The sequence below is a fragment of the Rhamphochromis longiceps genome, linkage group LG8 (genome assembly GCF_057381845.1).
Source record: "Rhamphochromis longiceps isolate RC_006_pf linkage group LG8, R_longiceps_female_GT1.1, whole genome shotgun sequence".
Taxonomy (NCBI): domain Eukaryota; kingdom Metazoa; phylum Chordata; class Actinopteri; order Cichliformes; family Cichlidae; genus Rhamphochromis; species Rhamphochromis longiceps.
In genome coordinates, this window is record NC_140564.1 from 35,534,717 (window position 1) to 35,597,216 (window position 62,500).

A 62,500-nucleotide genomic window follows, 5' to 3' on the forward strand; every position below is an offset into this window, starting at 1 on the left:
AGGTCATTTCAACGAGATTAACCTGAAAGCACTAGTGGGAACACAACGAATATGACTGCACATTTACGCCGACATCATCCTAGTGCAAAGACAAAAACAACAAGCATGCTACTAACTTTAGCCGAGTCATTTAGACAGCTGTTAGCACATGATTCTCCTTATGCTGCTGAGAATATAGCCCAGAAGAAGCGGATAGTATAGCTTTTATTTTGGAAAGAGCCATTTCTCTGTAATAAACTCTCTTTTCCAAAGATGAGTGATTCCTCAATCAGATACAGGGCTTGCAATATCGCTAGCCCGACGTCCCGGAGCTAGCGATTTTTTCAGTCGGGCTACCAAAATCTATCTCTTCCCTGCCCGTCGGGCTATTGTAGGAAAAATATATGTCAATGCTTTTGCATTCTTTCAGAAATGTAGCTGGGTAATTATGTCATTGGCATCGGTGAGCCACTGTCAATATGTGACATATTGAAGTCGCGTTTGAATTTGCGCTTGTTTTTTTGCTTTCACTTTGCAATCGTGCGAACTGTGTATAGAGAGCGACAGTACTGATTGGTGAGTGATGATAATTTGTGCACCAATTCCTCTGACATCGTCTTATTAATTGTTAGCTTACTATGCAAACATGACAAGTGAAATCTCCTGCAGCAAGCTTAAACATATGAGAGGTTGATCGCGCAGAGAATCGCTGAGCTTATGTGAGTGCGTGTGTAAAAGCAGCAGGAGAAGTTATGACAAATCAGACTATAAGGCAAAAAGAAAGTGCAGCTTTATGGTTTCATGGACAAAATAATTTCTGTGGCTGCAATATGACGAGCTAAATAACCAGGGCTGCACATAAGTGGTGCGCATTCGCTGTCAAAATAAAAAACACGCACAAGGGTTAGGGTTAAATTTAAAAACTGTACTTTTGAGTTAAAATATATATTTATAATTTTAATAAATGACAAATTAAAAAGGCATGAACATTTTTTTTGTATCGAAAAAATATCGAACCGTGACACCAAAGTATCGAACCGAACCGTGAATTTTGTGTATCGTTGCACCCCTAATATATATATATATATATTAGGGGTGCAACGATACTCGTATCGATATTGAACCGTTCGATACAGTGCTTTCGGTTCGGTACGCATATGTATCGAACAATACAACATTTGGAATTTATTTTATCAACTTTCCTTCTGACGATGCTGTCTGTGTTGAGCGCTCAGTGAATCTGTGTTCGACTACTCCGCCTAGGCTGCACTGTCGAGCGCAGATCCACTGAGCGCTCAACACAGACAGCATAGTCAGAAGGAAGACCGCAGGGCAAGCTAGCGAGACAGAAGTTAAGCTCTCCTTGCAACATGGACCTCCCCCATCCTCATTCAGGTCTGGCGTTTGGAATTATTTTGGTTTTCATGTGACGTATGACCCTGAAGGTAAGCGAGTCATGGACTAAAGTAAAACAGTATGTTGGATGTGCCATGCAATGCTCAATTACATGGGTGGGAACTAGCGTGTTAGCGCAGTTAGCTTGTTAACGTGTTGGCCGTCCAGCCCCATGCACGGGGCGATCGGCGGTAGCTCGTTAACGGAGATTTGCCGTGTTGTGGCGTTAAGGACGCCCTGGACTGTAACTCTGTCGAAGCATGCCACCCTCTTCCCAGGAGGAACGGCAACATACCGGCTATTATATTAAGGTTTGTAAATCGAAAGCACAAGATTACGCTGCTGAAACAAGGAAGAAAATTAAAAGGATCTAATGTCTTTATCAATGAACATCTAACCAAACACAACGCTGAAATAGCCAAAAAAGCGCGACACCTTAAGAAGCTGGGAAAAATCCAAAGCACTTGGACGACGAACTGCAAAATATTCATTAAACTAAACGGATCACCAGAGGAAGCCAAAGTTCTGACCATTAAAAATATGGCGGATCTCGAAAAATATCAGTGAGCAACACGATCTGGACGGCAAACAAGGTAACAGACAACCACACACTCACTTATGACACACACTGGAAGGAAGAACTCAGATACATCTGGAAGAATCAGCTGCATCAGTCAGACAGTTGCAGAATATGATCAATTGGAACTGAAAACATTTAACTATATGGATCACAATACACATGACTTGGAATATGAAAGATGGCGCCGGTGAGGTCGGCTGCCGTCACAACTGCTCCGACCACTTTTTCTTTGTCTTTGTTTTTTAAGTTAGTTTTCAGCGTTTCTAAATCGGCAAAATCATCACCATTGGGTACATAATTCCCTCCCCCACATTGGACAATCGGACCATCTCTCCCTGTTCCTCACACCACGGTATTCACCACTCATCCAACGTGTGAAACCTGCTGTGAGGACAATTAAAGTGTGGCCAGAGGGGACAGACGCAGTGCTCCAGGACAGATTTAAAAACACAGACTGGAATATGTTCACCCACACAGACCTGGACCAGTACGCCTCATCTGTACTGGATTACATCTCCAAAACCACAGACAGTGTCACCACCCAGAAACGGATCACCATGTACCCCAACCAGAAGCCTTGGATGAACCGGGATGTTCGTCTCCTCCTGAAGGCCCGCAACACTGCCTTTAGGTCAGGAGATGCACACGCCTACAGTACAGCCAGGGCTAATCTAAAGAAGGGCATCAAAAAAGCCAAACACCATTACAAAAAGAAGGTAGAAGAACACTTCTCCAACTCCAACCCCCGACGCATGTGGCAAGGACTCCAGACCATCACAGACTACAGGACCACCAAACCCTCCCCCGCATCCTCTGATGTCTCCTTCCTCAACGAGCTCAACAACTTTTATGCTCGTTTTGAGCGAGGGAACCCCACAACCACAACCAAAGCAGACATGACGCCAGACCACCAACCTATGACTCTCTCCCCCACCGATGTAGGAGCGGTGCTGAGCAGGATCAATGTCCACAAGGCTGCAGGCTCTGATGGCATCCCCGGGCGTGTTCTCAGAGCGTGTTCTGGGGAGCTTGCAGGAGTGCTCACAGACATATTCAATCTGTCCTTGGCCCACGCTGTGGTACCGGCCTGCTTCAAATCCACCTCCATCGTCCCGATACCCAAAAACTCCAACCCATCTTGCCTCAATGATTACCGCCCAGTAGCACTCACCCCCATCATCACTAAGTGCTTAGAGCAGCTGGTCCTAGCACACTTCAAATCCTGTCTCCCCCCCACCCTGGACCCCCACCAATTCGCATACCGCCGGAACAGGAGCACAGAGGATGCAGTCTCCATCGCAATGCACTCTGTCCTCTCACACCTGGACAACAACAACACCTACGCCAGAATGCTGTTTATAGACTTCAGTTCAGCATTCAATACAATCCACCCCTCACAACTCATCAGGAAACTGACAGACCTGGGTATCAGTTCCCTCATCTGCAAATGGTTACTGGACTTCCTGACCAACCGCCCCCAACATGTCCGGCTGGATAACCGCTGCTCATCTACCATCACAATGAACACCGGTGTACCACAAGGCTGTGTGATGAGCCCTTTCCTCTACTCCCTCTTCACCCACGACTGCAGACCTGCTGATGGTTCCAACACCATCATTAAGTTTGCAGATGACACCACGGTGATTGGCCTCATCAGTGACAACGATGAGGCCGCCTACAGGGAGGAGGTGGATCGTCTGGCTGAGTGGTGCGACAGAAACAACCTGCTGCTTAACACCGAGAAGACCAAGGAGCTCATCGTGGACTACAGGAGGAATGCTGACCCACATCCACCCATCCACATTAAGGGGACGGCTGTGGAGCGTGTGAGCAGCTTCAAGTTCCTGGGAGTCCACATCTCCGAGGATCTCACCTGGACGACCAACTGCTCCAAGCTGGTCAAGAAGGCTCACCAGCGCCTCTTCTTCTTGAGGACTCTGAGGAAGAACCACCTGTCCTCAGACATCCTGGTGAACTTCTATCGCTGCACCATCGAGAGCATCCTGACCAACTGTATAACAGTCTGGTACGGGAACTGCTCTGCCTCGGACCGGAAGGCGTTGCAGAGGGTCGTGAAAACTGCCCAGCGCATCGCCGGAGCACCACTTCCTGCCATAAAAGACATCTACAGGAAGCGGTGTCTGAAAAGGGCTGGGAAAATCATCAAAGACCCCAGTCACCCATCACATGGACTCTTCACCCTCCTGCCCTCTGGGAGGCGCCACAGGAGCCTCCGGACTAAGACCACCAGGTACCGGAACAGCTTCTTCCCCACAGCTGTCAGACTCCTGAACTCTGCCTCCTGACATCTGACCCACGTTAAACTCATGGACTGAACATACACACACCCACAATGGACAACTGTACCCTCAAACACAATAATAACATGGACTGAACCACCACTCACAACCACTAGCACTTTATATAGCCTCTGTAGAAACTATCTACACCCTCACTTATCTTAACTGCACTACTGTATAGCTCTGTGTAAATAATCATTCTGTACATTCGATAATTTTTAATCCTACAACTGTTTACAACTTGCATAGTTCCCATTTCTGTATAGCTGTATATCCCAGATTCTGTAAAGTTATTTATTTCATATTCTGTATAGTTTTTCATATTTATATCCTGTTCATATCCTGTACATAGCTTGTACTCACTACAGCCTGTACATACTTATAGTTATAGAATATTCACAACATACTTCATACCGTGTACATTATAACATACCATAATAGACCCATTTCTGTAATATACTCACATATCTATATTATTGCTAATATATATTGTAATATATCTATATCACTAAAGCACTTCTGGATGGATGCAAACTGCATTTCGTTGCCCTGTACCTGTGCATGTGCAATGACAATAAAGTTCAATTCTATTCTATTCTATTCTACATTAGGTATGACAGTGACACTCTTGTTTCTATTGGTATACAATGTACTCACAATTCGAAGTTTTTAACTCCGGATCCGAGCTGGCCGAGTGAAATCTCGAGGGAGAACAAAGGGAAGCGGCGGCGGCCTAGAGGGAAGCGAGCCGGCGTCAGGAACAGGCTGAGAGCTCGTGCACACCGCACACCTCTGCCTAGCATCCTGCTCGCCAACGTCCAGTCACTGGAGAACAAGCTTGACGACCTCAGGGCCAGGATAAAGTTCCAGAGAGACATTCGGGACTGCAATCTCCTCTGCTTCACCGAGACATGGCTGAACCCAGCGGTGCCGGACCACGCCATCCAGCCGGCCGAGTTCTTCTCGGTTCACCGCATGGACAGGACACGGGACTCGGGGAAGTCAAGGGGAGGCGGCGTGTGTTTAATGGTGAACAACAACTGGTGCAACAGTGCGAACGTTGTTCCTCTCACACGCTCCTGCACACCAAATCTGGAACTACTGTCCATCATGTGTCGTCCTTTTTATCTACCTCGGGAATTTACATCGGTCATTGTAAGTGCCGTTTATATTCCACCACAAGCGGACACGGTCACCGCCTTATGCGAGCTGCATGAGGCACTCACACAGCACCAGACACAACACCGGGACGCTGCGCTTATTGTGACGGGGGACTTTAATAGCGCCAACCTCAAATGCGCAGCGCTGAACTTTTATCAACACATCACCTGCCCCACCAGGGGTGAAAGGACACTGGACCACTGCTACACTACGGTCAAGGACGGCTACAAGGCACAATCCCGCCCCCCCGTTTGGCAAATCTGATCACGCCGCCATCTTCCTCATGCCAAAATACAAACAAAGGCTGAAACAGGAAGTTCCGGTTCAGAGGAAGGTCGCGCGCTGGACGGATCAATCGGTGGCCGCGTTACAGGACGCACTCGATGACGCAGACTGGGGCATGTTCAGAAACAGCTCCGACGATGACGTCAACGTGTTTACGGAAGCGGTTGTGGGATTCATCGGGAAACTAGCGGATGATACCGTGGAGACAAAGACTATCACAACGTTTCCCAACCAGAAGCCGTGGGTGGATAAAACCATCCGCGACGCTCTGAGATCCCGCACCGCTGCCTACAACACGGGACTCATAACGGGGGACATGGACCCGTACAAAGCCGCGTCATATAACGTGCGGAGGGCGGTGAAAGAGGCGAAGCAGCGCTACGGGAGGAAACTAGAGTCACAACTCCAACAGAGTGACTCTAGGAGCCTGTGGCGGGGACTAAGGACAATAACGGACTATAAAGCACCAACAACCGGTATGACGAACGCGGCCGTGACTCTGGCAGACGAGCTGAACACTTTCTATGCTCGCTTCGAGGCTGCAGCTAAGGTCTCCAACAATGCTAGTGTTAGCGGCGCTAACGGCTGCAGACAGGAAGATACTGCCAGCACCGGAAACGTGCTCGTCATCTCCGAGCATGAAGTAAGGAGAGCCTTCAAGAGAGTGAACACCAGGAAAGCAGCAGGACCAGACGGCATCCCAGGTCGTATCCTAAGAGACTGCGCATACCAGCTAGCTCCTGTGTTCACTGAGATATTCAACATCTCTTTATCTCAGTCGGTGATCCCCACATGCTTCAAAGAGTCCATCATTGTTCCTGTCCCGAAGAAACCCCACCCTGCTTCTCTCAATGACTATCGCCCTGTAGCCCTCACCTCAGTAGTGATGAAGTGCTTTGAACGCCTGGTCAGAGACTTCATCATTTCTTCACTACCAGACACACTGGACCCACTACAGTTCGCTTACCGTCCAAATCGTTCCACAGACGATGCAATCTCTCACCTCCTCCACACATCACTCACTCACTTGGACACTAGAAGGGGGAATTATGTTAAAATGCTCTTCATAGACTACAGCTCTGCATTTAACACCATAATTCCCTCCACACTCACCACCAAGCTGGAGCATCTGGGACTCAGCTCATCTATGTGTCAGTGGATCTCCAACTTCCTAACTGGCAGACCACAGGCAGTAAGGATGGGCGGACATGTCTCAGCCTCCACCACTCTCAGCACTGGAGCCCCCCAGGGGTGTGTTCTGAGCCCCCTGCTGTACTCTTTGTACACATATGACTGTGTGGCCACTACCAGCTCCACCACCATCATCAAGTTTGCTGACGACACCGTCGTGGTGGGCCTGATCTCTGATAACAACGAGACGGCCTACCTGAAGGAGATTAGGAATCTGGAGAACTGGTGCCAGAGGAACAACCTCCTTCTAAACGTCAGTAAGACAAAGGAGCTGATAGTGGACTTCAGCACTAAGCAGGAGAGGAACTACCAGACCCCCGTCATCAACGAGTGCCCAGTGGAGAGAGTGGACAGCTTCAAATACCTCGGAGTTCACATCACGCAGGACCTGTCATGGTCCTGTCACATCAACACCGTGGTGAAAAAGGCCCGACAGCGTCTCTACCACCTCAGACGCTTGAGAGACTTCCAACTGCCCTCCAAGGTGCTCAGGAACTTTTACTCCTGCACCATAGAGAGCATCCTGGCGGGAAACATCTTAACCTGGTTCGGGAACAGCACCATGCAGGACAGACGAGCTCTACAGAGGGTTGTGCGGTCAGCTGAGCGCACCATCCGCTCCGAGCTCCCTGACCTGCACTCAATCTACAGCAGGCGGTGCTGGACCAAGGCCAGGAAGATGGTGAAGGACCTCAGCCATCCCAACAACAGACTGTTCTCTCTGTTGAGGTCAGGAAAGCGATTCCGCTCCCTGAAGACCAACACAGAGAGACTGAGGAGGAGCTTCTTCCCGCAGGCGATACGGTCTCTCAATCACACCACCACACAGTACTGACCCACACATATGGTTCTTACACACACACTGGACTTTCTGGACTTTGGTTTTGCACAACACTGGTCACTATATTCTTCATTTCCGGTTAATACTTGTACAGCTGGTGTTATTGTGTATATATTTATTTATATTTAGATTTCTTCATACATTCTTATATAGTTCTATATTGTGTATTGTGTATTTTGTTGTACAGTTATTTTATTTTCAACTTTAATTTATATATTTATCTTTATCTTATTCTTCCCAGTTAAATTTACCCTTCATTCTAATTTGTGTTGTACATTTATTTCATTTTTAACCTTAATTTATATTTTATTCCTTCCTAGTTAAATTTACCCTTTTTAATTTTTCATATTTATTTCCTATCTTATTCATAGCCTTTTCCTTTTTTGTTTTCTTTAGGTCACGAGCAGTTGTCCAAGCATTTCACTACATATCGTACTGTGTATGACTGTGTACGTCACAAATAAAATTTGAATTTGAATTTGAAATAGATCCAGACAACAACTTTTTCTCATCTAACAATAACAATTGCTGCTACTATACAAATAAAGACTACAATCAGAGGATTAAAACTGAGAATAAATTATCAATTATCCACTTTAACTGTAGAAGTCTCTATGCTAATTTTAGTCATATCAAAGAATATCTTAACCAGTTTTCACATCCATTTAGTGTCATTGCCTTATCAGAAACTTGGATCAATATGGAAAAAGGAACAGACTTTGAACTGGAGGGTTATGAATTCACATTTATAACTAGGCGAAACAAAGGAGGAGGAGGAGTGGCCTTGAATGTGGACAAATCCTTGAAATTTAATGTGGTGGAAAAGATGACGATGGTGATTGATAATGTACTAGAATGTATTACAGTTGAAATTTGTAAAGAAAAAAGTAAAAATGTAATCATTAGCTGTATATACAGAGCTCCAGGTAGTAGTATTGAGACATTTAAAGACTGGATAGAAGAAACATTTATTGAAATGGCTCGCAAAAAAGTTTTCATTTGTGGAGACTTCAATATTGATTTGCCAAACCCAAATAAACATAAAACCACTGAGGAATTTATAAACACAATGCACTGTATGAACCTATTCCCTAAAATTACTAGACCTACCAGGATTACATCACATTGTGCAACTCTCATAGACAACATTTTTACAAATGACATTGAAAATAAGACTGTAAGTGGACTCCTGATTAACGACATAAGTGACCATCTGCCAATTTTTACAATCTATGATAGGAATTACAAGATCAATAAAATGGACAGTAAAAAAGAGTACAGACGAGTAAGAACAGAAGAAAGAATGAATGCATTTAAAAAAGATTTATTGAAGGAAAACTGGGGTGAAGTATATCAGGAACAGGACGTTAATAGTGCTTATAATAAATTCCTTAGAATATTTACATTACTGTACAATACCAACTGTCCAATAAAGCAATATAGTAGGAAACAGAAATATATGGACTGTCCATGGATAACAAAAGGTCTGCAAAATGCATGTATAAAGAAAAATGCTCTATACAGAGAGTTCTTAAGAACGAGAACTAAAGATGCTGAAATCAGATACAAAAGATATAAAAATAGGTTAACTAATATACTTAGATTTAGTAAAATGGAATACTATAAGAAGCAATTAGATATAAATAGAAATAATAATAAAAGATTATGGGAAATCCTGAACATTGTTATAAAATGTGGGACTGGACAAAAGAACTATCCCAAGTATTTCATTGTAATGACCATGAAGAATACAATATGGATGTTGTGGCAAATAGTCTCAATGAATTCTTTGTAACTGCTGGACCAAATTTAGCAAGAACAATCACTCATCCTGGGAAAGCACAGGAAAAACCCGATACACTGATTGACAGAAATCCATATTCTATGTTTCTCACAGCCGTTGATGAAAATGAAGTTCTTGAAATTGTCAAAAAATGTAAAAATCACAAATCTTTGGATTGTAATGATATTGATATAATAGTGGTTAAAAGAGTCATTGAGGCTGTTATAAAACCATTTACATACATCTGTAATTCATCATTTCAAACTGGTCGATTTCCAGACAGAATGAAAATAGCAAAAGTTATACCTCTATACAAATCTGGAAACAAACACCATTTCACAAACTACAGGCCTGTCTCTTTACTACCTCAATTCTCAAAAGTTCTTGAAAAACTGTTTAAAAACAGACTGGAAAAATTTATAGATAAACATAAACTACTCACTGAGAGTCAGTACGGATTCAGATCAAGCAGATCAACATCATCTGCACTATTAGATTCAATAGAATACATCACAAATTCCATAGACAAAAAGCAATATGTGGCTGGGTTATTCATAGACTTGACAAAGGCATTTGACACCATAGATCATGATATATTAATAAGAAAACTGGAACGTTATGGTGTCAGAGGGGTCGCTTTAGATTGGGTCCGGAGTTATTTAAGTGACAGAAAGCAGTTTGTGAAAATAAATGGTGGTTGCTCCTTATGTATGGACATTGCTTGTGGTGTACCCCAAGGGTCAGTTTTGGGTCCAAAATTCTTCAACTTGTACATTAACGACATCTGTAAAGTGTCCAAAGTATTAAAAATGGTTCTCTTTGCTGACGATACAAACATTTTTTGCTCTGGTGATGATCTGCAGAATTTATTGGAGGATATGACTAATGAAATAAGTAAAGTGAAGTTCTGGCTTGATAAAAACAAATTATCATTAAATTTGAATAAATCTAAACTGATGTTATTTGGAAATAGTAGTTTAAATACAAATGCAAAGATTCAAATAAATGGTGTTGATATTGAAAGAGTCAGTGAAAATATATTTCTGGGGGTAATAATAGATGAAAAACTTAACTGGAGAGCTCACGTAAGATATATTCATTCCAAAGTATCACGAAGCATTGCAGTACTAAACAAGGCAAAACAGGTATTCGACAGAACATCACTTCATATTCTCTACTGTTCACTGGTTTCACCATACTTAAGCTATTGTGCAGAGGTCTGGGGCAATAACTATAAAACCACATTACATTCACTTTTTACTCTTCAAAAGAAAGCAATTCGAATCATCCACAATGCAGGTTATAGGGAACATACAAACTCACTATTTTTGCAGTCTGAAATATTGAAAATTGACAATATAGTGAAATTCCAAACAGCACAAATTCTATTCAAAGCAAAAAATAAAGAACTGCCAGGTAATATTCAGAGTATGTTTTTTTTTGAAAGAAGGAAGTTATAATTTAAGGGGTTTTTGTAACTTCAAAACAATGAAGGTACGTACTACAAGAAAAGGCTTTTGTGTTTCTGTGCATGGAGTGAAACTATGGAACAAACTGAATATGGAATTAAAGCAATGTCCAAACATAAAACTGTTCAAAAAGAGTTATAAAAATATGATCTTCTCGATCTATAAAGAAAAGGAAAATATTTAAATTAAGTGAATGTCTCTATTTAAAAACAAACAAACAAACAAAAAATTCATGATGTGATATTATAGTATATAGTATATCAGAAATCTGTTCACTATTTTTATTACAAATTATATCAGTAAGGAAGCTGACTAAATATTCACTGATAATTTATGGGACAGGGGTGGGATTAAATAAGTGTATACTTCTTCCCACTCCCTTTCAACATGTAAATTAATCAGAATGGTTTTTTGTATGTAATTTGTATAGTATTTTTTCTCTCTCTTATTTCTTTTCTAAATGTACTTGTATATTGTTCACATGTTGAAATAAAATTACCAATCAAAAAATTACCAATCAAGGTCATTTCAACGAGATCAACCTGAAAGCACTAGTGGGAACACAACGAACATGACTGCACATTTACGCCGACATCATCCTAGTGCAAAGACAAAAACAACAAGCATGCTACTAACTTTAGCCGAGTCATTTAGACAGCTGTTAGCACATGATTCTCCTTATGCTGCTGAGAATATAGCCCAGAAGAAGCGGATAGTATAGCTTTTATTTTGGAAAGAGACATTTCTCTGTAATAAACTCTCTTTTCCAAAGATGAGTGATTCCTCAATCAGATACAGGGCTCGCAATATCGCTAGCCCGACGTCCTGGAGCTAGCGATTTTTTTCAGTCGGGCTACCAAAATCTATCTCTTCCCTGCCCGTTGGGCTATTGTAGGAAAAATATATGTCAATGCTTTTGCATTCTTTCAGAAATGTAGCTGGGTAATTATGTCATTGGCATCGGTGAGCCACTGTCAATATGTGACATATTGAAGTCGCGTTTGAATTTGCGCTTGTTTTTTTGCTTTCACTTTGCAATCGTGCGAACTGTGTATAGAGAGCGACAGTACTGATCTGTGAGTGATGATAATTTGTGCACCAATTCCTCTGACATCGTCTTATTAATCGTTAGCTTACTATGCAAACATGACAAGTGAAATCTCCCGCAGCAAGCTTAAACATGTGAGAGGTTGATCGCGCAGAGAATCGCTGAGCTTATGTGAGTCCGTGTGTAAAAGCAGCAGGATATATATTTTAGTTCTGCTGAGCCAAATAAGACAGGTCAGGGTGAAGAAGTGACAGCCAAAGAAAAGCTTACCACAAAACTGAGAAGTTATGACAAATCAGACTATAAGGCAAAAAGAAAGTGCAGCTTTATGGTTTCATGGACAAAAGAATTTCTGTGGCTGCAATATGACGAGCTAAATAACCAGGGCTGCACATAAGTGGTCCGCAGGTGCGCATTCGCTGTCAAAATAAAAAACACGCACAAGGGTTAGGGTTAAATTTAAAAACTGTACCTTTGAGTTAAAATATATATTTATAATTTTAATAAATAACAAATTAAAAAGGCATGAACATTTTTTTGTATCGAAAAAATATCGAACCGTGACACCAAAGTATCGAACCGAACTGAACCGTGAATTTTGTGTATCGTTGCACCCCTAATATATATGTATATATATATATATATATATATATATATATATATATATATATATATATATATGTATCTCTCTATCTATATATATATATATATATATATATATATATATATATCCATACATATTTTTATATATATGTATATATATATAAAAAAAACACCCAGCACGCCCCTGTGGGCGGTTTATCCTTCAAGCTCGGGTCCTCTACCAGAGGCCTGGGAGCTTGAGGGTCCTGCGCAGTATCTTAGCTGTTCCCAGGACTGCGCTCTTCTGGACAGAGATCTCCGATGTTGTTCCCGGGATCTGCTGGAGCCACTCGCCTAGCTTGGGAGTCACCGCACCTAGTGCTCCGATTACCACGGGGACCACCGTTACCTTCACCCTCCACATCCTCTCGAGCTCTTCTCTGAGCCCTTGGTATTTCTCCAGCTTCTCGTGTTCCTTCTTCCTGATATTGCTGTCATTCGGAACCGCTACATCGATCAGTACGGCCGTCTTCTTCTGTTTGTCTACCACCACTATGTCCGGTTGGTTAGCCACCACCATTTTGTCCGTCTGTATCTGGAAGTCCCACAGGATCTTAGCTCGGTCATTCTCCACCACCCTTGGGGGCATCTCCCATTTTGACCTCGGGACTTCCAGGTTATACTCGGCACAGATGTTCCTGTACACTATGCCGGCCACTTGGTTATGGCGTTCCATGTATGCCTTGCCTGCTAGCATCTTGCACCCTGCTGTTATGTGCTGGATTGTCTCTGGGGCATCTTTACACAGCCTGCACCTGGGGTCTTGCCTGGTGTGATAGACCCCAGCCTCTATGGATCTTGTGCTCAGAGCTTGTTCTTGTGCTGCCATGATTAGTGCCTCTGTGCTGTCTTTCAGTCCAGCTTTGTCCAGCCACTGGTAGGATTTCTGGATATCAGCCACCTCCTCTATCTGCCGGTGGTACATACCGTGCAGGGGCCTGTCCTTCCATGATGGTTCCTCGTCTCCCTCCTCTTTCTTGGGTTTCTGCTGCCTGAGGTATTCACTGAGCACTCGGTCAGTTGGGGCCATCTTCCCAATGTATTCTTGGATGTTTGTTGTCTCATCCTGGACTGTGGTGCTGACACTCACCAGTCCCCGGCCCCCTTCCTTCCGCTTAGCGTACAGCCTCAGGGTGCTGGACTTGGGGTGAAACCCTCCATGCATGGTAAGGAGCTTTCTTGTCTTTATGTCAGTGGCTTCTATCTCCTCCTTTGGCCAGCCTATTACCCCAGTAGGGTACCTGATCACGGGCAGGGCGTACGTGTTGATGGCCCGGATCTTGTTCTTACCATTCAGCTGACTCCTCAGGACTTGCCTGACCCTCTGCAGGTACTTGGTGGTTGCAGCCTTTCTAGCGGCCTCTTCATGGTTCCCATTCGCCTGTGGGATCCCCAAGTACTTGTAACTGTCCTCTATGTCTGCAATGTTGCCTTCTGGTAGTTCAATCCCCTCAGTTCTGACTACCTTCCCTCTCTTTGTTACCATCCGACTACACTTCTCCAGTCCGAACGACATTCCAATGTCATTGCTGTATAGCCTGGTAGTGTGGATCAGTGAATCGATGTCTCGTTCACTCTTGGCATACAGCTTGATGTCATCCATGTACAGGAGGTGGCTGACAACTGCTCCGTTCCGTAGTCGGTATCCGTAGCCAGTCTTGTTAATGATCTCACTGAGGGGGTTCAGGCCTATGCAGAACAGCAGTGGGGACAGAGCATCTCCTTGGTAGATCCCGCACTTGATGGTGACTTGTGCTATGGGCTTGGAGTTGGCCTCTAGTGTTGTACGCCACATCCCCATTGAGTTCCTGATGAAGGCTCTTAGGGTCCCATTGATCTTGTACAATTCTAGGCATTCCAGTATCCAGCTGTGGGGCATTGAGTCATAGGCCTATATATATATAGGCCTATGACTATATATATATATGTTCAGGAGTCTGGGAGACGCCTGAAGGAGCTCATAGAGGAGATCGAAGACCAACAGGAAGAAACAGGCTGAAGGTCTCATCAGAGATCTGGAACAGGTCGCTTCATTCTTCTAACATCTGTGCTGGGCGGAGTTTAAATCCTGAGGCTGAGCAGCGTTTGTACAAACACACACATGTTAGCAGCAAAGCTATGAACACAAACAGGCAACCAGCCCGTGTCTGTCCAACCAATCAGAGAGCTCCTTACATCACAGAGACTAAAATTCAATTCAAATTTCAGTTTTTCTCCTTTTGACACATTTTTCTTGTAAATGAAAAGTTTGTTCTTCTCATGAATTTATAAAGTTAATCTTCAAAAGCATTTCTGTGAGTTTCACCCTCCTCACCCACACTGTTTGAAATTCTTTGTCCTTTTTTACTTTCAGTGTCTCTAACACATCCATGCAGAGACGGCAAAACAACGTCAACATGAGGAACATTCCCAGGAGAACTGGAACGCCCACGTTGGCCTGACACAGAGGGCAAAGTGGAAGAGCGACACAGATTACAAAATAAAACAGGAAATGAGAGAAAATAACAACAGATCTCAGACATGATGACTGGGAGGCTGTAGATGTGGCTCACTTTACTAACTGTTCATGCTGTTTTATCCGTGGACGTTTGAATCATGGGTCTCCCGGCTGTCCAATGACAGCAAAGCCTGGACTGTACGCAGGGACGTTACGCAGCCTAAAGGTCCAAACAGACAAAGTAAGAACAGATTTCTACGAGGAAGAAAAGACATGCTCGTGCTTGTTTGTCTTTTGTGTATTTAGGAGCAGTTATTTGGTCTGTACGTGGTGGTGAACAGCCACACAGCCTGGCAGCACTGCACTGCCTTTGTGGGTTTTGTAGTTTAGTAGGTCAGGCTGACGTCTACCATCAGCAGCTGTTTGGGTGCCCCTCTCTCAGGTCTAATATCCGCTTTGCTATATTTTTCCGACTCTGTTGTTATTCCCCGCCTCTTGCCCCTCGCGGCGCTCACCATCTGCTGTTGAGGACAGTAGTTTAGGTGTGCCTGGTTTGAAAGGTATTTCCTGATTCTGTTGTTTTACCACATTTTATGAAGCAACTGGATATCCTCTGCTCATGTTGGTGTTTTATTTACAGGGTCCACACACAGCGAGCTCATTCACTGCTCTCTGAAACATGAGCTCCAGTTCTTACTGTGGACTTGTTGAACTCACATAAAAACCTGGAGTCAGTCTGAGCGCTGTGGCTTCATGTGAGTCATGCTGATGCTGGGACCTCTGTGGGAGCTGCGACAGTGAGGAGTGGACAACAGATGGAGTTGTGTCCTGCTCGGACGTGGACTCACATCATTAAATACTCGTCTGTGTACATTCAGTGCTGTGGTCTCAGTGGCAATCAGCAGAAAGAGCGCGAGGAAAAAAGCACTATAAGCAGTAACACTGAGTTAGTACCATACATGAACTCTGTGTACATCATCTGTGCTTCACCTTTGATCTTTGGTCTACTTCCTGTTTTATCAGGAAGTTTTAGCTTCACTGACTGACTTCTGTCTAATGGATTTGTAGTTGTGTTCTTGTCATCAATCAACTAGTGGAGTGACTCAAAATGCTCTGTGTGTCCTTTTGAAGACAGGCGGTGACACATACAGTAACCACGTACACGTAACATACATGTTCATTACTACACGTACACAATTGGTAAAGATTTGATTAAAATGACTGGTAACAGCCACACAGATGTTGATGGTGGGCAGGTTACACAGTGGGCTTCATCCACACTGATCACTGGGTCTATGAGGGGTTTTATATGCAAAACAACACCTAATTCTTATCATTATGATCTACTGTCATTCTTGTGTTGAAATGTTGTGGAATACGTAACAGTTAATATATTTTAATCAGGAAACAGGCTCTCATTGGTTTGCAGGCACCAAATGAGATGTGGGCGAGCCAAATGAGATGTGGGCGGAGCCATTCTTCAAAGGATTGGCAGGAGTAAGTGGGGATGTTGAGCGCTTGTAAGCTTGTGTGTGGGAAACATTAGAGCCCCATGAATATCTTATAGAAGTGACAGTGTCATCGTTTAGTTATTCACCTGCGTGTTTTTATTTATTTGTCTTTGACGTGAGGTGACCGTGCGTTTGCCTTGGCTGCACCAGATTTGTGGAATAACCTTCCTATTGCTGTCTGTGCGTCTGATTCTATCCAATCATTTAAATCACAGTTACAAACCTATTTATTTAACCTCGCCTCTCCTGCTCGTTCATGCCTGTATCTGATTCTTAGACTTACTCTATTTTACCTTTTATACATATCTGTTATGGCTTTGTGCTTTTAACATGTTTTACTTGATATGCATTTTATGTTATTCCTGTGTATTAGTGACACTGACCTGTTAGCACACTTGGTACTTTGTTATGGTCCTATAATATTTATAATATTTATGTTTTATTTTCTGTCTTTTATGTGAAGCACTTTGGTATACCGTTGGTTTTTATAAATAAATTTGTATTGTATTGACTTTGTTAGCTTGTTAATGAGAAAAACAAGAAGTCTCTGTGTGTGTGTGTGTGTGTGTGTGAACAGCTTTTAAACGAACCTCCATAATGTCTGCCTCAGTGCTGGTTGGAAAAATTAATGCAAATAACAGTAACAATGAGTCTTCATCATGAGACTGTGTGATTTCCTGTGTCCTTGGCTGCCTATGTGTCCATTTGATCATGAATAAATCTGAAAGGTCAGGACGCGTGTCTTTTGAGTTGTGCACCAAGCCTGGCTCGGGTGCATAAAAGGATTTTTTTGGCTTTCTTAAATGTGTATTTTTGACATGCGTTGAACGTCTCTTCTACTAAAGATCCCAGAGTCGCTTTTTTTCTGTACTTTTAGGGGGATAATAAGTAGAAGTCTAATATTGCTTTTGTTTGCATGAGAACAACATTTATCCTGTACAACTCACGGACTACTCCATTTTACAGCTTTTCTGATTTTATTTTCTCCTCTTTAGATATTCAGTCAGCAGATGAACAATCTCCACCACAAACTACTCTTGTAATTAATATTATGCAGTATTTTTTTTTTTTTTACAATTTTTATAGGCAAACGTCTTGCATTTTGCTGTAAATATAAAATAATTACAAAATATTTTATTATATTTTTGCACTGAAAACAAATGCAAGCAAGTTGATATATGAGTTTATTGTATATAGAAATGCTGAGTAGCTACGGCATCGGGCCGGTCAAGCCAGCCAGTTTGAGCTTTGACATCATCAAGTACGGTGGTGGTCCAATTGTAAAATGACCACTCTACATCCTCCTGTCCTCCAATCTGGCTAATTTTAGCCAGCGTTAGCTTTTTTGTTTACTAGCGTTAGCTAACATGCTGACAGGACATTAAGTAAATTTGCTAAAAAGCCCCCCAAAATCAAATAAAACATAAAAGTCCTGTTGGCTTTGACCAGTTTTCCTCAAATTCCTATTTGATCAGACTTCACTCAATAAAACTGTCTTTCTTCTGACTAATGTTAGCTAATCTTAGCTAATGTTAGCTAATGTTAGCTAGCCCGCCAACATGGACATGTTAGTTGATACCCATCAGAGCAGCTAGCTGGCTAATCTTAGCTTATTGTTATACAAAAATGACATCTGAAGCCAACATTATGTATTTTTCTCCTTGTGTGAGTTAAAGCTGTGACTCTGAGGGTTCAAGGATAAAGTTTTCTTATAAAAGAGCAGCTTAGGGCACAGAGGAGCTTTATCAGGATCTACTAACAGCAGTACTCTCAAAATTGCATGTTTAGAGCAGCCTGCTGTGGGCCCTTATTTCCTTTTAATATAATTGAATTTCAAATGTAAAAATAATCTCTGAGTGACATAATAAACAGTTGTTTTAATACATATTACATGACTCCTAAATCCCCAAAGCAGCGCTTATGGCAGGCTGACAGGTGTGTGCTGCAGCCGGCCTCCATTTTGAGAGTATGGTTTTTGCCACGGCGCTGGACGTGTAGCTGGCAAAATCAAAATGGTGGCTTAAGTTATTAAAACTGAGCAGCTTTCGTCATTGGCTGCTGAACGTCAAGGTTGGAGGAGCAGCGAGGATTAATGTCCTTTAAAGCACAAAGCCTGCTGTCACTGCCCGCTCTCTCTCTCTCTCAGCTGATCCCGTCATCTCATCATCCCACGCCGTCCTCTGCTCTCTTTTGCTCTTTCTCTCTTTCCGGCCAGCTGTCCAGCCGACGTCCATCACTGCGGGATTTTTTTCTGCTTCTCTCTCTCATTTCCCCAGATTTCCCTTTCTTTCTTTTCCCACCATCTCTTCCTCCTCTGGATCCGGGCCGAGATATGAAGCGGCACCATGGGTTTTATGGAATTCTACCTGGAGATTGACCCCGTCACCCTGAACCTCATCATCCTGGTCGCCAGCTATGTTATCCTGCTGCTCGTCTTCCTCATCTCCTGCATCTTGTACGACTGCCGTGGCAAAGACCCCACCAAGGAGTACGCCCCTGACAACACGCCAGCGCCACCCAGCCAGTCGCCCATACGCCTGGTGGTCATGCAGAACTCGCCCACCACCACCCGGTACGAGCCCAACAACAAAGCGGGCCACGCCGAGCTGCCGACGCCAGACCTGAGCCGGGATAGAGGAGAGCGGGAGCGGGAGAAGAGGAGTACTCTGGTCTGAGAGGAAGAGGAAAGTTCAGACGGATAATCATGAAGTGCTGCTGTTTCATTCTCAGACTCTTGTTTTTTAAATTGAACATCCCGGATGGCGCCGAGGAGTCAGCAGGAGGTAAGGCGTCCCGAGGAGGCCACTCAGCAGGCCTTTGGTGGGTTTGATGGAGGTACTGGTCCATGTTTGATGGAGGTACTGGTCCATGTGTGATGGAGGTACTGGTCCATGTTTGACGAAGGTACTGGTCCATGTTTGATGGAGGTACTGGTCCATGTTTGATGGAGGTACTGGTCCATGTATGGTGAAAGCAAAGAGAATCATTGTGCTGCTGTGTTTCTTTGGAAGACCAAACCTTGTTTTAATCCCTGTTGAAGACAAACACTCTGGATCCTTTGTTGATTCTCATTCATGTCCAAGTCTCTATGATGGATTTGTGGCCCGATGTTCTGAGATAATAAATATATAGTTTAACTATAAAAAAAAAAGAATCGATAAAGCTTTTTCTTCTTCTCTGACTTTACGGGGACCCCGCCAACCACCTGACCTACATCATGGGGACTCCTACATTCTGAGGACCTTTGTGAAGCTTGTTTATTGGTTCATTTTGGGGTTAAGTCACAGTTTACAAGTAAAGGGTGAAACGTGTGTGTGACCGTGTGTGTGACTGTGTGTGTGACTGTGTGAATGTGTGTGACTGTGTGTGACCGTGTGTGTGACTGTGTGTGTAACTGTGTGTGTGACTGTGTGAATGTGTGTGACTGTGTGTGACCGTGTGTGTGACTGTGTGTGTAACTGTGTGTGTGTAACTGTGTGTGTGACCGTGTGTGACCGTGTGTGTGACTGTGTGAATGTGTGTGACTGTGTGTGACCGTGTGTGTGTGACTGTGTGTGACCGTGTGTGTGACTGTGTGTGTAACTGTGTGTGTAACTGTGTGTGTGTAACTGTGTGTGTAACTGTGTGTGTGACCGTGTGTGTGACTGTGTGTGACCGTGTGTGTGACCGTGTGTGTGACTGTGTGTGTGTAACTGTGTGTGTAACTGTGTGTGTGACCGTGTGTGTGACTGTGTGTGACTGTGTGTGTGACCGTGTGTGTGACTGTTACCTGTGCTAACACTGACACAGTAAAGTCTTGGTGCCACCTGCCAGGCCATCAGTTCTTCTTTGACTGTGAGGTCCGATGACGGCTCTTTATCATCTGGACCTTCTCGTCCTCACATTTGCACCACTAACACATAAGTGTCCCAGTTACTCAGCCCCACAAACAGATCCTGGGCTCTGCGCTCTTCAACAAGAGTGCAGTTTTAATTCTAGGTGACTCTTAAACTGCTTGGTGCTATGTCAGCATTAACCAGCTTCTCCTGAATAAAGCTGCACTCACATACAGAGCAGCAGCAGACTGCGTCCTCCACCCCCAACCTAAGGTCCCAGAGGACTCGGACTCTTAAGCTTTGGTCCTGACGCTTCAAACCAGCCTGTTAATCCCCCGCCTCTCCCCGCCCACCATCACACAGATCAAATAAGCTGACAACATAAACCCTCACTGGACAGGAAAATAATCAATGGAAAGACTTTGGGGTCAACGTCACTCATCCTTTTGACGTATGCTGGACAGCAGGGATAACTGTTTGGATGCTCGATTGTATGGGTTAATGTTCACAGCTGTGCAGCAGATGTTGGTGTTATTGCAGATTTACTGGGTGGTGTTAAAAGAATCTGATGGAGGAACTCTGATGATGTTTGTTTGGAGGGAAATCCTGTATTTGATTCATCTGTATCTGAGAGAACATCCTGTGTTTATGTTGTACTGAAGGAGACACCAACATCAGTGATGGAGACCATTTGTGCACTAACACAGCTGGAGCAGAGTATGGGTGGTAACATCAGATCATGTTCTTTGGTACTTCATGTGTCAGCAGAACATTTAGCATCCTTTTAACAAAAAGCTCCTCCTACATTAGCTCTGAGGTGCTTTCCATCTCCAAGCTCAAGAACAAACTCAGCGTGGAGCTGTTCTTCACTGATGGTCTGCAACAAGTGGAACCACCAAGTCACGGCCATCGGTTTGTTAGAGCAGCGCCAACATACTGAGCACGTCGTTAACGACACGCTTCAAAGGTTCAAACAAATCGGATGAGTTGGAATTTAAAGAAAAACTTAAAAATGCTTCAATTTGTGCCTGAAATGACTGAAAAGCTGTTAAGAACAGAGAATAGTAGAGATCAGAGTATTCACTGTGGTTTTTTCCTGTTCTTTTCCAGGGTTTTGGCCTCACCTGCAAATCGCAGAATTCCCTCCAGTTCCCACCACTGACCTCCGCTCACCTACGGCGCCATCAGCTCACCGTGGATCTGTGGGATTCTGGAGATTTGGCCTCACGGAGAGCTGCAGAAACTTCAGACCTCACAGTGTGTGAACTTGAAGTCATCAGCAGCAGATTCTCCATCTCACCTCAGTGCTGATGTGACCCCAACCCGCCAGACTGACAAAGACTGTGAGGGTGGTGTCAGCACCTTCCCTGAAACCACAGAGTGTGGTATCACTGGAAAACTGAAGATAGCAGTGATGGAGCAGGGCGCTGGCTGCGGTTCTTCAATGGATGCCATCTTATCCAGGAGGAACGCTCCTCGCTACCCTGCAGGAGTCTCACTGTTGAGTCTGACGACTGAACGTTTAAGGAAAAAAACTACAGTGCACTGTATTCAATCCTTAAATGCACACGTTAATGATCTAAGTATGCTTCTTCATTTTGAGTAAATCAGAGCTTCAGAAGAGCCAATCAGCTTGGTGTTCATGACGACGTCCAGTTACGATGACCCTGTTAGCGTTTCCCACGCCACTAACGAGAAATCCAAACGTGTTTTTAAAAGCTGAGGCTGACACCCCTATGTCCTACAGAGGTAACTAAGGTTACAGACAGCATGTTTTCAAACCCCACCCCCTCCTTCCCTTTGCCTCGCTGTGGCAGGCAGCGTGTCCGTGGACAGGAATCGCCAGGGGCTGAATCTTATACACCTGCCACACATCGGGGCCATAATTGGGACAGGAGCCACTTTGATTTATTTCTTGTGCTTTGAGTCTGTGATACTGATGTGGATGACAACACAAACACCATCACATCCAGTCAGAGGATGATACTGGTGCCCAGTTTGCAGCAGGGGGAACCTTTAAAGGTTGTGTTGCTAATAACAAAAAGGCGTTCATGGAAGCTCCTGAACAGGCAGCCATATTCTGTAAGCTGCATTTACAGCGCTTAACAAACGTGTCACCACACCAACACAGTGTCACAGCTGTTGGTAATGACCTGAACCAGCTTCTGTAACGTTAGCCCGGCTGTATGTGCAATCACGTCAGTCTAAATATGTTAAATGTTACAATATAGTTTCTGTTTTTATACATTCATTTTCAGATTTACTGGTTTACAAAAAATAAGAAAGAAATTGGGGTTAAAAAAAAAGCAAATTTAGTTTATTTGCCAAATAAACGAAAATCAAACGTTATTATTAAACAAGTTTTGACAGATGTTCTTGTTTTATGATCTCTGGTCTAACAGATTTGTTAAGCTCTGTAGCTGCACAGCAACAATAAACTCTGTCTTCTATCATCTGTGAAAACAGCTTTAAATTTAAATATGATTTTATTTGATGCCGTGTTGACAGTTTCCAACATGACACCAGTGTCTGCCATGTCTGCTGTTCCCGTCACGCCACTGAGAATGTTGTAAACATAGCTGGCGACTGCGTGTGACTAAGAACCTTTTTGAATTAGCCCGTCTCCATAGTAACATCAAAGCATCACTTTCTTAAATCATCAGACATTTCTACGAGTACATAAACAACCATTTTAACCAGTGAGACTTCAAACAGCTGCTTGTTATCATTCAATGCAAACTCTTTCTGTTGACTCTGTCACAGTTTCACTTTCAGTTTGTGCACGTCCTCGTTATGTTGTCATACCTGTTGTCTGCTGGGCCACGTTAGAGCCTGCCACGTGGACACAGCCTCTCACTTCCTGTTACATTTGTAACGGAAATGTGAAAAACTGGTTTGAAAACCTTCCAAAAATTATTTTAATGAACCAACACAGAAACGTAATCATTCGAAGCATCAGTAAAACTCACGTTTTTAAACAGAGAACTGTGTTTTACATATTAAACAAACAAACAAAAAAAAGAACCATAAAGTAATTAATAAATAATAAGAAATAAAAAAACTAGTCATTACCTGATTGTGCTGTAGCACCTGTAGCGCCGCATGCTGGGTCAGATCAGGTGATCAGGTGAAAACAGGTGATGTTGCTCGGCGGCTGCGGCTTTCTGACAGTCGAGCTCCAAACGTGTCAATACAAACAAAATGAGAAAATGTTATAAAAATAAAATAAAACACACCGTTTTAACAGCTTTTGTGTTACATTTACTCCCCTCAGTACAATCTCATTCACACTGACGACACAGAAATGCCTGCTGGTCTGGTTTACGAACCCAGCGCCAAGGCTAACGTCATAACGCTAACGTTCACATTTCCACCATTTGGTGGTTTTCTCATGTTAGTAAAACCTGAACTTAGAAGTTACAAAAATAAATACTGTTGTGCTTAAAAGATCATGAATAGTTTAAATTTTCATAGACACACTTTGTAATGATTTTGCAGCACCTGTCCAGTGTCTGCTGGGCCTACCTACGAACACGGCGCGGTGGCTAGCTGAGCGAAGCAGTCCAAGCTTTCACCAACTCTTCCAACTTTCCTGATATTTGCAACAAAAAACAAAAACAAAACACAAAAAATCAAATGTAGTTTTGTAAACTGTAGTTAACGCATCCTGTTACCATTTCATCCAAATGAAAGAAAGAAAGAAAGAAAACCTGGAGCTGCGAGCCGAACTCTGGAGATTCTCTTTGATTTGTTGATGAAATCAGTATCTCATGTTTTTAGGTCAGTTTAGTGAGACTGTGCACACACAGCCTGACTTTACTGTAGTTCTGTGATCTGTTCAGTAAAAAACTACAAAACTTTAATTAAATTTTTTTACTTTTAAATAATCATTTGAAAAAAAATCTCAATATAAACACTGAGTTTCTACAGAGACGATCACACTGACGCTGCCACACCCTGCTCGCTGCCAGCTGGGCCAGACTGCAAACTAAACCAGTAGGTTATTTTACACTTTTAACCTTCAGGAGATCAAGTCAGCAAAACCTGAAAGACGTTAAAAATGTTTAAAACACAAAAGTGCTGTTGTAAATATAAAAACTCGGAATACTTCCACTTTTGTGGGCGGGTTAGATCAGATCAGCAGTACTCCTGTGGCAGCACAGTCCGCTGGGCTGAGTTACCTGAGTTACCTGTGTGCCCTTCAAACACGACAGAAATGCTGCTATAGATCAACAATGCAAAAGCAAGTAATTTGAGTTTTTTGGGTACACATGGTGATAAAGTCGCAGCCGCTGCTGCGCTGCCTGCTGGGCCAGTTAATGAGCTAATGAGAGCTAGCTTTATGCTAAATTAAAACCTTTATCAGTTAATTGATCCATGTGATCAGACGTGTTGGAGTAATGTTTGTAGTTTGGGTCTGCTGCTCTGATGCTTTCTGTGATTCAAATATCCATTTGATGTTTCTGGAAACCACTGTGGCTACAGACTGGTTTAATCCCGCTCCCTTCCTGAAACTACAAAATCCTCCTTGACCAGATAGACTCCGCCCCCACCGCTCATTGGCTCTGGCACTGCCTGACATATGATCCTGCCCCGAGTCTTTTTTAGAGGGCTTGTGCCACAGAGGCCGTGCTGGAGCAAATCCTCTTATATAAAACAGCACAGCCAGCTGAGCAGCCCACCAATGGCTGCGTCGTATCTGTAATATGAATTGCACAATTATCCGCCCGTCCATGTTTCATGTTTGGGGATTATATCGTGGCCACTGCTGCGTATTAGGAGGATGTATTGTGTATTTGCTGATGTCTTTTTGTCTGTGGGGAAGGTTACGTAAGCTTCAGGTTGTCAACAGGCTCTGACTTCATTACGTTCTTACATACACTCATCATGAGCCACAGCACAGAGGAAACGAACAGAAGCCCAAAGTCATGGTGCTGAGGTCACGCTGCTGTAATCAAACCAGCTCCACTTCACTCCAGATACACAAATATCTAAAAACACATCAAAGGTCGCAAGTTAAGGTTTCACCAGAGTGTCAGAAACACTTTAAATGGTTCAAAATGTATCTGAAGTGAACTGCTTTGTTTTAGTTTGGCCCATTTTCCCTGGTATTTTCTGATGATGCATGTTCCCATATCGTATAACATGCAGCCATTGCATTGCACTTACCTTTCTAAGGCAACCCCACATTTAGGTTTTCTGCTGATCTGCAGACACATGTTACTGCAGCTGCTGATTAAAGAGGTACTTCAGACCATAAGCACAAAGCCTTGTATTAATGATCTGTTATTCCTTTCTGTGATGAAAACATTACAGTTTAGATACTCCTGGATTTTGTGGTTCATGCTGTATGTTCAGACAAATACGAGCTGTAATGTTTTTAAGGAAATCACACTAATGATGTCACGGTTTTCTTTTCAAGTCTGTCACTGTGTAATGGAAATTTCTACTTGATCCCAGTGTACAGAAACATGAAAATCTATGAATAAACGAGTGGAAACTAAACAGCTGTTTACCAGTAGAAAAGCCCCAATGGCCTCATTCTGTTTACATATTAAGCCTTTAAAAATTATTTTAATACATCTCCACTGCATGTGACATTTATACTCAGAGTGACGCTCACAGCAACAGTGAACAACATGAGCTAATGCTAGCTTACAAATCAAGTCCACTAATCGCTAAAGTCACCAAACAAGCAGAAGATCAACTCAAACTCCACATAAGGAAACAAACTAGAAACTGATGTGACCTTACACAGGATACATATAGCTACTGTAGCTGGCTGTATCCCAATTCAGGGTCTGCAGCCTTAAAGTACGCATTTCAAGGCCGATTACGTCACAGCGGCGCGCCGAAGGCTGTCCCAATTCAAAGGCTGCTCGAAATGCGGCCCTCAAATGCGTCCTTCATTTCCCTGAATTTTAAGGCTGTAGCAGTGCAGACTTCGTGGTCCCATATATCCCACAATTCATAGTACGGCAGTCGGTGTGGATAAATTTGCCGAAAAAAACGGCGGATGAGGGGCGGCCGAAGAGCAAACTTTAAGTACTGAATATTATGTCACTTATTTATGTGCAAATGTTTAATAACAAAGAACATTAAAACATTACTCTTGGCCACATGTCAGCAAAGTCATGTGACATTAATGACGTTTGTACTAACTTGGTTTTAAAGCCTTTACTTTAAAATATACGCCGTTCAATAGCTGAGCTTAATCTCACAGAGAATGACCAAAGCTCATGTAGAAACAAACAAATGAACAAAATATGTTCTCCTTCATTTCTGTCAAACACAGCTGTATGACACGTTTCCAGCTGTTAGTATCATGGTTGCTAGGCAACCTGGGTAGTGCGACGGATGCTTTTTTTTTTTTTTAACTTTGTTGACAAACAACAGTATCAGTGCAACGGAGGCTTGACTGTCCCATTACACAAGCCTCGCACGTCCGGCCTCAGCGGTCTTTAAGTACGCGGCCCTTGAGGATCGTTGAGGCTGCGTACTTTAAGGCTGCAGACCCTGAATTGGGATACAGGCGCTGTGTCCCAAAGCCTAGGCTGCATCCTTTGGAGGACCCGGCCTTTGTCTCCCGTGTTTGGAGCAGCCTTCGAATTGGGACCGCCTTCGTCGCCTGGCTGTGACGTAATCGGCCTACAAATGCAGCCTCAGTTTTGGGACACAGCTTGTAATCATTTATCTCTATTAGCAGTTAAATGTCATGGTCTGCAGGGCAGACTGAGTGAAGGTGTGTGGACCCAGGCGCGGACACAGGTGAGGAGATGGGAGTAACTTTAAACAAGGGCGAGCCGTTTATTATGGCTGAATAACAAGGGTACAAAACAAAAGCTACAATGAGACAGTGGCGAGAGCTAAACCAAAACCTAAAAATGACTGTGTGCACGACTCGTACAGGTGCATGAAGAAACTATGAATTACATGAATTCGCTAACATGACATGCATGAACTCCTCCACCCGCTACACTTAACCTGACCTGAGGGATGGAACACAGACAATGCGCTGACAAACACGGGGCTTAAATACACTGAGGGATAACGAGGTGAACGAGGCACAGAAGGAGAGCACAGCTGGGAGTAATCAGACAGGACAAGACCAAGGTGAAGCAAAACTCAATACATTGACATAGGACACAGACTTTCAAAGTAAAACAGGAAACATATCAGACACGGATTTGACTAGGAGATAAAGCTGATGGGGAGACAGCAACCATGGAACCCAGAACACAGGGAAGCCACATAACAAAGCCAAAAACTAGAACTGAAGAAACACTAAAAGACTAAGGAACTTAACACCATGTGAAGAAACCAAAAGTACAAAACTCATAAACCACTGGGTCACCAACCCAGCACCATGACATTAAATTAATGTTTGGTAACATTAGCCAGCAGAAGGTCCATGAAGATGACTGTTACCCATCCTTCTTCTGCTAACACTGAAAAACTGCAAGGTTTGACTTTGGCTAATTCACCCAAGCTGGTCATGTTCAAATTATTTTAATCAGTTAATGTTAGCCATAATCACTAAAGTTATATAGCGTAGCTAAGCTAAAGCTAGCTGGCTAAATATAACATTCTGGTGAAAAAGTCATACCTGAGCAGAAATGCTAGTTGGCTAGCTCGCCAAATTACTTCAGCAACTAGCGTGACTGTGATACTAACTTCTGTTAAACAGTTTTTCTTTCAGCATCACTAAATCACATCATTTATCTTCTACAGCAATAGCTAACATGGGGGAGTTAGCCTGCTAGCGGACATTGGTTCAAATATTTTGCTAAGCTCTGAAGGGGAAAATGACAACATCATGCTGCGGTACATTAGGACTAAAACACTCTGTAGGGGGTATTGTGTGTTCTCGCTCAGTCTGAAATGACTGAAAAGTGCTCAGCTGTCAGCGTGTGATGGTCTGAACTGTGGGATTAGCAGAACATCCTGATCTGCTGCCTTCCACTTTGAGAAAGTGGCATTACATAATGACATTTCCAGCTGAGTGGGGCGATACAGGCGTTCATCTACGTGACTGCATGAATCAGAAGAAATCTGCGTGTGGGTGTACACCGGGATTAAAGCGGCACTCGACCCAAAGAGTCAGCAGTCACATCTCTGTATGAGGGACCTGATTTTTCAGGCAGCAAGAGGACATCAGGATTAACAGATAACGCACGCCAGCGGCCTTAAATCATGAATGAAGTTTAAAATGTTTTGCAGGAATTAGAAATATTTATCCTCGCCCTGAAAGGGACGATTCAGCTTATAATTAAAGTCTCTAAAATGGCTTGACATCAGTTGTTTAACCCCTAAAGCTTCCTCACCTGTGCATAATCACTCACAAAGTGGTCCTTCGTTTCCATTAACAGGGCCCCTTCACTTAATGAGCCATTCAGTCTGATTGGCAGGTTAATGCACACCTCTGCTAAACGAGTTCATTCTTCTCCTGAAGGCTTGCACTGCTTCCACAGATGACAGTGAGAAGAACTAATGAGTAATAAATGAAAAACTATCTCACTCTGCTGCTGGTTACAGCCTCCTCACTGCTGCACAAAATGTTTCCTTCTGTACATTTTGTCCCAGAAAAGTTGGTGTTTCCAAGAGAGAGTGAAATAAGATTAATGTGAGACTGTCAGAGACGGAGAGAGAGATGAAGTGTTGTTAGCTGTAGGCTGAGTATAATCTGGGCTGCAGGTTAATTAACAAGAGTCCCAACAAAGATCCAAACCAGAGTAAAGGTTGGACACACCTGAGGAGCTGACAGGTAAACATGGAACAGGTGGAAGCTACGGTGGCCCTGAAATGTCAAACACACTACAACTTCAGAAAATACCAGCAAATAGAAAAATGCTACAAAAGAGAAAGGACACTGAATAAAACACAACGGCAATCATGTGATTTAAACACACGATTGCTGTTGTGGGTTTTTATTCTTTTATTTTGTATTTTATTAAACTTCAGTTGTGTTTTGTATTTCTTTATTTAACCTGTCCTGTCCCAAGAGGAGCACCGCGGACTCTCTGTAGGCTCCCCTGTTAATGTTTTTATTTTAATGATTTTATTTCATTATTCAGATTATTTTGTTTGTGGATGTTATGCTGGAGCAGACGGGGGTGAAAGATGAGAAGAAAGGAGAGAAATGGGAAAACAAACAGGGGAGGCGAGAAAAGAGAAAAAAGTTGAGGGTGAAGTAAACAGACAGGATGGGTCACTGAGCTGTGTCAGATACAACATGCTGAAATAAGCACTGTGATCACACTCAGATGCACTGTATATTTACTGACATTTATTATGAAAGGGTTCAAAGGAAGGTGCTGCCTCCTTGTGGTCATCAGCCGTCTGAGCTTTTGTGGAGGTTTTTCTAACGGCCTTCACCACGAGGACACATGAACTTTACATCAAACCACAAAAGAAATGATCCTCGTGTTCATAGGAGCACATTTGAATAATAACTTTATTTGTATGAGACTGGATGAGTCATACAGGTTCAAATGAAGCATAAATCATCTTCTCTTCATCTTTTAGTACAAATACATCTGCTGATCAACAAGAACTCCAGAATATTCCGGCAACACAAAGAAAACTTCCATGTTTGCTTCTTGTATAAAAAAATCTATAAAAATAAATTAATATCCATCCATCCATTTGCTTCCGCTTATCCTTTTCAGGGTCGCTGGAGCCTATCCCAGCTGTCATAGGGCGAGAGGCGGGGTCCACCCTGGACAGGTCGCCAGTCTGTCGCAGGGCCAACACACAGGGACAGACAACCATTCACACTCACATTCACTCCCGCACTCACACCTATGGGCAGTTTGGATTCATCAGTTAACCTATGAATGAATAATTATGCTAAATTAGCTGAAGCATGAATAGACACATTTAGAAGTGAGGAAACCCTCTTCCTCTCTTTCTTTCTTCCTTTCCCATCCCCCGGTCATGTCTGTAATAACTTAAAATAAAATAAAATAAATAAATAATAGTAACAAAGGTTAATCAAATGGACCAATACGGGAAGGCCGTGATGATCCACGTGGTAAAGTAAATCCGTTGGGCATCTTTCTCAACGGGACAGGCAACAAAAGAAAGAAGAAGAAGAAGTGATGACTCAAACACTCAGATTACAGAGGACCAAAAGTGCCAAAATAAACAATAATATATAAATATTAAAAATAACTAAAGTTAAAAACAAAAGTTTCATTCTGTAGAACATAAAGTGAAATTCACATATTTAAACACTGATTTACTTTTTGGTCATTACTTATAATTTCCCTTCAATAATTTCCATTTAAAACATTTAACATTAACATTTGTATCCAGTCCTTTTTATTATTAATTATATTTAAACTTTAATCATTCCCAAAATTTAAAATTTAATATTTTTTATATTAGTAACTTTATTTTTTCATTTTAATTTTATTTTCACCCTTATTTTTTGTTTCTCTATTTATAAATTCTTTAAATTGTTTTGTTTATATTTTGATTATGTTTTTACTCATTAATTTTCTTATTACTTCTCCCTTCCCTTTTATGTTTGCTAAACTCTTATTTGTTCATTTTTTTTATTTATGTTTATTGACTGTCCTTTTTAAGGATTCGCTTTAGCTTTTATTTTGAAAGAGACCGAGGCAGAGAGCAGCACAGAGAGATGACAAAGATGTCAGGATATAAACCGGACCCGATCAACTCGCCCGTTCATCTGGTTTCTGCACCTGTCACTACAGACGGGGACAAAAGAAGCTCAACATGGATGGTATTTAAACTTGTATTTATTATTTTGATCATGAGAAACAGAAGCAAGGACAGAAAAGGTTTCTGTGAACAGAGAGTCAAACAGGAGGAGGCAGAAAGAGAAACCACAGCAAACGATAAAAAGGCAGAATACAAAAAAAAAGAAAAGAAAAGAGGGCTTCATGTTGGGGGGGGGTTACATTCCTCTGGGCCAAACACAGTCATGAAACTAAAGGGACCTGCCCAGGTGTGCTGAGGGTGGGGGAGAACAGGGTGAGACGCAAAATGAAGCTGGTAGGTTAATGCCCATGCATCGCATGCCCCGGCCGGGCACGCCACTGTAATAATATATATGTGTGATATACATACGCTTCAGATTTATGAAAGGATTTCCAAAATACACGGGAAATATCTACGTAGGAAAACAGACTGTACAAAACAAGAAGAATAACTCTGTATAAACATTAAACCCTGTCATGTGTATCAATATATCCTGTATACACTGTAGTCTTTTGGTCTGTAGTAAAGAGTACTGAAGTGAACCCACAGTATAAGACGACACCACGCACCCAAATATACATTCATGTCTCACTCGGCCACCGGGGGGCGTCGCTGAGCTACGTGGGAAACAAAAGTCAAAGTTCACGCCTGACGTCTATTGCACTCAAACGGAGCGAGTTTCCAAAAACACGGCGAAGAAGAGTCAGAGAAACTCGTACCGCGTCTCAGCTTATCGGGATGTTTATTTATAATCACCTTTTCTTTTTCTTTTTTTTTCTTATTTTAAAACAGGAACAAGAAAAACAACCAATCAGAAGTCAAGAAACTGTTTGGACTCTTCCGCTCACTTCCTGCTAGAGCAGCTTTGCATGATTTACACTTCAAAATAATCTTTACTTATCTTGTACCAGATCTGTTCATAACAAGCCACCTTAGCCCCGCCCATTCTAGGCAGGGTTCTTTCGATTGGCTGCCGCTGTAACGCTTATCAAACGTGGTAAAGTTTCAATTAATTACCTTAATACACGTTGACATTAAATCCATACGATCAGTCTTATGTTTGAAAACTGCCACAGCAGGCGTCAGCAGGCTTCCAGCAGCTGGCCAATCAGAAGAGAGGAGGCTTTTAAAGAGAGAGGAGCTGAAACTGGATCTAGTTCTCAGCTCCTCTCTCTCTGAACTGAACATGTTTAAAGATTATTAAAGCTCCAAGAATAAAAATATCGGAGGTGGAAACGAGCAGAAGAGGGAGTTGTTTAACGATAAAGTACCTGAAGAGTAAAGCTCTGACCGACAGCAGGTGTGCTAAATAATTTCATTTTTAAATTTGCTCTAAAACAAATTCAAACTTTCACAGAAAGACAAAAACATGACAGCTGAGCATTAATCAGCTGTCAGCACGGCTTGGTTTGAACACGTAACTTCAACGCGGCTTCATTCGTGCACAAAAAAGGTGATGGTAAAGTCGTGAAGATGAGAAGCAGGACAGTCGCTGCAGAAACCCCCACGCTCACCTCCATCTTCCTACATTTACCCGAAATAAGCAAGAGTGCGAGGCGAACCCTGGAAACACGCCGGATTAGATCTTATTTGAAGAAACAGAAAGAGAAGAGACGAAGATGATGCTGCCGCCAGAAAAGATATCTCCTTTTTATGGAATCAACCTTTCCAAACATTTACTGAACCAGGATGTGAAGACTGTGGCGATGAAGAACGTCTCGATCGGCACAGCAAGGAGCACTCTGATTTCAGGTTAGTTTTTACCGCTTTAAAGTTTCTTCTCATTTGAACCATTTTCTTAAAGTTTGTTCTTAATTTGTTTTTTATTGTTTTAAGATAAATTTAAGTGCATTTTATCTCTTTAATCTTGCTTGTTTTTCATTGGCGGAGCGCTCAGAGAAACCTGAAGCAGCTTTCCTATTGAACACAAACATGAACATGCTAAAGTGAAGGTCAAAGGTCAAAACATGCAGCCAGACCCTTTAAGTGACCGGACTGGCTGCTGAGCTCCCCTCACCCGCTAGGGGGCTCCAAAACCGCGCCCAACCGTGTCTGAACTCCCTGAAGACGCTTACCTCTGATTATCCTCACAAATATAAAAACATTTCCTGCTATAAAACTTTTGGCATTTTGGGCACTTGTTTAAAAAAGAGAAGTCAGGTTAAAGTTAGTGTGAATGTGAAACAGTGCTGAGGGCCCGACAGAAAAATTAACAGAGAGCAGGAGCTAAGAGGCAGGAGGCGGTACACATTCATTTACAGGTGTGTTCACACCTGCAGGGGGAGGAGCTGCCAGACACTGGGAGAGCAGGGGTCAGAGGTCAAGTGAGTGTTAGTGGAGTCCATGAGAAGAGTTCACAGGGCTGAAGACACGCCCCGACAGGTGTGTGTGTGTAAGAGTTCTGAGTAACGGGCTCGACTCAAACAGGAAGTCATGTGAAGCCAGCGCACGGGAAAAAAACAAAACTATAAATATGTTGCATCGTGTGTCATTTTACAGCACCAGTGTGGATTCATCCGCCGCTGAAAGTAGTCCCCAGCGAACGCGTTTTAAAACTGAACGTTTTGAGGCAGAATCAAAATCAGAGAGGAGGCGTGTCCTACGTGTTTCTGATCTGATTGGTCCACAGACTAACCTGCCGTGAGTCGAGCCCTTCGGAGCCGTGAGACGAGCTGGCTGGCGGTGTGTGTGTGAACTCTGTACATGTGTGTGTCCCGCGCCCTCACAGCGGCCCGTGCTGGGCCTCGTACTTGGCGAGGATATTCTTGGTGCGTCCGAGCTCTTTCCGCAGGTCGGCCACTTCCTGCCTCAGAGCAGAGTTCTCCTTCTCCAGGAAGCTGGCCCGGATGGCGATCTGGTTTTCCTTGAGGCGTCGGGCGTCCCGGGAGCGCTTAGCAGCTAAATTGTTCTTCCTGCGCCGGGCCCAGTATTTGTCATCCTGCTCGAAGAACAGCGGAAAACAGGAAGGATTACTTCAGAGAAAATAATAATCAGCTTTTTAGCACGTTCAAATTTTGCCTCCCTGAACCTCCCCTCACCCCCACCGCCGCCCCTCCCTGGGTCTGGTGCTACTGGAGGTTTCTTCCTGTTAAAAGGGAGTTTTTCCTTCCCACTGTCGCCGAGTACTCGCTCATACGGGGCCATCAGATTGTCAGGGTTTACTTTGCTGTATAAAGTCGTTGTCGCAGAAACTCACAAGAAATAAAAACCCCTAAAATTCTTCATATCAAACAAGGTGGTAAACTGTAATGACCTGCCTCCATCTCACTCTAATCCTGCATCCATGAATCCTCTCTGAGCTCCACGTTCAGCATCCTTCATCCAGCACAGCCGCCCTCCCTCCTCTGCACATGTGCAAGCCATCTCAGCCTCTCTGACTCTGATATTTCTGATCGTGACCACGTGAACGCCTCAAAGGTCGTGAGCACACAAAGCAGGAGGAAGCGTAAACGGTGAGTTTGGTGTGCTTATCTGAGTCCTTGTCTCTGTTTGAAGGACCGAGTGTGGATGACTAAACGCCGCGCACGTTTCCTCCTGCGCTCGCACACAGAGCCGTGTTTCATTTGAACAAATTAAAAGCCAAATCCTCTGAGCCCGACCTCACAGCAACGTCTCCGCTCCCTCATTCACACTAACATAAGCCTCTTAACCCCGAGACCTCTGCCAGCCAATAGGAGAGCAAGAAGCCAGCTCGTTCTGTCCCAGCATGCTGTGCAGCTTTAAGCCGCGCCGACTAATCAGCCCTAATGGATCTGCCGGCCTGCAGGCATTCACATCACATCCAGGAGAACCCGAGGACGAGTGCCTCTGCTGCTTCACTCAAACATCTGAACTCTGACCTGAGGCGCTTCGTCTCATGTAACCGATTCCACATAATCATATAACTCAGTCAAACTGAAGCGTTCTGACGATAAAACCTTTTCATTCACGCTGAACTTCTGCTGCTTATTATTCTCTAACCCTCTCTGAACACCGCCACCCTCAGGTCAGACTGGGAATTACAGCGAAATCTGAGCCGCTCATCGGGATAGAACCAACTCCAAGTTACCTTCATTTCGTCCGGGATGAAGACCTTTCGAGCCTTCTTGATCATCGGCTGCGGTTTCAGCTCCTCGACCGAGAACTTGCGCTTGCGCGGGTCGAAGATCTCCTGACCCGGGACGCTGGACAGAGCCAGGTCAGCTGGGTCGGGCTCAAAGCTGACGGGGACCTGGATGGAGTCTGGGTCGATGGGGCTGGAGGTGTTTCTGGAGTTTGAGAGGCCTGAAAGAGAAACAGAGGACGGTTCAGACTGGGGGTCATGTGACTAACGAGTAACACAGAGGGAGACACGAGCAGACAGTTTGACTCTCGTTTGACCTGTGAAAGAATCTAAGAATTAGATCAGCGGTCCCCAACCCCCGGGCCGGTCCGTGAGTCGTTTGGTACCGGGCCGCGAGAGTTGAGGCTCGGGTGTGAAATGTATGGTTTTCAGGGTTTTTATCGGTTTTCAGCGTTATTTTGTTATCGTTAACTCGGTTTTCCTGGGTCTTTTCACGTGTGTTATGGTAAATGGACTAGTTCTTATATAGCGCTTTTCCACTCTTCTGAGCACTCAAAGCGCTTTACACAACTTGTGCATTCACCCATTCACACCAGCACAGCTGACATTCACACACATTCATACTCCGATGGATGCATCGGAGAGCAATTTCGGGTTAGTATCTTGCCCAAGGATATTTGGCATGCAGACTAGGGGAAGCCGGGAATCGAACCACCAACCTTCCGATCAGTAGATGACCTGCTCTACCACCTGAGCTACAGCCACCCTGTATGAATAAATCTTCTTTTTTTGGTACCGGTACTGGTTTTATTTTGTTGTATTTATCCGCGACACCTTAAAGGCCGGTCCGTGAAAATATTGTCGGGCATAAACCGGTCCGTGGCGCAAAAAAGGTTGGGGACCGCTGAATTAGATGATGCTGCTTCATGTTCAGTTCCTCAGTCACACTGTGTCACCCATGACCCCCAATAACTAATGAAGTCTGTGGTGCTGGTGTAACTGACTGGGCTGATCAGACTCACTGGGTTCAAACTGGTCCTGAGGAGATGACACATTGACTCCATTTATGAAACCTGTAAGAAGAGTCACAGTGACAAACAGCTCCTGCTCGAGTGTGGTGAAGTGTAACAGCTTCACTTCCTGTTAGGAGTCATGTGACTGCAGATAACCAGAGGCAAAGGTTCTGAATATAACTCACTGCTTTCTTATCTGATGTGGGCGGGGCCTAAAGCCGACGGCTGCAGGTAAAACAGAGCAAGTGAAATATGAAGATGCAGCTGTAGCTACTCTTTACTATAGAACAGAGAGAGAACTCATAAACGTGTGTTTATGTCTGTGTCCAGGATTCTGAGCTGCAGTGTCGAGCTGTGGCCACCAGGTGGGGACAAACCGCCAGAGAGCAAGTATGCTGCAGCGATAGGCAGGAAATATTTCACCATAAAAATGGGGCTCGATGTGTTTGGTGGTGAGTGCTGATGCATTTCAGTCTCTGATGCTCAGCCGTGATCTGATAATCGCCTCGCTGTCTGCTCCGCGCTCTGTGGGCGAGCAGAGGAGCCGGGAAAAGTGGGCACATTAACCCGGTGAAAATAGGAAAAAATGAGAATACATAACAGCGAGCTCCCTTTGATGAGGAGATGAGTGCAGAGGATGGAGGAAGAGCTCAGAGCGATCACGTCTTCTCTGCACACGACAAAGTTTCAGCCTCCTCAGTTACAGTTCTTCTTCTTTTATCCGACGTTTCTGTTGTTGTGATAAAAATGTTCAGCAGGTTGAAGCTCCTTCAGTTTCCTTTTCTTCCTTTTCCACAGCTTCATCAGGAAAACTGTCAGCCTCAACAGAGCCGCACCTGAAATCCTGCTCAGCTTCATTAGCACGATAACAAAAGCTCCGTCTTACTCACAGGTGAAGAAAAATAATAATGTTATCACCTGTCGGTACGGAAGCCTATTTATGCCACAGAAAGCTTTAAAATATATCTACATGTAAAAAGGTTTGGATTTTAAAAAGAGAGATTACAGAAGCTGTGATTAAAACTGTTTTACTTTTTCCAACGTAAACTCAGATTAAATCCGGTTAAATTAAGAACTTTTTATTCTGAGTTTGTGGTTTTAAGAGCTGATCTGAGGGCAACAGAAACAAACAGGATCAGGACCTCAGCTGTCTGTTACTGAATGTTTAGCTTCAGTGTTTTAATATGAAACTTAACCTCTCAATATAACTCCACGCCTCAGACAAACCCACTGTGGATCTGTCACACAGCCTTTCATCTTTTCTTGGTATTTTTTGCTGCTGCTAACAAACTTCTGTTAAACAGAGAGAACCTCTCAGCTCGGGATCAAGAAGACGCCCGGCGTGCTCGTGCAACAGCCGCCAACACTGAGCCGCCATTTTCTGAAGATCTGACGGTTTGATTAATGAAGCGGTGGCGGCGCCTCAACCCTCAACGAGTGAAGGTCCAACACCCCCCACCGGCAACCCACCTGCCTCAGCAGCACTTCTTGGAAGAGGCTGTTTGTTTTTCCTCTCCAGCTGGTCAGAGAGTGTGTGTGTGTGTGAGAGTGTGAGTGTGTGTGTGTGTAACGAGCAGAGCCAGATAGAAACCTGGACTTATCCGATGCTCTGATCCTCCACATTTAACCTGTTTCAAGCTGGACCTGTTGACCCTGTGGAGGGTCTCACCTGGCTCAGACCACGTGCAGCCCTCCGTGCTTCTTTACCTGCCCTGACGGGGGTGGGGCACTTACAGAAATGAAGCCGGCGCTTGGATGATCCTCATCAGACGGTGTACGTGCGCTTGCTCGCATCGCTCTGATTAAATTGAAAGCGAGCAGCAGCTCCAGCGATCAGCCAAACAGCCCCAAAGAGCAGCTGCTGCAGATGGGGGGGGCTCACTGCCTCAAAGGTGACGCTGACAGGACGCGCTGACACGTGCGCGAGCCTCCGTAGCCACTCTCTAGACAGTTTGATTAACGCATCACATGGATGGGCTCAATTTACTCCGAGGCCGCCGCCTTTCACCCGCCGTCATAACAGGACAACCAAACCTGCACTTCCTCTGACATCCAGCAGAGGCAGCAGCGAGTTGGTGTCATAACAAACACATTTACAGTCAGATACATGAACTGTTTGGTCACCTATAAAGTTTGCATTATTGGGGGCGTGGCCTCTTTGACTGACAGGTGGATGGTGACACAGGTGGCTGTAGCTGTTAGCTTCACCTGAACTGCACTTGCTCAGGTACACTTTCTGCTTTTTGGCTTCTTTTGTCCTTTGACCTTCTCTAAAAGCTAAAACATGTTTGTCTGGACGGCAGACGAAGGCTGGGGGGTTTTAGTGAAACTGAAAGTTCTCGGATGATTTCTGAAATGCTCGGCAGCAGCTGCAGGTCAAAGCTTTGAGGCGACTCCACCCGACGGGCAGGATGAGGATGTTTGCACTGCTCCTCCTCCTCCCTGTTTGTTTTCCACTGAACCCTGCGTGACCCTGCTGGTTCCTGCTTCCTTATCTGCTGCACAGTCACCAGGCCAAGCGGGAATACAAATATGCCAGATTATGCCACAGATTACGCTGCTATTTTGAGACAGAGCCCCAGATTAGCGCCGGCCGAGGAGAAGCTGCGGGGTGCAAGAAAGAGTGAAACCTTACGAGCCGGCGTCATCAGCGCTGCCAGCTGTTTATGCTGGCGTGTTTTGGCGTGAACAGTCTCAAACTTCCAAGTCTTCATTTACCATTTGAGCGGAAACTTGAACCGTGCGGGCGCCGGCGGGTCACGTGTTTGTCATTTCCACGCTGTTCTCGTCTCCTTTGCTCCTGATACCTCCTCATCAATTCTGCCTTTCACCACAGAGAAAAACACAGCAAACCGCAGACCGTCCTCATCGCCAAGGCAGAGTCGGCTCATCAGGTGGGCGGCTGTGCAAAGGTGAGAAGAGCTCAGGTGTTTTTGGTCGAGAGGTCACATGTGACCTCCCAAGTGAGAGAATTCGCTCACGAGGAAAACTCAGAAGTGTTAGATTCATGCCGCGAGGTCAGACTTCCTCTTCAAGAAAACAAGCGCCTCTGACAGCACAGACATGTGACCCCGCGTGTCTGTGTGCGCGAGTGTGTGTGTGTGTGTGTGCACGTGTGTGTGTGTGTGGTGGACATGAAATGAGATCACTGGTTCAAGTACATACTGTTCCCAGCAGCAGAAGCAGGCTGGGCGACTCCCACTTCCAAACATGTGCTTACATTCACATCCACTAATAATCCTCACACACGCACACACACACACATGCACACACACATGCACACACACACTTGCACACACACACACACACACACATGCACACACACACACACACACACACACACACACACACACACACATGCACACACACACACATGCACACATGCACACATGCACACACACACACACACACATGCACACACACACACATGCACACATGCACACACGCACACACACACACATGCACACACACATGCACACACACACTTGCACACACACACACACACACATGCACACACACACACACACACACACACACACACACACACATGCACACACACACACATGCACACATGCACACACACATGCACACACACATACACACACACTTGCACACACACATGCACACACACATACACACACACTTGCACACACACATGCACACACACATACACACACACATGCACACACACATGCACACACACATGCACACGCACACATGCACACACACATGCACACACACATGCACACGCACACATGCACACACACATGCACACACACATGCACACACACATGCACACACACACATGCACACGCACACATGCACACACACATGCACACACACATGCACACACACATACACACACACACGCACACACAGGTTTGTTTTCATTGAGCTGCAGTTCTAATCAAACTCAGTAATGTTGATGCTGCTGGGAGAGTTTTTGTGCTTTCAAAGCATCCAAAGCTCGACGCTGATGGGTTCTTTGGTTAAAACCTCAAACAAACAACATTTATGTTTTGAATCTGGGAACTTTATTCTTACAAAGTTTTTTTCATGCAAATCTCAGCTCGGCCTAAATGTCAGCGATGTTTCTCCTCCACAAGCTTCAGATTGTAATCCAACTTTTACGCTCAGCGTCACGTGACGTTCTCTGGCCCGAGCGGAGCACACAAAACATCCACTGGAGGATTTTCAATCATTTTAAATGACTTTAAAGGCTTGTAAGATGTTTTAGTTCCAAAATCAAAGAAGAAGAAGAAGAGAGCATCACCAGCACGAGCTGGTCTACTTTAAGCTCATTCATTTCATTTCCTCAACAAACAGCGACCCCGCCCCACGGTCGAGGGCGTCTGCCGTCTCAAAGGGACAAACGCCTCTGATTTGTTTTCAGTGCGAGACGGAGACGGAGCGGCTCAGTGACGGTGGGTCTTTGTTCTGCTGCTGAGGGAGGAAGCACCTCTGAGTTTGACTGTTTTCACCATCTCAGCCTGTTCAGGATCATGTGGTCACTTCTACGTGTTGATGTTCCTCCTCTCTGTGATATTTCTAGTGACCTTCTTCAAAGAGGCGTCACAGGATTGGTAACTATCTCTTATCTCATATCTTGGTCAAACTTCTAAAAACATCCAGAAACTGCACTTTAATGCTGATGAAACTTTTATATAAGAGGATCATCTGAAGAGTGTAAATGTGCTGCTGTGATTCGTCAGCACTGGCCTGGTTCTTACCTCATGATGGTTCTTCAGTCTTTGTAAACAGTTTATTATCCTCCAGACAGATACTTTATTCATCCCCGGCTGCATATCCACAATATATATATAAATATATCTTTTTTAGAGTGCTTCAAGGATCCATACTGGGCTCTGCATTATTCCTGGTTTAAATTCCCATAATTCACTGCTATGCTGATGACACTGTGCTGTACCTGCACCAGGTAATACTCTGGTAATAACCACAGTGATTCATTTGAACAGCTGCATGTGTTAAAAACAAAGTCATAAAGTTAATGAAACCAGGTGTGCTGGTGTTACCTGCTGCTGCCGGGCTGCCGTGCAGGCAGTTCGGGGAGACGACAGTCGTGTGCACAGAGGCGGAGGCGTGGTTGCTAAGGTCAATCACTGAGGGTGCTGGCGTGGGAGGGGCTGGTGTCATGATTGGCGGCTGGCGTGGTGGAGCGTGTGGTGGGTGGTGGTCGTGGTGGTGATGGGAGGGGCTGGAGGGGATCCCGTTCTCAGACAGAAACTCCTCCAGGTCCATGTACTCCAGCTGAAAGGTGTCTCCATCGTAGGGGAGGGTTTTGTCCCACAGCGTGGGGCCCAGGAAGGCCGACTGGGGGGCGCTGCGCTCTTCTTCTAGGTTTTTCTCCTTCTCGTGCTCTTTGCTGAAAGCTGCACAAGAACATGGAGAGAGTGAATCAGTGACAGTGACCAACTTTTAGAGGTTTACGGTACAGAGCAAAGGTCTGCACTAAAAAAAAGCACCAGGAGAGAACTGTGGGATCATCTCACAGACGACTGCTCAGAAGAAGATCCAAAGGAGAACCTGGAGATCCTCACAGAGATGACAGAGAGCTGCTCAGAGACTGAAGGATAAATGTGCTCAAGCTTTCTAATGTTCAACAAACTGTGCTTCAGTGCTGTATTTCAGTAAACCTGCTCCTCATATTCTGTGAAATACAAAGAAACGAGGAGCAGATCGAGGCTATAAATACGAAGAGCAACTGCTGCTCTCAGCATTAGTCACTCTGTGAAGGTGGTCTCTGGAGCTATAAAAAGATATTTTGGGTTAATCTCTGTGAGCTGGTAGCTGCTGCTTGGTGTTCCACCTTTAAAGCTTTCTGGTATTGATGAAATGACTGAGAACCGTCAAACACATCTGAATTCATTTTAGGATGTTTGCTATGACAGGAAGCTGAACTCTGACTCTTCTTTCAGCTCGACCGCAGCAGATTGTACCTGAACGTTTTCTAATCTCCCGCTTCAGGATGTTTTCCTGCTGCTAACATGACTCTCGTCTTATTTACCACAAACGATGGTGAAGGTTTGGTCAGGTTTGAACATAAGAACTGCTTTGTCTGATTACAAGGAAGTCGTTATCAAATATCACAGAGCTTTGTTGACCCGTCCACCACCCTGGCATCAGCACCCTGCTCTTCAGAGGCTGGTGTGGAACCAATTTTACTAAAGTTGCACTCACTGAAGTCACAAGTGAGAGTTACCGCTAACTGTGCATCAGGTTAACTCAGCATAACACAACATGGAAAAACGATTACGTGTTTTTAGGCATCTGAACAAAGAAAGTGTTTCGAGGGGATAAACTGAAGCAAAATGACTGCACAGCTCTGGCATGAACACCTGAGATTTACCCAAACATCCCTCAAAGACCTCTGAGAGCTTGAAAAACTAAAGCTAAACTTTTTTTCATGTGAACTTCAACAAAAAGTAGAAATCTGAGTCATCGTTCATGGTGTTTCAGGTCATCATTTAAAAAACCTCCAAACAGGAAAAGGTGATGCAGATATAATGACGGGGAAGCTGTACTTACTTCATCGCCCTCGCAGCCTGACACGTCTCCAGAGCAAAAACTTGTTTAGCAGGCTCAGACCGCCAAGGTCAGGATGGTTCAGCGTGACCACAAGAAACCAAACACGGGCGAGACGGCAGCCTCAAACCCCCAAATACTCCGAACTCTGGCGGCCTGAACCAGCAGCTGCACGACGCTCTCAATAAAGTCCTTGTTATTAACCGAGAGGGTGGATAAAGTCCAATCACGGACACACACAAAGCCCAACAGAGTCCATCAGGACGAGCACACATAGGTGACTCATTACCTGAGCTTCAGTAATAACTTAATAAAACATCTGAGATGTGAAGAAACAAGAAAACTGAGCTCTGGAATATTTTCTTCTGTGTCTTTATATTAAAGGACGCTTCCAACATGGATTCTAATCGGAATCAAAAGTGTCAGGTAAATCTGGAGGTCATGACGTCGATTAAAGGACAATGATCACTGATCGGAGCTCACGTCTACACCTGACGATACAAACTCATAAACATGTTATAAACATCACGTACAGGCCAGAGGAACAGGACCTGTGTGCAGTGACAGGAGACGTGTCTCACGGCGCGTTCACATATTTGACTTTCGGGCAGCTGGCTGCAGAAAAGAAGCATCTGAAGGAGAATATCGATATTTTCCGATCACTCTTTGAATTATGAACGATCAGCCCGAGCCGGGTAACATTCAGACGCTTGTTGTGCAACATGAAAAACAGAAGTTCACAGCTGGGCGCAGCACGGGGCCGCTTTCCTGAAATCCTCCAAAAATGACACAGAGTCTGGTTGGCAGAATCGTCCCCGGTTCCTCGCGGGGAATTTGCACTTGTGACCTCCGTGTTTGCGAACTGCTCTGCGTGAGAAGCGAGTCTGACACACACCTCAAACTAAATTATTGCCCCACACACAGGCAGAGGTGTGTTTGCAGGTGCTTGTTTGTCACGGTGCGCGTGTGACCTCGGCAGACACGGACTCTTCTTTCTTCTCCTGCTGTGGAAACTTTGCTGCTGACGCACAGTTTAAATGTGACACACACACACACACACACACACACACACACACACACACACACACACACACACACACACACACACACACACACACACACACACACACTTCACCTTCGTGCTGCAGCGGCAGCTTCACTGGGTTCTCCAGCAGCGACTTGAGCACTCCGTGCGTGGCCATGGGCAGGAAGCCCGGGCTGAGCGGGGTGAGCGGGCCGGGGTGTCGGGAAATCTTCTCCATCACGCCTCCTTGCATCGGGACTTCAGTCTGGGAAACGAGCCGAGCAGAGCCGCAGGTGTGACACGGTAAGGTGAGCGCTGTCCTCGCGTTGTGGCCTCACGTCCACGCGGAAAGGAATCCTTTCAGAATAAAAGTTGCTGCTCTCAGCACACACGACCTGCTGCGTGCGCGTGCGGCGGTGCCTGACCGGGCTGCGGACCGAGCACCGAGTCCATGTGTGAGAACGGAGGACTGCTGACGTCAGAGCTGGAGCCATAACCCCGCCCCGCTCTCTCTCTCTCTCACACACACACCTTTGCTGAGCGTACTGCGCATGCTTCCTGCGCAGCGACAGCTTCATGGTGAGAGTGTTTTCCCTGTTGGAAGTGAAGTGAAAAATCTCTGTGATTTTCTGAAACCTGTGGAAAGTTTTTGCTCTGAAGGTGAAAAAAGAGGGCGTGGTCGGAGCTGAGGTTCACCTGAGGACTTAGGCTGAAAGCAGCTCACTGTCCTACAGTGAGTTCACCCTCAGTGAACTACAAGGCGCCCTGTAGGTTTAAGAGAGGTGAAACCTGTAATGCTGCTGATGTAATAGTTTTCCTCTTATTTTGCGGTCGCCGACAGCACGGCGACATCCAGCCGACCGCCTGAGTTATGCCTCAGCGGGAAATCTACGTTTAAACTTCTGACCTAACCACAAACCGCTCCTAACACTTCCACGTCACATGAAATTCACATCGTAGCTACGGGTCAGGTGGACGCAGCCCGCAACGACGCCGAATGGCGAGGATGAGATGAGAGAGAGCTTTTATTTGTCAGTTGCAGTTGCCCACACCCGAGATGACAGACCTTGCCAACCGTACATACAATACACAAACATCACATTGGGGAGACAGGTCAGGCTAGGTAGCGAGGAAAAAACCCATCAAAAAGTGTAACACAAAGGATAATCCAGGAATGCACAGATATCATCACACGTAACAGAATACAACACAGACAAGCAACATGGGAGAATATTCCAGTGTGTAGTGTGTGTGCGATCAGTGTTGATTCTTGGATGTTTATCGGTTCAGTTCTTGTTTTGTTCAGTGTTTCCTGCTTCATTTTACTTCCTGTTCCGTATCATCCCTGAGTCGCGCTCATGTGGGCAGCATTTCTGTCTGTTTCTTTCCATTAACGCTCATTCTGAGCAAGCTGCGTCTGGTTGATCTCTTAATGTTTCTGATCTGCAGACTAAACATCCAGAAACTTCCAGGAACAACCAAACCCTGAAAGTGTTTTTGTCTCTCGTGGAGTTTAAACTTCTCTCTGCTCTCAGCAGTTAAACCTTCGTGATCTGCAGACGTGCTGACATTTTATCTCTGAAACCTTCATTCAGGCCTTTTTATTCTTGTGAAATCTGCTTCCTTTAAAATTCACACACACACACACACACACACACACACACACACACACACACACACACACACAGCCTGCAGAGGTATGCTGGGTCACGTGAGTGGGCCGGCTTGACCTACTTTTGTCCAATGAGAGCCCGCCGTGTCCCGCTCTTCTCCCCCTCCTCCCCGCCCCTCTGTGGCTCAGTCACGTGGAACCTGGCGTGCTTCAGACAGGGAAAAACAAACGCAACCCAAGGAGGAGACAAGATGAGGGAGGGAGGAAGGAAATGAGGAAGCAGAGAGAGTTTAAGACATTAAAAATGTCAGATGAAACGTTTCAGTGAGGGAAACGTCTCCGGACTCAAACCTGCAAACACGTAATGAGCTTCAGTGATATATGTGACGGTGAGGTGTTTGGAGAAGCAGGGTCGCTCAGGGCTCCGCACTGATTGGTTCAGGTTTGAAGAACACGATTGCTCCGCTCAGACCTGCAGACCCCTCACACAGGTCCCTGCTCCAACCAGGCTGCAGCTTCAGAGCCCAGACCTAAACCCTGAACACCCTTCTGTCACTTTATTCACGCAGCTTTAACACAGCTTCATGTCTGTCTGTGGATGGTTAGGTGTGGGTGGAACGAAGGAAGGAAGTGAGAAAGGAAGAATGGAGGGAGGGAAGGAAAAGAGGAGAGCAGATTCTTCTTCAGAGGAGATGAAAAAAGAGATGAGACGAGCAAAAGAGGACAGTCGTGGCACATGTAGGGACATCTCGAAAGAGTAGGACTGTTCTTGTCGTCAAAGGAGCTTGCAAAGAAAAGCGTCTGGACTTCTTTAAGTTGCTTGAAGACACAGTTTCACACCTTGGCCCAGATGATTAGAGGATCATCAGGGGGTCCTTTTGTCCCTCTGTGGGGGGACGCTCCCACTAGGTTTATATCTGGGACTCTCCACCATTTGACCTTAGAACTGAAGAAGCTTCTCGGATGAGAGGTGAAACGTCTTCAAGCAACTTAAAGAAGTCCAGACGCTTTTCTGTCCGAGCTCCTTAGACTACGATGAGCTGGATGACTGAGAACCTTCACAGACAAAGGACTGTTCTTCCTCCCCACTGTTGCCAGCTGGTGCCCATAGGGAGTCAGTGTTGTGGTTTCTCTCTGACCACCATGAACAGCATCAGAAAGTGATTTCTTGTGTCCTGGACTTTGGAGCCTCGTGAGGCCTGATCTGATGTGAAGCTCATCTAACATGCAGCCATATGTGACGGTGGACAGAAACAAACAACAAACCCCTCTCAGCCTCGCTCTCATTAAAAGCTCCTAGCAACAGCGTTTTTTAAAGGATGGGGATGTTGTGATGACCTTTTTGAGAGGAAAGTAGGGCAGCGGCGAGACACGCCTGCTTCAGAGCGGGGACTGGGCCAAACACGGTTCTGACTCATCCCGTTAACACGCACGCTGCACCTGTGAGCGCCTCGCTAACACACCTGCTGAGGACACCTTCAGGCTGCATATTAAGGCTGTATCCCAATTCAGGGTCTGCAGCCTTAAAGTACGCAGCCTTAACGATCCTCAAGGGCCGCGTACTCAAAGACCGCTAAGGCCGGAAGTGCGAGGCTTGTGAAATGGGACGGTCTAGCCTCCGTCGCGCTGCCTAGGTTGCCTAGCAACCATGATACTAACAGCTGGAAACGTGTCATACAGCTGTGTTTGACAGAAATGAAGGAGAAAATCTTTTGTTCATCTGTTTGTTTGTTTCTACATGAGCTTTGATCATTCTCTGTGAGATTAAGCTCAGCTATTGAACGGCGTATATTTTAAAGTAAAGGCTTTAAAACCAAGTTAGTACAAACGTCACTAATGTCACATAACTTTGCCGACATGTGGCCAACAGTAATGTTTAATGTTCTTCGTTATTAAACATTTGCACATAAATAAGTGACATCATATTCAGTACTTACTTAAAGTTTAAAGTTTACTCTTCGGGCGCCCCTCATCTGCCGTTTTTTTTCGGCAAAATTATCCACACCCACCGCCGCGCTATGCATTCTGGGATATATTGGGCCACGAAGTCTGCACTGCTACAGCCTTAAAATTCAGGGAAATGAAGGACGCATTTGAGGGCTGCATTTCGAGCAGCCTTCGAATTGGGACAGCCTTCGTCGCGTCGCTGTGACGTAATCGGCCTTAAAATGCGGCCTTTAAGGCTGCAGACCCTGGATTGGGATACAGCCAATGACTACGTTCACACTGGCCCGGATAGATTTGAAAACGGCGTTTTCGTCTGAAAACGCTCCGCGTCCACACTAGTTGTGCGTCCACATTGAAACGTCTGAAAACGCTTACGTTCCAGTTCTCCGCATGCGTTATTTACTTTCCGGCAAAATGTCGAGGAAAAGCAGCAAGTTTTTTAAATGGACTAACAATGAGGTGGAGTTGTTGCTACGAGTAACACAAAAGTACAAAGTTGCAAACGTGAGTGAGAATTAAATAATTTGAAGAAAAGCTCTCTGGAGCATGTACAGGACAGTACTGCAGAGGGTCATCAACACAGCCCAGAAGATCACTGGCTGCTCTCTGCCCAGCCTGGAGGTCACTGCAAACTCTCGGTACCTCAGCAGAGCTGGCAATATCATCAAGGACCACTCTCACCCCAGCAACCAACTGTTTGAACTATTACCGTCAGGCCGACGGTACAGGTAACATAAAACCAGGACAAACAGATTCAGGGATAGCTTCTTTCCCAGAGCTATCACCGTAGTAAATAAGCACAAAAACAATTGAACCTATTCCATACCGTCACTGTCATTATATTATGCTGCTATTCATACTGTCATTATATTAATGCTGCTATCCTGTATATATCGTACTTACTATTGTTTGAGTACTTGCGATTATTTTATTGTACTTTTTATATTTTACATTTATATTTATTATTTATCTTGCACCAAGGGAGTGCCACTCCAATTTCGTTGTACTCTGTACAATGACAATAAAGGCTATTCTATTCTATTCTATTCTATTCTATTCTATTCTATTCTATTCTATATTAATCTTTAATACGGCTGTCAAACAAAACAACTGCTGTGTAATACCCTCCACTATCTTAGTTTAATTGGTCACATGACTGCATCACATGACAAACATGCGTCATCGTTTTAGAAAGTCTCCGTTTTCACTGTCCACACTGCGACAGGAAAGCACTGTCTTCAGATGTATTCGTTTTCTGAGCGTTTTCAAAACGCTGCGTTTTCCTTGGGGAAACGCAGCCTCAGTGAGGACGGGAGGCCAAACGGAGAGAAAACGATGCGTTTTCAAACAGCCTAAAGCTGCACTGATCAACACTAACACCTTCATAACAAAGTGTTAGAGCCCACACGGAGTGATTTATGAAAATTCGACAAAGCTAACCCTGTGCGCTCTCTGGTGTCCAGCAGGGGGCGACTCCTCTGAGTCTGATTGTACAGAAGTGAGAGCAGCTGTGATTCTAGAGACTGCATTACAGCGTGTGTGCATAGGCTGAAAACCCTGCTTGGAGGCAAACAGACACAACCGTATCTATAAATTGGTATTTAATGCTAAATAACAGCCTTCAGCTCTGTTACTACAGTCATTAAAAATGTTCAGGTGAAGATGGCCGCTACAGCTGCCTGTGTCACCATCCACCTGTCAGTCAATCAGGACACGCCCCCAATAATGCAAACTTCACGTCTTTATACAGTAAACATGTTTATTACTGCTGTAGTGTGAGCGTTTGGGGATTGACCCCCGCTGGACGTCAGAGGAACTGCAGGTTTGATGGTGGGTCAGGTACTGATTTTGTCTCCAGGATTTCCAGGAGCTGCTAATTGTGATCGCCTTGTTTTGTTCCCACATCAGCTACGCTGCAGTGTACGTGTGCATGCGCAGGTCTCCTCTTTGCTTTTGTCCCAACAGTTTACAACCAAATTTGACGTTACACAACCTGCAAAGCCTCAACCTGGATGCTGAGAGGTCACAGATTGCATCAACCTCTCAGTCAGGCATGGATTAGAAAGCCGGGCCCAAACAGATCAGTTAGATTGGCCTGCTTAATAACATCAGTGATGATGAGTCTTACAAGGTACCAGCAGGTCAGCGCTCCATTCAGGCCAGCTTTGGTTATGTAAAGCAGAATTTCAGCCGTGCAGCAGGATTATATGAGCGTGCTGTTGTTTACAGAGAACTATTAAAACTGAGCCACAAACAAGGCCTGCAGTGGAGGCGAGCTCCGGGCCTCAGAGGGAGGATGCACAGACTGAACAAATGGCTGATCCATTTCAGGAGTGCAGTGTAAGAAAGCTGAGACAAAGACAGAAGAGGAAGAGAAATATGTGATGGAGCAGAGACGGAGAACTTTGATGGAAGGAAGCAGGAAGTAGATGAGACCCTAAACCTGCCCGAGTCCAGAAACGAGTCTGAACCCGAGCAGCAGGGCTGTCGAGCATCAGGCCGTGTTTAGCTACTGTTATGTGCATGTTTCACATTATTACTGTTTGCAGCAGCAGCACATATTCAGAGCTGCACTGAGCTGGAATCGAAGCTTGAGCCCGAGGCAGGAAGATTATTGGCTCGGGCCTCGCATGCACTATAAATACTGCCATTCAGCTCACACGGCGGCACATTCGTGCACTCCACGGGCGACGAACACACACATCTGTATGCAAAACACAACTCGCCCAATCACGTCTTCACTCTGATTAAACTCATTATCCTGCAGACAAATCATAGCATAGAGTCCAGCGTGAAATGGAAAGACAGCGCGCGAGTATCGATCCACAGCGATGACATAATGCTCCGCAGTCCAATAATAAAGCAGCATGTGGGACGGCACAGCGGTGAAATCATTCCGGCGTTTCAGTCATGCTTTGTGATTGTCTCACATCCCACCACACGAACATGACGAGTCTTCACTTTCACAGGAAGTTACAGTAAATCTGTTTTTATGTGTTTCTCCCTTTTTATTACCAACTCCTGATGAAAAATGATGGATGATTTTTCTTGGTTACTTTTCTTCCGTTTTTGTTGTTGTCCCGTCTCTTGGCTGCCTGAATTCTCGTCTTCTTGACTCACGGCTTTGGTGGAAATTTAATTCAACTTTAAACAAAATGTCAACAAACACCTGCGTGTGTTTTAATTCACTATAACCTGAAGTCATGAAGAGAAAGACGTACAATTCAATAACATCTCAACTATGTTTATTATTTATTTTCACAGTGACCCGGAGGTTTTCATCATAACAGCGTCATATTGAAATAATCTTCTTTTATATTAGGAAAAGCTGTCTGCAGATTAAGGTGTAGTTTAACTACATGTACATGAAAACACCGTCAGCTGTGAGCCCCCCGCTCTCCTCACAGACGAAACTGAGGAAATGATTTGATTGGCTAAAAGATGTCATGTGGGATGAGTTAGAACGCACGTCACTAGTGTGTGACCATTGTAGAAACAACAGAAACACGTGTACGAGCGAACCTGAGCAAAACAAAAATCTAGAAAAACAATCTAGTTATAGCTCCGAGTCCATATAGAGCCGCGTCCAGACCCAGATCTGGACCAAGGTCCACCTATTGGGGACCCTGACCTGACTGGTGGTTACTTTAGACCTGGAGAGGGGAAGTCCAGGCCTCGAGGGCCGGTGTCCTGCAGCTAGGCTGTCGTTATCGCATGACCAAAAGAAAGACGACTGCAGTGATGCCAAACGTGACTCTGGTGTTCAGCAGCCACCATCCTTTTAGTCATGCAGAAGAGTTCATTTAAATCACTTTAATATTCCAAACTGATAATGTAGCCTAGCTAAGCCAGCTGGTCAACGTCGTCGCTATCAGAGTGAAACTAAGTACTTCATATAAACTTTTTGTTGCTGTCAGACAGCAGTGAGCGAATAAAAACTGCTGGTTTGACGTATGGAGTCGCCGCTGTTGTTTAACTCGTGCAGAGCCGCCTTCTGTCCGTCTGTTCTCCATCTGATCGATTGTTTTGATCCTCTGATGTTCCCTTTCAGGCTGCCGTGCGAGCGGCTGCAGCCAGAAAAACACTTCCTGTTAGTTTGAACAAGTTTGTGGCAGCAAACTTCACAGTGACCCTGAAGGACAATTCAGAAGCAGGAATGTCGACCTTCTCAGATTAGCTGAGCTCTCAGCATCCACTGACAAAACCTTCCTGTTGCTGGGAATAAAAGCATATCGAGCGCTCGGCGAGGCTCTCCGCGACGAGAGAAAAGGCCGGAAACTGAGCAGGGACAAAAAAAGGAGGCAGAGGAGCGCTGCAGCAATTTAAAACATAATGAAGGAGAGTCGAGACGGGCTGAAGTGGTCAAGAAAGAACTGCGCTCACACTGAATAGAGACAAATTACATTCCCAGAATCCTCAGACCTTCATAATTCTCCATTTTTAATGCATGAAGATGTTTTCTGGAGAGAATGACGCAACCTTTACAGAAACTAAAGTGCTTTCAGTTTTTCCATCATGGTGAGCGAGGCGCTGCCGAGGCTCAGAGAACGTTTTACACGGCAGTAAAACAAACAGACACCTGCAGACACGACTCAGGGCGTGAAAGTTCAACCTAAATGTCTTTGTGTTCATGTCAGAGACCACAAAGCTTTCTAATGCAGGTCTGTGGGGCAAATGCTTCTGAGTCACCAGTGCAAAAAACCTGCAACATTAATGAAATGCAGAGCTTTTATCTCGTTAGCCTGTTTGCTAATACATGTCTTAAAGGACACACAGATGTTTTATAGTTTATAGCGCTCATAGTTTACTGACTTTTACTGACTTTTCTGAGTTTGCACATTAAAGCTAACGGCTAGTCGTTACTCCTGCTGCACGAGTAACACGCGTGAAACAAATATCTTATTTGTTATGTGTCTTTATTTATGAGTTCTTTTTAAGAAAATATGCCAGTGCAGCTTAAAACATCGACGAACGCCCTCTGATGGAGAAACTGTGCGTCGTCAGTGCTAACATGAAGGGTGTCTCTTCACTTTCTTGCTGTTTAAATGTTGACACTAGCTCAACGACGAGCCCGCCGGGCTCTTGTTAGTAACCCTGAAATGATGTTTGCTCGCAGACATACATTTACACGTTGAATTGCTTTATAACAGCTATAAATGTATATAAATATAAGTGTCACATGACTGCAGTAATGATGGAGGAATCGGGGATGGATGGCGAATCGGCTCCTACATCTTCATCTCTGCGGTCGGGTTCTGTCTCTGCTTCACCGCCTCTCCATCACACCCTTCCCCCACCTCTGAAGTCTCCTGAGGTGGAGGCGTCAGCTCCGGGGCGCCGCCGCTCGACCCGGGAGGGCTCCATGATGTCGTCTGGGTCACGTGACTGTCGAAACAGAGAAAAAGCAGCTTGTTCAGCGTTATCGATCGCCTGAAACTGAATCCTCCTACAGGAGCTGTTTTGTGAAGTGAAAACTACGAAGTGTCTTCTGGCAGCAAAATGAGATTTAAAGTTTGACTAATGTGAACTTCCTGTTTCACAGCGAGCTCTGCAGGTATGCCGTAACTCCTCTGAAACCTTACAGTGACTCAAACTCAAAAAAACATCTACAGTGAAGTATTTGTAGGTAAATACAGTCACATTGTTATTTCCATTTACTTCCAGGATCCGTATTATTAACTGAAACCGATCAGCGTCAGTATCATCTTTGTGCTCTGATGTTCAGATCATTACAGACTGTACTCCGTAATTATCCCATAAATCCAGAGTTGGACGGCTGAATTTTCAGGGACTGTGGGGAATCTTTATCCAGCGCCTCGTTCTGTTAATCCCATCTGAAAGAGGCTTACAGCAGATCCATCGTTATCATCCAGCATTATAGCCCTGGATATAGTTTTGGACATAATGTGATATTTGAATATTTGAACTTGTAATTACGAGCCCAACAACACAATCCCTGTATGAGGTTATTCAGCCCATGAAGGTGTGAAAACACTCTTACTTGATGTAGTATTTCACTCCAGCTCCTGGAAACAAACGCTCTGCAGTCGCAGTTCCATGTTTTTATGCTCGACCTCCACACGACCTCAGTAAAAACACGCAGACAGGAAGTGAGAGCGCATGACTGCTGCAGGAGGAGATAATCATGTTTTTATCATGCAGCCGAGTGTGTGTGTGTGCAGCTGACTCAGAGCGTGCGCATCCATGTGGGTTGCGGTGGGAACTCGGTACAATCATGAAGTTCGTCAAAGCTAAAGCCCTACGTTTAAGAATAAAAACTAAAACGATTTTTAAAAACTGGGAGCACGCTCCTGACTCGTCCACTGAAAACACAGAATTCCCGTCTAAAGCATTTTGGGATGGACGGAGGATCCGCTCCCACATCTTTGTGTCTGCAGTTGGGTTCTGTCTCTGCTCTGCTGCTGCTCCATCACGCCCTTCCTCTGCCAATTTGAAGCATCGAGGGTTCCTGGAGCTGGCTCGAGAACCCGGTTTGGAAAGTCTGACGGGATCAAAGTCCCGCTGAACTCTGAGACAAAGTCAACGTGGAAAGTCTGACCACAAGAAGCAGGAGACAGACGTGTGTGGAAGCAGTTTTAGCGTTATGTTTCTTGAACTTTGGGTGACTTGAAGATTGAGGATAAAATGGTTAAAAGACATCAAACAGTTAAAACTTTGGTGTCTGTTAAGGCCCGAAAAGAGAATATACACCACAGGAAGACCTGCAGGAACCCTGCAAGTGAAAATGATCATTCATTACACACTCCGTGGGAACAGTTCCCTTTCACTGAGCCATGCTGCTGGTGAGGTTATTCATTTTTAACGTCCACAGCAAAGTTCAGCAGGGTCATTCAGACTACGCTGGGTCCATGTGGCGGTGGATACCATCGCCACGGTTAACCATCCAGTCTTTAATGATGACGAGGTTTAAAGCTACAGCGCATTGCCTTCTGAGTGCACGATGGATCTCTAACGCTACACTTCTGAAGCTTTGGACAGATCCATTTCAAACACGCCAACAACTTCTGCAGCTGACCAATCACACGAGCCGAAGATGAAGTAAGGAATGACCAGCTTCCCTGCAGATCTCTCCTGCTCCAGTTCAGGAGTAACGTCTATAAAAAGCTTCCTGTGTACCTTCGTGGCGTATTAGGTTCAGAGAACCCCGATCTGGGATTTATTGAATATCCCGTGTCCTCCTGATCCCACCTGTGTGAGCGCCTGTGAGGATGACGTCACACAGACAGGAAGCTGAGGCGGTGCAGGCCGAGACTTGTTCAGACACACAGAGTAACTTCACACAGATGCATTTTGGGAAGCGAGCTGAATGAACACGAGAGTAAGCCATAGGAGGCGTTGTTGTCATGGTAACAGGGTCTGAGTCGTCACAAACGAGGAATGAATGAAGCCGACGAGCCTGCTGATTGTTTCTCAGGCAGGGAGCGTGTGTGTGTGTGTGCCAGGTTTACACAGCTTTGTGAGGACGCCGCTACACTTATAGGGACCAAATGCAGGCATGTTTGAGACTCACAGTGTGGTTTTAGTGGCAGGGTTGCAGTTGGGTTATGGTGAGGGTTAGGGCGAGGGTTAGCGTAAGCGGCTAGGGAAAGCATTATGTCCCCACAAATGCATGAAAACAAGTGTGTGTGTGTGAGATCTGATCCTGAAGGTCTGCGGTTTGTCTCCGGTGGTCAGATCCTCTGGAGCGATAAAACTGAACGAGAGCCAGCGGTCTGATTTTAAAGCCGAGCAGGTTTCCAGGCAACCAGTGGTGTGATGAAGATGAGCTACAGGTGAGCGTGATGAAGCTCCGGATCAGACTGACCTACTTTCTCTGCTGATTATCTCTAACAGGACGCCTGTGTCCCGAGCCGTGGCTGTTAATTATGTAACAGCGCCCACGCGCTGATGGAGGGAAATTAGGTGACTGTGTCACAAACCTGCTGAATGCAAACCAAACAGCTTTCTCCAGCAAATACACAGAGCCCAAAGAAGGACTCCATCACATATATAAATCTCAGTCAAAGCAGCAAGAAATAAGTTCCAGTTAACGGTTGTAGCTGCCACCGCCTCTGAGACCAGCACAAAGTAAAAATAAAGTTTTGGGGTTTTTCTGTTTTTTTCAGCAGCTCCACATTTAAAGATATGATATTTTCTGTGAATTGACACAGAATTCCTGCTGCCTGAGGTAAATACAGGCCATTTACCATATTATAGTATTGTCAGATTATTATGATATATATATATAACACCCAGCACGCCCCTGCGGGCAGTTTATCCTTCAAGCTCGGGTCCTCTACCAGAGGCCTGGGAGCTTGAGGGTCCTGCGCAGTATCTTAGCTGTTCCCAGGACTGCGCTCTTCTGGACAGAGATCTCCGATGTTTTTCCCGGGATCTGCTGGAGCCACTCGCCTAGCTTGGGAGTCACCGCACCTAGTATATATATATATATATATATATATATATATATATATATATATATATATATATATATATATATATATATATATATATATTAGGGGTGCAACGATATTCGTATCGATATTGAACCGTTCGATACAGTGCTTTCGGTTCGGTACGCATATGTATCGAACAATACAACATTTGTAATTTATTTTATCAACTTTCCTTCTGACGATGCTGTCTGTGTTGAGCGCTCAGTGAATCTGTGTTCGACTACTCCGCCTAGGCTGCACTGTCGAGCGCAGATCCACTGAGCGCTCAACACAGACAGCATAGTCAGGAGGAAGAGCACAGGGCAAGCTAGCGAGACAGAAGTTAAGCTCTCCTTACAACATGGACCTCCCCCACTCTCATTCAGATCTGGCGTTTGGAATTATTTTGGTTTTCATGTGACGTATGACCCTGAAGGTAAGCGAGTCATGGACTAAAGTAAAACAGTATGTTGGATGTGCCATGCAATGCTCAATTACATGGGTGTGAACTAGTGTGTTAGCGCAGTTAGCTCGTTAACGTGTTGGCCGTCTAGCCCCATGCACGGAGCGATCGGCGGTAGCTCGTTAACGGAGATTTGCCGTGTTGTGGCGTTAAGGTCATTTCAACGAGATTAACCTGAAAGCACTAGTGGGAACACAACGAATATGACTGCACATTTACGCCGACATCATCCTAGTGCAAAGACAAAAACAACAAGCATGCTACTAACTTTAGCCGAGTCATTTAGACAGCTGTTAGCACATGATTCTCCTTATGCTGCTGAGAATATAGCCCAGAAGAAGCGGATAGTATAGCTTTTATTTTGGAAAGAACCATTTCTCTGTAATAAACTCTCTTTTCCAAAGATGAGTGATTCCTCAATCAGATACAGGGCTTGCAATATCGCTAGCCCGACGTCCCGGAGCTAGCGATTTTTTCAGTCGGGGTACCAAAATCTTTCTCTGCCCTGCCCGTCGGGCTATTGTAGGAAAAATATATGTCAATGCTTTTGCATTCTTTCAGAAATGTAGCTGGGTAATTATGTCATTGGCATCGGTGAGCCACTGTCAATATGTGACATATTGAAGTCGCGTTTGAATTTGCGCTTGTTTTTTTGCTTTCACTTTGCAATCGTGCGAACTGTGTATAGAGAGCGACAGTACTGATTGGTGAGTGATGATAATTTGTGCACCAATTCCTCTGACATCGTCTTATTAATCGTTAGCTTACTATGCAAACATGACGCAGCAAGCTTAAACATGTGAGAGGTTGATCGCGCAGAGAATCGCTGAGCTTATGTGAGTCCGTGTGTAAAAGCAGCAGGAGAAGTTATGACAAATCAGACTATAAGGCAAAAAGAAAGTGCAGCTTTATGGTTTCATGGACAAAAGAATTTCTGTGGCTGCAATATGACGAGCTAAGTAACCAGGGCTGCATATAAGTGGTCCGCAGGTGCGCATTCGCTGTCAAAATAAAAAACACGCACAAGGGTTAGGGTTAAATTTAAAAACTGTACTTTTGAGTTAAAATATATATTTATAATTTTAATAAATGACAAATTAAAAAGGCATGAACATTTTTTTTGTATCGAAAAAATATCGAACCGTGACACCAAAGTATCGAACCGAACCGAACCGTGAATTTTGTGTATCGTTGCACCCCTAATATATATATATATATATATATATATATATATATATATATATATATATATATATAAACACCCAGCACGCCCCTGCGGGCGGTTTATCCTTCAAGCTCGGGTCCTCTACCAGAGGCCTGGGAGCTTGAGGGTCCTGCGCAGTATCTTAGCTGTTCCCAGGACTGCGCTCTTCTGGACAGAGATCTCCGATGTTATTCCCGGGATCTGCTGGAGCCACTCGCCTAGCTTGGGAGTCACCGCACCTAGTGCTCCGATTACCACGGGGACCACCGTTACCTTCACCCTCCACATCCTCTCGAGCTCTTCTCTGAGCCCTTGGTATTTCTCCAGCTTCTCGTGTTCCTTCTTCCTGATATTGCTGTCATTCGGAACCGCTACATCGATCAGTACGGCCGTCTTCTTCTGTTTGTCTACCACCACTATGTCCGGTTGGTTAGCCACCACCATTTTGTCCGTATATAAATATATATGTATATATATATATATATATATATATATATATATATATACACACACACACACACACACACACACACACATATATATATATATACACACACACACACACACACACACACATATATATATATATACACACACACACACACACACACACACATATATATATATACACACACACACACACACACACACACACACATATATATATATACACACACACACGCATATATATATACACACACACACACACACATATATATATATATATATATATGTGTGTGTGTGTGTGTGTGTATATATATATATATATATATATATATATATATATATATATATGTGTGTGTGTGTGTGTGTGTGTGTGTGTATATATATATATATATATATGTGTATATATATATATATGTATATCAGAATCAGAATCAGAATCAGAAACTTTATTGTCATTGTCATGAGAACAACGAAATTAAGAATGGTCCCCGATCATTGCATCATCCCTAGCAATATCAAAATATAAATAAAACAATAAAATTCAATAAATAAAATAGATAGAATACTTAAAATACTAATAAGATATAACAGTAAAACATTCACATACATTCCCACACACATGCTTCAGACCGTGCATAGATTAACACAAGAGTGGCGTGATGGACATTTTTTTGTAGTATTCAGATGTGTTATTGCAGTTGGATAACAGCTGTGTTTGAGTCTATTAGTCCTTGCTCTGATTGCCCTGTACCGTCTGCCTGAGGGCAACAGTTCGAACAGGGAGTGGCCAGGATGTGAGGTGTCTTTTATGATGTTTTGGGCCTTTTTAAAACAGTGGGCGTTGTGTAGAACTTCCAGTGTGGGGAGAGGGCAGCCAGTGATCTTTTGGGCGGTGTTAATGATCCCTTGGAGTGCTTTCCTCTGAGCCCCTGTGCAGCTAGTGTACCAGATGCATATGCAGTAAGTTAGAACACTCTCAATGGTGGCTCTGTAGAAGGACACCAGCAGTCTCTGTGTGATGTTATTCCTCCTGAGAATTCTCAGGAAGTCTCTGTTGGGCCTTTTTCAGCAGCTCGGAGGTGTTCACACTCCAGGAAAGGTTCTCCTCTATATTGACTCCCAGGAAGCGGAAGCTTGCCACCCTTTCTACACAGTCCCCATTTATGAATAGTGGTTGGATCTCTGCCTTTTTCCTTCTGAAGTCTATTATGAGTTCTTTGGTTTTTGAAGTGTTGAGGAGGAGGTTATTGGCCTTACACCATGACGTCAGCTGCTCCACCTCGTCTCTGTACGTAGACTCGTCTCCCTTGGTAATGAGCCCCACCACTGTGGTGTCATCTGCAAATTTCACAAAGATGTTGCTGTGGTGGCGAGGAGTGCAGTCGTGTGTGTAGAGAGAGTAGAGCAGTGGACTGAGCACACAGCCCTGGGGTGAGCCAGTGCTGAGACTCAGGGCTGAGGATGTGTGATGGCCAACTCTGACTCTCTGTCTACGGCCCGAGAGGAAGCTGTTGATCCACATGCAGGTGCTGTATGGAAGCCCCAGGTCTTGTAGCTTGGCCACCAGTTTGTGTGGAAGGATGTTGTTAAAAGCTGAGCAGTAATCCACGAAGAGCATCTGCACATAGCTACCATGCTCTTCCAGGTGAGTTAATGCAGCATGGAGTGCTGTGGCTACAGCGTCTTCCGTGGATCGGTTTGCTCTGTAGGCAAACTGGTGTGGATCCAGGCTGCGGGGCAGGGCTGCTGTGATGTGTCTGCGGACCAGCTTCTCAAAGCATTTCATTACCACTGGGGTGAGTGCCACCGGTCTGTAGTCATTCAGGCCGGTGATGTGGGGCTTCTTAGGCAAGGGGACTATGGTGGAGGACTTCAGGCAGAGTGGGACAGTCGCCTGTGCGAGGGATTTGTTGAAGATCCTGGTGAAGATCCCAGCCAGCTGTTCTGCACAATCCCTCAATATTCGACCTGGCACACCATCAGGACCCGCCGCCTTCCTCGGGTTAACAGCCTGCAGCATGCGCCTCACCTCGTGCTCTTCCAGGGTGAGGGTGGTGCTGCTATGGGTGGCGTGTTGCTGCTGTGGCTCCAATACCTCCGGTACCCTGGTCTCAAAGCGGGCAAAGAAGATATTCAGCTCCTCTGCCAGCTCCAGGTCACCGTCCGCAGCTCCGAGATTGATCTTATAGTTGGTTAGGTGCTGGATGCCTTGCCACACCTGCCGGCTGGTATTACTCTTCAAATGGTCCTCGATCCTCCTCCTATAGTCCCCCTTTGCCTCTCTGATGCCTCTCTTCAGGTTGGATCGGGCTGTGGTGTAGTAATCCCTGTTGCCAGACCTGAACGCAATGTTCCTCTCCTTCAGCAGCTGCCTGACCTCCCGGGTCATCCAGGGCTTTTGGTTGGGATAAGCCCGGATCCGTTTGACTGCTGTAACAGTGTCTATGCAGTGTTTTATATAGCAGAGGACACCGTCTGTGAACATTTCCAAGTCCTGATGTTCAAAGATATCCCAGTTAGTCCTGTCAAAACAGTCCTGCAGCTGCTGAGAGGCACCCTCTGGCCATATGGTAATATTCTTTGTGATGGTAAGAGCAGTTTTCTTGAGGGGGGCATATGCAGGGATTAGAAACAGTGACAAGTGGTCAGACTGACCCAGATGTGGCAAAGGTCTGGCCCTGTAGCCCATTTTGATGTTGGAATAAACTTTGTCCAGAATCTTGTCACCCCTAGTGGCACACTTGACGTGCTGGTGGAATTTGGGGATTGCTTTTTTTAAGTCTGCGTGATTGAAGTCCCCTGCTACGATATGTACAGCGTCAGGGTAAGTGCTCTGTTTATTATTGATGTTTGTATGCAGGAGTGCGATCGCAGAGTTAGCATTAGCATCTGGTGGTATGTAAACAGCTGTTATTATGACAACGGTGAACTCCCTAGGTAGGTAGATGGGCCTGCATTTAACAGTCAGATATTCAATGTCCGGTGAACAGTGACGGTCTATTATCACTGTGTTGGTACACCAGCTGTTGTTCACATACATACAGAGCCCCCCTCCTTTGCGCTTACCGGAGTCCACTGTTCGGTCATGTCGCTGTGTGGTATAGCCTGCTAGCTCAATAGCAGAGTCTGGAATGGATTGATGTAGCCAGGATTCAGTGATAAGAAGGATGCATGAGTCTTTGATGAAGTTATTCGCTGCTATTTGCAATCTCAATTCGTCCAACTTGTTCGCGAGGGATCTGGCATTTGTGATGAATAGGCTGGGGAGCGGTGGTTTGAGTGGCTGCCTCCGTAGCCTGGCTAGCGCGCCGGCCCTGCAGCCTCGCCGTCTCCTTCTCTCTCGACGCCGCCTGCGCCTCCACCCCGAAGGGATAACAATCCATGGGGAGCCCGGACTCCTCGCTATTTCCACCGGTATCTTGTGTAAGCGGACAAATTTGCTAGTCACGCTCTCGCGGTAGCTTACTCCAATCTTGAGGAGATCATGTCGGCTATAGATGTTATTCGCTTGGCTGGTAGAACACAAAAACAAACATAAGGCGTACAAAATTATCCAAACATAGCATCGATCGGTAGAACACTGAGCTGCTGCAACTACGTGCGCCGCCATATATATATACACATATGTATGTATATATATATATATATATATATATATATATATATATATGTGTGTGTGTGTGTGTGTGTGTGTGTGTGTGTGTGTATATATATATATATATATATATACACACACACACACACACACACACACACATATATATATATATATATATATATATATATATATATATATATATATATATATATATATATATATATATATATATATATATATATGTATATTAGGGGTGCAACGATATTCGTATCGATATTGAACCGTTCGATACAGTGCTTTCGGTTCGGTATGCATATGTATCGAACAATACAACATTTGTAATTTCTTTTATCAATTTTCCTTCTGACGATGCTGTCTGTGTTGAGCGCTCAGTGGATCTGCGCTCGACAGTGCAGCCTAGGCGGAGTAGTCGAACACAGATTCACTGAGCGCTCAACACAGACAGCATAGTCAGAAGGAAGAGCGCAGGGCAAGCTAGCGAGACAGAAGTTAAGCTCTACTTGCAACAGGCAAATTGAACCTCATTCAGATCTGGCGTTTGGAATTATTTTGGTTTTCATGTGACGTATGACCCTGAAGGTAAGCGAGTCATGGACTAAAGTAAAACAGTATGTTGGATGTGCCATGCAATGCTCAATTACATGGGTGTGAACTAGTGTGTTAGCGCAGTTAGCTCGTTAACGTGTTGGCCGTCTAGCCCCATGCACGGAGTGATCGGCGGTAGCTCGTTAACGGAGATTTGCCGTGTTGTGGCGTTAAGGTCATTTCAACGAGATTAACCTGAAAGCACTAGTGGGAACACAACGAATATGACTGCACATTTACGCCGACATCATCCTAGTGCAAAGACAAAAACAACAAGCATGCTACTAACTTTAGCCGAGTCATTTAGACAGCTGTTAGCACATGATTCTCCTTATGCTGCTGAGAATATAGCCCAGAAGAAGCGGATAGTATAGCTTTTATTTTGGAAAGAGACATTTCTC

At 44.7% G+C, this 62,500-nt stretch overlaps 2 protein-coding genes across 3 annotated transcripts; one reads left to right on the forward strand and one right to left on the reverse strand.

Annotated features, from left to right (window-relative positions):
* Window positions 1-18,967: 18,967 nt before the first annotated feature.
* On the forward strand, window positions 18,968-19,297 carry smim36 (small integral membrane protein 36). Its single transcript, XM_085415402.1, has one exon. The coding sequence runs from the start codon at window positions 18,968-18,970 to the stop codon at window positions 19,295-19,297; it is 330 nt and encodes a 109-aa protein (XP_085271528.1).
* An 11,634-nt stretch (window positions 19,298-30,931) lies between these two features.
* LOC146664417 (hepatic leukemia factor-like) lies at window positions 30,932-44,248 on the reverse strand. Of its 2 annotated transcripts, none has more exons than XM_085417310.1 (4): window positions 43,899-44,248; window positions 41,254-41,610; window positions 35,214-35,428; window positions 30,932-34,106 (listed from the first exon to the last, which is right to left on the reverse strand). In XM_085417310.1, exons 1-4 carry the CDS (start codon window positions 44,038-44,040, stop codon window positions 33,888-33,890), a joined length of 933 nt encoding a protein of 310 aa, XP_085273436.1. In that variant the 5' UTR covers window positions 44,041-44,248; the 3' UTR covers window positions 30,932-33,887. The 2 variants fall into 2 exon arrangements, with proteins under 2 accessions (XP_085273436.1, XP_085273437.1); XM_085417311.1 differs by having other exon boundaries at window positions 30,933-34,103.
* Between the last annotated feature and the right edge of the window lie 18,252 nt (window positions 44,249-62,500).

What these genes read in the sequence shown, in the direction of transcription:
- smim36 (XM_085415402.1), top strand. Translation starts at nt 18,968, where the DNA reads ATGGGTTTTATGGAATTCTACCTGGAGATTGACCCCGTCACCCTGAAC.
- LOC146664417 (XM_085417310.1), bottom strand. Translation starts at nt 44,040, where the DNA reads ATGCAAGGAGGCGTGATGGAGAAGATTTCCCGACACCCCGGCCCGCTC. An exon ending in CGGCAGCCCGGCAGCAGCAG is followed by an intron (nt 35,429 to 41,253) that starts GTAACACCAGCA and finishes TTTCTCTTTCAG; the next exon opens with GCCTCTCAAACTCCAGAAAC. An exon ending in TCATCCCGGACGAAATGAAG is followed by an intron (nt 34,107 to 35,213) that starts GTAACTTGGAGT and finishes CTGTTCTTCGAG; the next exon opens with CAGGATGACAAATACTGGGC.